Source organism: Bufo gargarizans, chromosome 5 (assembly GCF_014858855.1).
Source record: "Bufo gargarizans isolate SCDJY-AF-19 chromosome 5, ASM1485885v1, whole genome shotgun sequence".
In the NCBI taxonomy this organism is placed as follows: Eukaryota; Metazoa; Chordata; class Amphibia; order Anura; family Bufonidae; genus Bufo; species Bufo gargarizans.
Genome location: NC_058084.1, coordinates 284,339,849 through 284,411,937, shown reverse-complemented (window position 1 = coordinate 284,411,937; position 72,089 = coordinate 284,339,849). Strand labels below are relative to the sequence as shown.

General features: G+C 46.4%; 1 protein-coding gene across 1 annotated transcript; it reads right to left on the bottom strand.

The window, feature by feature from the left end:
- Positions 1–29,903: 29,903 nt before the first annotated feature.
- Positions 29,904–32,931, bottom strand: LOC122938892 (phospholipase D2-like). The gene is given in 2 exon segments (XM_044294746.1): positions 29,904–31,454; positions 31,456–32,931. Coding segments are annotated over 2 exon segments (2,811 nt in total). The 5' UTR covers positions 32,896–32,931; the 3' UTR covers positions 29,904–30,083.
- Between the last annotated feature and the right edge of the window lie 39,158 nt (positions 32,932–72,089).

Here is a 72,089-nt window from a genome sequence, read left to right as displayed (position 1 = left end):
ATAGGGAAATGAATTAAAATAAAAATTAAATAAATAAAAATTAACCAAAATGAATTGGAGAGAGGTCCCATAGCAGAGAATCTGGCTTCCCGTCACCCACCACTGGAACAGTCCATTCTCAGATATTTAGGCCCCGGCACCCAGGCAGAGGAGAGAGGTCCCGTAACAGACAATCTGGCTTCATGTCAGCAGAGAATCAGTCTTCATGTCATAGCAGAGAATCAGGCTTCACGTCACCCACCACTGCAACAGTCCATTTTCATAAATTTAGGCCCAGCACCCAGGCAGAGGAGAGAGGTCCCGTAACAGACAATCTGGCTTCATGTCAGCAGAGAATTAGTCTGCATGTCATAGCAGAGAATGAGGCTTCACATCAGCCACCACTGCAACAGTCCATTGGCATATATTTAGGCCCAGCACACAGGCAGAGGAGAGAGGTCCCGTAACAGAGGATCTGGCTTCATGTCAGCAGAGAATTAGTCTGCATGTCATAGCAGAGAATCAGGCTTCACGTCACCCAGCACTGTAAGAGTCCATTTTCATAAATTTAGGCCCAGCACCCAGGCAGAGGAGAGAGGTCCCGTAACAGACAATCTGGCTTCATGTCAGCAGAGAATTAGTCTGCATGTCATAGCAGAGAATGAGGCTTCACGTCAGCCACCACTGCAACAGTCCATTGGCATATATTTAGGCCCAGCACACAGGCAGAGGAGAGAGGTCCCGTAACAGAGGATCTGGCTTCATGTCAGCAGAGAATCAGTCTTCATGTCATAGCAGAGAATCAGGCTTCACGTCACCCAGCACTGTAAGAGTCCATTTTCATAAATTTAGGCCCAGCACCCAGGCAGAGGAGAGAGGTCCCGTAACAGACAATCTGGCTTCATGTCAGCAGAGAATTAGTCTGCATGTCATAGCAGAGAATGAGGCTTCACATCAGCCACCACTGCAACAGTCCATTGACATATATTTAGGCCCAGCACACAGGCAGAGGAGAGAGGTCCCGTAACAGAGGATCTGGCTTCATGTCAGCAGAGAATTAGTCTGCATGTCATAGCAGAGAATCAGGCTTCACGTCACCCAGCACTGTAAGAGTCCATTTTCCTAAATTTAGGCCCAGCACCCAGGCAGAGGAGAGAGGTCCCGTAACAGACAATCTGGCGTCATGTCAGCAGAGAATTAGTCTGCATGTCATAGCAGAGAATCAGGCTTCACGTCAGCCACCACTGCAACAGTCCATTGGCATATATTTAGGCCCAGCACACAGGCAGAGGAGAGAGGTCCTGTAACAGAGGATCTGGCTTCATGTCAGCAGAGAATCAGTCTTCATGTCATAGCAGAGAATCAGGCTTCACGTCAGCCACCACTGTAAGAGTCCATTTTCATAAATTTAGGCGCGGCACCCAGGCAGAGGAGAGAGGTCCCGTAATAGACAATCTGGCTTCATGTCAGCAGAGAATCAGTCTTCATGTCATAGCAGAGAATCAGACTTCACGTCACCCACCACTGCAACAGTCCATTTTCATAAATTTAGGCCCAGCACCCAGGCAGAGGGGAGAGGTCCTGTAACAGACAATCTGGCTTCATGTCAGCAGAGAATTAGTCTGCATGTCATAGCAGAGAATGAGGCTTCACATCAGCCACCACTGCAACAGTCCATTGGCATATATTTAGGCCCAGCACACAGGCAGAGGAGAGAGGTCCCGTAACAGAGGATCTGGCTTCATGTCAGCAGAGAATTAGTCTGCATGTCATAGCAGAGAATCAGGCTTCACGTCACCCAGCACTGTAAGAGTCCATTTTCATAAATTTAGGCCCAGCACCCAGGCAGAGGAGAGAGGTCCCGTAACAGACAATCTGGCTTCATGTCAGCAGAGAATTAGTCTGCATGTCATAGCAGAGAATGAGGCTTCACGTCAGCCACCACTGCAACAGTCCATTGGCATATATTTAGGCCCAGCACACAGGCAGTGGAGAGAGGTCCCGTAACAGAGGATCTGGCTTCATGTCAGCAGAGAATTAGTCTGCATGTCATAGCAGAGAATCAGGCTTCACGTCACCCAACATTGGAACAGTCCATTGGCATATATTTAGGCCCCGGCACCCAGACAGAGGAGAGGTTCATTCAACTTTGGGTAGCCTCGCAATATAATGGTAAAATGAAAATAAAAATAGGATTGAATGAGGAAGTGCCCTGGAGTACAATAATATATGGTTAAGGGGAGGTAGTTAATGTCTAATCTGGACAAGGGACGGACAGGCCTGTGGGATCCATGCCTGGTTCATTTTTATGAACGTCAGCTTGTCCACATTGGCTGTAGACAGGCGGCTGCGTTTGTCTGTAATGACGCCCCCTGCCGTGCTGAATACACGTTCAGACAAAACGCTGGCCGCCGGGCAGGCCAGCACCTCCAAGGCATAAAAGGCTAGCTCTGGCCACGTGGACAATTTAGAGACCCAGAAGTTGAATGGGGCTGAACCATCAGTCAGTACGTGGAGGGGTGTGCACACGTACTGTTCCACCATGTTAGTGAAATGTTGCCTCCTGCTAACACCTTGCGTATCAGGTGGTGGTGCAGTTAGCTGTGGCGTGTTGACAAAAGTTTTCCACATCTCTGCCATGCTAATCCTGCCCTCAGAGGAGCTGGCCGTGACACAGCTGCCTTGGCGACCTCTTGCTCCTCCTCTGCCTTGGCCTTGGGCTTCCACTTGTTCCCCTGTGACATTTGGGAATGCTCTCAGTAGCGCGTCTACCAACGTGCGCTTGTACTCGCGCATCTTCCTATCACGCTCCAGTGCAGGAAGTAAGGTAGACACATTATCTTTGTAGCGTGGATCCAGCAGGGTGGCAACCCAGTAGTCCGCACAGGTTAAAATGTGGGCAACTCTGCTGTCGTTGCGCAGGCACTGCAGCATGTAGTCGCTCATGTGTGCCAGGCTGCCCAGGGGTAAGGACAAGCTGTCCTCTGTGGGAGGCGTATCGTCATCGTCCTGCCTTTCCCCCCCAGCCACGCACCAGTGATGGACCCGAGCTGCGTTGGGTGCCACCCCGCTGTGACCATGCTTCATCCTCATCCTCCTCCACCTCCTCCTCATCCTCGTCCTCCTCGTCCTCCAGTAGTGGGCCCTGTCTGGCCACATTTGTACCTGGCCTCTGCTGTTGCCAAAAACCTCCCTCTGAGTCACTTCGAAGAGACTGGCCTGAAAGTGCTAAAAATGACCCCTCTTCCTCCTCCTCCTCCTCCTCCTCCTCCTGGGCCACCTCCTCTTGCATTATTGCCCTAAGTGTTTTCTCAAGGAGACATAGAAGTGGTATTGTAACGCTGATAACGGCGTCATCGCCACTGGCCATGTTGGTGGAGTACTCGAAACAGCGCAACAGGGCACACAGGTCTCGCATGGAGGCCCAGTCATTGGTGGTGAAGTGGTGCTGTTCTGTAGTGCGACTGACCCGTGCGTGCTGCAGCTGAAACTCCACTATGGCCTGCTGCTGCTCGCACAGTCTGTCCAGCATGTGCAAGGTGGAGTTCCACCTGGTGGGCACGTCGCATATGAGGCAATGAGCGGGAAGGCCGAAGTTACGCTGTAGCGCAGACAGGCGAGCAGCAGCAGGATGTGAACGCCGGAAGCGCGAACAGACGGCCCGCACTTTATGCAGCAGCTCTGACATGTCGGGCTAGTTGTGAATGAACTTCTGCACCACCAAATTCAGCACATGCGCCAAGCAAGGGATGTGCGTCAAATTGGCTAGTCCCAGAGCTGCAACGAGATTTTGCCCATTATCACACACCACCAGGCCGGGCTTGAGGCTCACCGGCAGCAACCACTCGTCGGTCTGTTGTTCTATACCCCGCCACAACTCCTGTGCGGTGTGGGGCCTGTCCCCCAAACATATGAGTTTCAGAATGGCCTGCTGACGTTTACCCCGGGCTGTGCTGAAGTTGGTGGTGAAGGTGTGTGGCTGACTGGATGAGCAGGTGGAAGAAGAGGAGGAGGAAGCCGAGAAAGAGGAGGTGGCAACAGGAGGCAAAGAATGTTGCCCTGCGATCCTTGGCGGCGGAAGGACGTGCGCTAAACAGCTCTCCGACTGGGGCCCAGCTGCCACTACATTTACCCAGTGTGCAGTTAGGGAGATATAGCGTCCCTGGCCGTGCTTACTGGTCCACGTATCTGTGGTTAGGTGGACCTTGCTACAGATGGCGTTGCGCAGTGCACACTTGATTTTATCGGATACTTGGTTGTGCAGGGAAGGCAGGGCTCTCTTGGAGAAGTAGTGGCGGCTGGGAACAACATACTGTGGGACAGCAAGCGACATGAGCTGTTTGAAGTTGTCTGTGTCCACCAGCCTAAATGACAGCATTTCATAGGCCAGTAGTTTAGAAATGCTGGCATTCAGGGCCAGGGATCGAGGGTGGCTAGGTGGGAATTTACGCTTTCTCTCAAATGTTTGTGAGATGGAGAGCTGAACGCTGCCGTGTGACATGGTTGAGACTCTTGGTGACGGAGGTGGTGGTGGTGTTGGTGGTACATCCCCTGTTTGCTGGGCGGCAGGTGCCAACGTTCCTCCAGAGGCAGAGGAAGAGGCCGAGGCGGCAGCAGCAGAAGAGGTAGCAGGGGGAGCCTGAGTGACTTCCTTGGTTTTAAGGTGTTTACTCCACTGCAGTTCATGCTTTGCATGCAGGTGCCTGGTCATGCAGGTTGTGCTCAGGTTCAGAACGTTAATGCCTCGCTTCAGGCTCTGATGGCACAGCGTGCAAACCACTCGGGTCTTGTCGTCAGCACATTGTTTGAAGAAGTGCCATGCCAGGGAACTCCTTGAAGCTCCCTTTGGGGTGCTCGGTCCCAGATGGCGGCGGTCAGTAGCAGGCGGAGTCTCTTGGCGGCGGGTGTTCTGCTTTTGCCCACTGCTCCCTCTTTTGCTACGCTGTTGGCTCGGTCTCACCACTGCCTCTTCCTCCGAACTGTGAAAGTCAGTGGCACGACCTTCATTCCATGTGGGGTCTAGGACCTCATCGTCCCCTGCATCGTCTTCCACCCAGTCTTGATCCCTGACCTCCTGTTCAGTCTGCACACTGCAGAAAGACGCAGCAGTTGGCACCTGTGTTTCGTCATCATCAGAGACATGCTGAGGTGGTATTCCCATGTCCTCATCATCAGGAAACATAAGTGGTTGTGCGTCAGTGCATTCTATGTCTTTCACCGCTGGGGAAGGGCTGGGTGGATGCCCTTGGGAAACCCTGCCAGCGGAGTCTTCAAACAGCATAAGAGACTGCTGCATAACTTGAGGCTGAGACAGTTTCCCTGGTATGCATGGGGGTGATGTGACAGACTGATGGGGTTGGTTTTCAGGCGCTATCTGTGCGCTTTCTGCAGAAGACTGGGTGGGAGATAATGTGAACGTGCTGGATCCACTGTCGGCCACCTAATTGACTAATGCCTGTACCTGCTCAGGCCTTACCATCCTTAGAACGGCATTGGGCCCCACCATATATCGCTGTAAATTCTGGCGGCTACTGGGACCTGAGGTAGTTGGTACACTAGGACGTGTGGATGTGGCAGAACGGCCACGTCCTCTCCCAGCACCAGAGGGTCCACTAACACCACCACGACCATGTCCACGTCCGCGTCCCTTACTAGATGTTTTCCTCATTGTTATCGTTCACCACAACAACAAAAATATTATTTGGCCCAATGTATTGTATTCAAATTCAGCGGGATATAAATTTGAGGCCTAGTATTTAGGCGCTGGGTGACCGGTATGGATTTAGTGACAGATTTAGACTTGGAAATGCACAGTAGCGTGAGTGTGAAGTTATTCTGAATGACCCTATGTGCACCTTGAATATTATATACCCTTTTAGGGATAGATTTCAAATAGCTCTGATATAGCAGAAACCACTAAATTATGAAATTGCTAAATTGGGAATTGTATTTCAACCCAGAACAAAAAATGTGCTTTGGCGGACACTAAATAACTTGCCCATTCACAACAGGACAGCGGTAACGACAGATTTAGTGGGATATAAATTTGAGGCCTAGTGTTTAGGCGCTGGGTGACCGGTATGGATTTAGTGACAGAATTAGACTTGGAAATGCACAGTAGCGTGTGTGTGAAGTTATTCTGAATGACCCTATGTGCACCTTGAATATTATATACCCTTTTAGGGATAGATTTCAAATAGCTCTGATATAGCAGAAACCACTAAATTATGAAATTGCTAAATTGGGAATTGTATTTTAACCCAGAACAAAAAATGTGCTTTGGCGGACACTAAATAACTTGCCCATCCACAACAGGACAGCGGTAACGACAGATTTAGCGGGATATAAATTTGAGGCCTAGTGTTTAGGCGCTGGGTGACCGGTATGGATTTAGTGACAGAATTAGACTTGGAAATGCACAGTAGCGGGTGTGTGTGAAGTTATTCTGAATGACCCTATGTGCACCTTGAATATTATATACCCTTTTAGGGATAGATTTCAAATAGCTCTGATATAGCAGAAACCACTAAATTATGAAATTGCTAAATTGGGAATTGTATTTCAACCCAGAACAAAAAATGTGCTTTGACGGACACTAAATAACTTGCCCATCCACAACAGGACAGCGGTAACGGCAGATTTAGCGGGATATAAATTTGAGGCCTAGTATTTAGGCGCTGGGTGACCGGTATGGATTTAGTGACAGAATTAGACTGGGATATGGCCAAAAAATAACCACACTATTGCTGGTTAAATGCACTTGGTGTGACAGCTTGATCAACCACACTACTGAGGGTAAATGCACTTGGTGACGGGCGTAGCTTGCCCCTGATGTAGCATATGGCCAAAAAATGAACAGACTATTGCTGGTTAAATGCACTTGGTGTGACAGCTTGACCAACCACACTACTGAGGGTTAAATGCACTTGGTGACGTGCGCAGCTTGCCCCTGATGTAGTATATGGCCAAAAAATGAACAGACTATTGCTGGTTAAATGCACTTGGTGACGGGCGCAGCTTGCCCCTGATTTAGTATATGGCCAAAAAATTTACAGACTATTGCTGGTTAAATGCACTTGGTGTGACAGCTTCACCCTGATGTAGGCTTTAGCCAAAAAACAACCACACCATTGAGGGTTAAATGCACTTGGTGACATGCGCAGCTTGCCCCTTATGTAGTATATGGCCAAAAAATAAACAGACTATTGCTGGTTAAATGCACTTGGTGTGACAGCTTCACCCTGATGTAGGCTTTAGCCAAAAAACAACCACACCATTGAGGGTTAAATGCACTTGGTCGCAGCTTGTGCTGGCGCACCACAAGACACAAAATGGCCACCGATCACCCCAGAAAAAAGTGACTGACAAACGGTCTGGGCAGCCTAAAAACAGTGAGCAATTGAATTTCAGCAGCTCAATGATGCACAGCTGCAGATCGATCGATTAATCAAGTACTTTGGAGAAGTTAATCTGCCTAATCTCGCCCTACTGTCGCAGCCGCAACCTCTCCCTACGCTAATCAGAGCAGAGTGACGGGCGGCGCTATGTGACTCCAGCTTAAATAGAGGCTGGGTCACATGGTGCTCTGGCCAATCACAGCCATGCCAATAGTAGGCATGGCTGTGACGGCCTCTTGGGGCAAGTAGTATGACGCTTGTTGATTGGCTGCTTTGCAGCCTTTCAAAAAGTGCCAAGAAAGCGTCACAAACGCGCCAAGAAAGCGACGAACACCGAACCTGAACCCGGACTTTTACGAAAATGTCCGGGTTCGGGTCCGTGTCACGGACACCTCAAAATTCGGTACGAACCCGAACTATACAGTTCGAATTCGCTCATCCCTAGTTGCTATCAGTCAGGAATTGGCCCAGAAGTTGATTGAGAGCATGCCCAGTCGAATTGCAGAGGTCCTGAAAAAGAAGGGCCAACAATGCAAATACTGACTCTTTGCATAAATGTCATGTAATTGTCGATAAAAGCCTTTGAAACATATGAAGTGCGTGTAATTATATTTCACTACATCACAGAAAAAACTGAAACAAAGATCTAAAAGCAGTTTAGCAGCATACTTTGTGAAAACTAATATTTGTGTCATTCTTAAAACTTTTGGCCACGACTGTACATGCTTCTCCATAGATATCATCCCATTCCTGACAGAATCAAAGCAGAGCATTGCTTCAGCTATTCCAACTATCATATGTGTAAATTGCAGCACTGACATTCTGTGCTAGAGCTGATCAGCCTGGGTGAGATTAAATACACAGCCGATCACTTGTTAAAGTGCATCAAGCAGCAAACATCTTGTTGGCTGTCTCACCAACAACTGCAACTAGGCAAGGTGTTCAGGAAGAAGGGATGGAAGTTCCATGCTGCATTTGGAGGGAAAAAAAACACATGCTGCCTGCATGGCGCACGTGATAAGTATTAAGGCCAATTTTTTGGCCTGCATTTGTTGGAGGGGCGCTGCTCCCCTCCCCCACGCCTTCATATAGCCAGGCGCTCCCACGCCACCTCGTTCTGTGTGGATTCGGCGTCCTAGTAAGTGCTACGTGTGTCCTGCTTGAGGAGGCTCTGCTTCACGCGTTTCTTCTTGCCTCTTGGCTTCCAGGTTGGGTAAGTGACTTACTGCGGTCTTTTGTCCTCTCAGTCTGGCTCAGTCGGCTCCTTTAGGTAAGAAGGAGCACCACCACACCGGAATGTTTCTGCCTGGCTGCATCGGCTCCCCACGCGGCAGACTCTCAGGTTGCAGGAGTCAGCGCGACTCTGCTCTCGGTACATTGTAACGTATAGCACAGGCCGCCGTGCTCGTAGTGAGGCAGGGGTGCATGCAAGACTGTTTTGCTTCTGGTAGGCTCTTGATTTATCTGGTCTGCTGGAGCCTCCAGGCAGCAGGTGATAGTGGTTAAAAAAAAATGGGAGTTTGGTTTGTTTTAGAGAGAAAAAAAAAAAATTGTGAGTTTGGCTTTAAAAAAATAAATAAAGTGGCAGTTTGAAAAAAAAAAATTTTTAAATCAGCTCCCCACGCGGTAGACTCTCAGGTTGCAGGAGTCAGCGCGACTATGCTCTCGGCACATTGTAATGTATAGCACGGGACGCCGTGCTCGTAGTGAGGAGGCAGGGGTGCATGCAAGGCTGTTTTTGCTTCTGGTAGGCTCTTGATTCATCTGGTCTGCTGGAGCCTCCAGGCAGCAGGTGATAGTGGTTAAAAAAAAAAGAAAAAAAGTGGGAGTTTGGGAAGAAAAAGAAAGTGGCAGTTTGAGAAAAAAATCAAATACAAGGGGACTCTTTAAGGTTCTGCAGCATGTGTCGCAAGGTTATTGCCAATCACCTTCTTTTAGGTTGCAGCTTCACCTTTTCCACGGCTTCGTTTTCCGTTGGATCAGGTAGAAAAAAAAAAGAGAATATATATATCTCTGTATGTGCAGGTGCAGGGGTCGTTACTACTTCTTTGTTGCATTTTGCTATTTATTGACAATCATCTTCTTTTAGGTTGCAGCTTCACCTTTTCCGCGGCTTCGTTTTCCGTTGGATCAGGTAGAAAAAAAAAAAGAGAATATATATATCTCTGCATGTGCAGGTGCAGGGGTCATTACTACTTCTTTGTTGCATTTTGCTGTTATCATGTTCGTTATAGGTTCTTTGAATGTCACCAGGATCTCTGAAGCAGGCAGTATTCCATCACTCCGGAGTTGGACTGTTCCTAGGCTTACTTATGAGTTATTGAAGAGGGGTGTCCCCTTCTCGGCTTTGGCTAGGAAGGCGGAACTGTACCACTTACTGGTTGCCAGTACCACAGGCCCACAGCTAGAGGAGGGGTCTATGTCGTCTCTACAGACTTCTCTTACCCAATTGCATGCAATGGTCAACAACTTGTCGTCTTCGATTACTAACATCTGTAACGGATCTCCCGGCACCCCTACTGGGTACCTCCGTTGATAGATGCTCCTAGTACTTCCCGAGGACTCCAAGCACTTCACTCGACACATTAACCACCACAGGAACCAGGAACAGGAACAGCTCTTACAAGAGCTAGTAGTTATAGCCAGGGGAGTATAGCAAATCTTCAGCGTATAGCAATCCCCAGTGTCGATCAGTTACCCAAAAATTGATTGCTACCAGGGATATTTCTGACAACAAGGTCATGCCTGTGGTGACGTTTCCGTGGTTCTTAGGAGTCGTGACCACAGGCTCAATAGGAAACTTACTATTCCTGAGTTTGTTCTGGCATTTAGTCTGTATCGAGATGTAATTTGTTCAGTACGCCCAGACAGAAGAGAAGAGATAGATCTGTATCTTTACAGAGTGATTGACTTGGGGCATAAGTACGGCGGTATCCCATTTTATGATTACCATTGCTCTTTTTCTGCAAAAGCCACCGCAGCCCTTAGTCAGTTCCAGTTCTCCACTAACTGGGCCAATATTGACACCAAGCTCTTCTGTAAACATTTTGCCGGCCTCAAAGCCCCATCTTGTGCTCGGTGTCAATCTATTTTTCAGACCGCTGACTGGTGTCACCTGGCAGCTGGAGGTATGGACATAACACCCAGTACCTCCGCTGCCGGCCTGTCAGAGGTAATTGAAAAGTGGGATTGCCTTAAAAGATAACTTTTAATAGTCAATGGTTAAAATAGTAGGCCCAATAGTTTAATTAGAAACGACATACATTAGTAGTCATGCACCACCAAATGAAAAAGGTAGAGAAGAAAAGAAGGTGTGAAGTGTAAACACTTACTGGGAGGGTGAGTTTACAAAACATAGGGATACATGTAAAGAGGGAGACGGATGCTGGGTCTCTTCCTCTGGTATACCAGCCAGGAAAGAAACAGTATTTTGAAAAAAACTGATACTTAGCTTCTCTATGTGCAGCGATTCAGGGTCCACTCCTCCACTCCTCCTGCGTATGGCAGTGATGGCAATGAGTGCCTGTGCTGGTGTTCTTTTAAACCAGCGCGGGCCTAGATAGGAGATTTGCATCATTTTGTGGGAATCCTCAATATCAATGAGGTTGGCCTGCGATTCATTTCAGAGATGAAAAAAGATGCCCTCCCATTCTTGCATATTGTCATTATGAGAGGGAATCGGGGAGAACTGGTGACTAAAACTTATAGAAAACCCACATCCACCAATTCCTTGTTGAATTGGAATAGCCACCATCCCCTCTCGCTCAAAAGGGGAATCCCTACTGGACAATATTTGAGGATGAGAAGAAACTGCTCCACTGTGAACGATTACAAGCAACAAGCAGGAGACCTACGAGTTAGGTTAAAGGAAAAGGGTTATCCTAACTCTGTCCTAAAGCAAGCTTATCAAAGAGCCCGACTTAAAAATCGAACTGAACTCCTTCACCCCACAAAAACTAAGACTATACGATTGATTGGGACCTATGATGGTGCCGCAGGGGAAGTGAGAAGTGTCATTTCAAAACATTGGGGTCTCCTTCTCCTTGATCCCGACATCAAACAAATTGTTGCACCAAATGCACAAATTACGTATCGCAAGGGTCGCAGCCTCCGGGATCGCATAGTCACTTTAGAGAAACCGGTGCAAATACGGCTACATGGCTTAAACCACTAGCTGGCTGCTTTTGTTGCAGTGGGTGCGTTGCCTGCCCCTTCATCATGAGGGGTAGGGATTTCTGCAGTAATGTAACAGGCAAAATGTATTCAATCAAGTGCTTTCTGAATTGTAGATCAAGGGGAGTCATCTACAAGGTAACATGTCACTGCGGCTTAGAATATATAGGCAAAACCAGCCGGGAATTTCAAAGACGGGTGGGAGAACACCTAGGTGACTTTAGAAATGGTAGGGACACCCTATTGGCCAAACATGTAGAAGCTAGCCATAATGGCAAAATTGAGGGCATGACATTCATGGCTATTGAACTTGTTGAAAAGAGGAGGTAACTGGGACAGGAAAATACTGCAAAGGGAGACCTGGTGGATATTTGAATTGAAGACCTCACAACCAAATGGCTTAAATGAGCAACTTTCATTTGGGTGCTACATCGAGGAGACTAGGTCATCCCGTTGACTAGTGGCAGCTGTCCATTTTCCTCCTCCAAGTGGGTTGATAAAGAGGAGTTCATTATATGAGTGATCATAAACTGGGGTATCTTTGTTACCCAGAATGACCCTCAGAGTGCTCCTATATGGAGTGGGGCAATCTACCCCTACCTCTTATGTGCTGGGGTTGGATGCCCGATCTGCACGTTATTTCTATACTTCATATTACATATAGGGGCCCATCTACTTGTCTAGCCTCTTGTTATGGGGCTTTATTAGGCCCCCCTAGTCTATTTTTCTGCTAATATGCTTATTCTGCTGTACCAGATACCACTGGGAAATTTATCTGTCTATTTCTTTAAATCTAACCTGTCCAGTGAACCTGCTAATTAAATACCTTGGTAGCGCCTTCTATAATTCTAAAGGAACGATGCACCTTACTTGGCTATTTATGCCACTATGTATAGTTGATTGGGGGTGGCTGAGTTAGCCCATCTCTCATACCCCTCATCTCCATATTTCCCTTCTTCACCGCCACCCAATTGTAGGGGACGAACACTGGGCTACACGCACACACCTCTAGTCTGTGTCCCGATCATGTGACCCCTCTCCATGACGCGGTCCACTCGTGACTAGTGACGTCACGACCCACGTGATCGGAGCATGTGATCTTGGGGGTGGATCTATCTAGGCCCGCGCTGGTTTAAAAGGACGCCAGCACAGGCACTCATTGGCATCACAGGCACTCATTGCCATCACTGCCATACGCAGGAGGAGTGGACCCTGAATCGCTGCACATAGAGAAGCTAAGTATCAGTTTTTTTTAAATACTTTTTCTTTCCTGGCTGGCTCCAACATACTTGTAAGCGCCATGGATTGGATACTTCTCTAATGGTGTATGTGTGTGTACTTTGTTTTGTTTTGCATATAAGTCCCCTGATGACCTGGCTGACTGCCAATGAAACGCTTCAGGACTATGTTTATGTTTAGTACCATATGATTTGTATGTCCTTGTATGTGTGATACCTTTGCATTTCTGACAAAGCTGGGCAGTCACTGCTATTGCCTGCGAGGGACACTAAGGGACATATAGTGAGGGTTTCATCCTGAGTTAGAACCTAGGGATATACCAGGGGAAGAGACCCAGCATCTGTCTCCCTCTTTACATGTATCCCTATGTTTCGTAAACTCACCCTCCCAGCAAGTGTTTAAACATTTCACACCTGCTTTTCTTCTCTACCTTTTTCATTTGGTGGTGCATGACTACTAATGTATGTAGTTTCTAATTAAACTATTGGGCCTACTATTTTAACCATTGACTATTAAAAGTTATCTTTTAAGGCAATCCCACTTTTCAATTACACTGTCAATATTTATGGGCTATACTTATTAATTTTGGTTTGACTGGTTACAACTCCAGTTAAGTGATCATTCCGGCCTGTCAGAGGCCAATAAGGGCTTTGGCACGGTTGACAAATTGGGTCGTCCTGTAAAATTTCTAGGTAGATCCCACATATGTAATAATTATAATTTCTCAGGCTGTAACTATGGTCAATGTCACCTTCTCCATGTGTGCACCGATTGTTTCCGGGATCACCCCAAGGTGGTGTGTACATTCAAATCGGATAAATCCTACCTGAGCGTAGTGGACACTGATTATTTACAGCACTGTCTGCAGGGTCATCATGACCCTGAGTTCGTTAATTTTCTCATTTCGGGGTTCAAGAAGGGCTTCCATAGAGGATTGATCACACTTCCTAAGGTGACATACCTTGCAGGGGTCCAGTATTTCACCTAGGCTTAGTCATCCGGATAGGGGCTCCCTGTTTTCTGCACACGTTATCAAGGCCACTTTGAGACGATTAGAGAAATCCGGTACTGCAAAACAGTTGCGCAGTATGGGCATTTCCGGCAAATTATTGCGAGACGTATCGGACATGCTTGACAGAGCTCCGTTTGGACTTCTCCCCAGTTTAGTGTTAAAAGCAGCTGTCTACCTGACCTTCTACGGCTTCCTAAGACCAAGAGAGTTCACCTGCAAGAACTCCAAGAGCAGGTTAATCAGAATCAATCAGCTAATCAGTAGTCCTGATGGTCTGGTTTTGTCCTTACTGGTCACCAAGACATCCCAGACTGGTCCCCCTACAGAGGTGACCTTTTTCCCGACGGCACATGCCTGGTGTCCCGTCATGGTCCTGCAACACTTGCTAACCACCCTAGCAAGTCATGATTCTCAGGGGCCGCTATTGCTGTTTCCCACGCAGCCGTTAACCACCTCACAATTCCTTGAGCATGCCCGTGTTTTAGTTTCGAATCTAGGGTTGAATCCTGCCACCGTGTCCAGTCACTCTTTCCAGATTGGCGCTGCATCCGCTGCATCCAGTAACAAGGTCCCGGCTCATATTATTTGCAAATTAGGCCGCTGGCGATCCTCCTGCTTTGATATATACATTCCCCAACCTAAGCAGGAAATGTTGCTTGCATTTCAGCACTTGGTGATGTAAGAATTGTATGTAATAAATTCCTAATTTCGCATTTCTGGTGCCCTCTTATTCAGGTACCCCTACGACGCAGCGGTTATGGCACATATCAAGCCGCTCAGTCCTATTAGTTAGGCAGGTCACGTAGTCACCTATAGGATTCATGGTTTTCTGATGAGTCACGACCACAGGTATTAAGGCCGACTTATTGGCCTGTATTTGTGGGAGGGGTGCTTCTCCCCTCCCCCACACCTTCATATAGCTAAGCGTGCCCCCGCCACCTCGTCCTGTGTGGATTCAGCATACCCTCCCTACCCTCCCTCATTCAGTTTCATTCCTTTAGAAATGCCCTCTTATTCATGTACCCCTCCGACGCAGCGGTTATGGCACAACTCAAGCCGCTTAGTCCTATTAGTTAGGCAGGTCACATAGTCACCTGTAGGATTCACGGTTTCCTGATGAGCCACGACCACAAATCAAGTCGTACAACACTTTTTGAAACAGTACATTGGCTTGCAGAAGGTGCTTGCCATGTCCAGAAGACAGTCCTCACATTTCAGCCATTCTTTTGTGCCAAGGAGCACCCACCTGGACTTGTAGCAACAGTCTGCATTTGATCCGCAACATCTAACTTGCTGGAATTCCACCATAAATATGCTAGACCTTCTATGAGAGCAGCATAAAGCGGTGAATGATTTTGCCTCAGTGGCATACTTTAATGATAAATTCAGCCCCATGTCTTTTAAATAGATAGCGAGGATCACAGGGAGTAGAGCAGACACTTTTTTATTTTCTGAAAATTAATGCTTGGCTATCATGTCGGAGGCTAATTCTGCGGCAGTAATATTAACTAAAGTGAATTAGCAATGTAAGATTGTTTATGCAAAGAGATTGGAAATATTAAAAAAGAAAGAGCTGAATTTGTCTTTGCATACTTCAACGGTGACTATATATTTAAGGGTGCAGCATATATCACGGGGACTATGATTCACCTTAAAGGGAATCTGTCAGCAGATTTGTAACAATGAAACAGGCTGAAGACATCTGTGTTGGTCCTGTGCTCATATGTGTCCTAACTGCTGAGAAAAATTAAGTTTTAATATATGCAAATGTGTCTTCTGACGTTAGAACAGCCTAAGTTGTGTAATATTTATTAATACATTTAGTGAATTTTCCATCAAATTATTTTGGTTTGAGACTGGGGTATGAACTACTAGCCATACATTTCCCTCATTAACATTTACCTAAAAGACAGAAGGATTTTACTTTGATTTAATGAATATTCATTTAATGTACTGTACCATACTGACAAAGGATACAGTTAGAGATGAGCGAATTTTTTTAAAATTTCATTCGCTGGTTTGCCAAATTTTTGGGGAAAAATTTGGTTTGATCTGAATTTATTCACAGCATATTTTGTTAAAAAAATGGCTATTTCCTGTCTGCAGAGAGCCTTTATAGTGGTTTAGAACACTGTGCCTTGCAGTCATACACACATAGGGAGTCTGCTTTGGTAGTGAAATATTACTGTGAGTCCGTATGACATGCAGATGACAGGCGTCGCTCTTAGAATAACTGCACACTACACTTATTTGGGCAGTCACAGAGCCAAAACTGACCAAATAACTGAAGTATGAACTCAGCCTTACAGGTCGATGTTAGTGCCATGAGAAAGCGCACTCCTTTTACAACGTCGTCAGCTGATTCCACATAGATGTCAACATAACCTGTTCTATTAAACGCTTTTACAAGTAGAGCCCCCCCCCCCCCCCCCCCCGACAGAGTGGAGAGGGTGTCAGCAGTAAGTTTGTGTTGACGTCACTGATTATTTTGCACTTCCTCTGATCCGTCACCACAATAACCCACAAAAAACAGATTCTGTCTGCGGAGCATCCGCCTTTACTTGGTCAGCATTTGGTCAGTAATCCATCAGTATTGTTAATACCCCCCAAAAAAGAGTGGATCCAAAAACAGAGATGACACGTGAACTGAATATTTGCAAGTCTTCTATTTTGTACCCACTCCTGCTTTTGGCTACCAAATCATAAGTCAATTCTGATGGGACCATAGAGGACTTACAGCTGCTACACAGAGAGGATCTGTTGTGCGTCTTATTTTACATTCCTTCTGACAGATGAGAAGGGTCAAATAAATTATGTCATCCAAGCCAAAAAGGCTAAATAATGGCCCAGTCATGAAGTGGGGAGGGTGGGAACAGCATGAGAAGACCACTGTCACGGACGGTGTACAGGAAACAAGGCAAAGCAACATGTATAAACGACTCGCTGGATCCAAAAACTAAGGAACCAAGGGAGACCCCTGCAGAAGACCTGGCACTTTCCCTGGCTGCTCAGCCTATGCAAAGATCCGAATGGTGGAGGTTTGCATATCCACGAACCTTGACTATAAAGCCCTGAGCACCCTACAATAGTGAGGGGACACGACCACCGGCTCCCTACACAAGATACGGAGGGAGTCAGGGTCACCTGGGATCCAGCAAACAGAAAATAACAGATAAAGGTACAACACTTAGCTTTGAAGCAAACAGGAGGACAGAGTCAGCGTGCACACACACTCCAGGAAGTAGTATAAGCCGCCCAGAAAAGCCTTCTGGGGAAGAATTTAAAGGGAAGCAATTAGTCCAACACATGACAGCTGAGAGAGGCTAACGAGAGGAGGAGCTGAATACCACAACACAGAAACTCAAGGAGGAGGTTCTGAAAGGCCTCTGTCAGAGCTTCTCAGCTGTCTGGTTGTGACAGTACCCCTCCCTCTATGAGTGGACTCCGGACACTCAGAACCCACCTTCTCAGGATGGGACCTATGGAAAGCCCTGATGAGACGAGAGGCCTTAATGTCCGTCACTGGGACCCACATCCTCTCCTCAGGACCATACCCCTCCCACTGAACAAGGTACTGAAGAGAACCGCGGACAAGACGAGAATCCACAATCCTAGAGACCTGAAATTCAAGATTCCCATCAACCATAATCGGAGGAGGAGGCAAAGGCGAGGGTACAATGGGTTGAACATAAGGTTTCAATAAGGACTTATGAAAAACATTATGGATCTTCCAAGTCTGAGGAAGATCAAGACGGTATGCAACAGGATTGATGACAGACAGGATTTTGTAAGGCCTAATAAACCTAGGACCCAACTTCCAGGAGGGAACCTTCAATTTGATATTCTTGGTAGACAACCACACCAGATCACTAACATTCAGGTCCGGACCAAGCACACGTCTCTTATCTGCCACACGCTTATATCTCTCACGCATGCTCTTTAGATTATCTTGAATCTTTTGCCAAATAGATGACAAAGACGAGGAGAATCTGTCCTCATCAGGTAAACCAGAAGACCCCTCTCCCGAGAAAGTCCCAAACTGTGGCTGAAACCCATTTGCACCAAAAAATGGTGACTTATCAGAGGACTCCTGACGACGGTTATTTAAAGCAAACTCAGCAAGGGACAAAAAAGAACACCAATCCTCTTGATTCTCCGCCACAAAACAACGCAGATATGTCTCCAGATTCTGATTGACGCGCTCTGTCTGGCCATTCGACTGCGGGTGGAAAGCAGAAGAGAATGACAACCGAACCCCCAAGCGAGAACAGAAAGCCTTCCAGAATCTGGAAACAAACTGCGTGCCCCTATCAGAGACTATGTCTGAAGGAATACCGTGCAATTTGACAATGTCTACGCCAGCGTCTTAGCATTGGGCAAACCAGGAAAAGGGATGAAATGCACCATTTTGCTAAAACGGTCCACCACCACCAGAATCACAGTCTTCCCCGAGGAACGAGGCAGGTCCGTTATGAAGTCCATGGACAGATGTGTCCAAGGACGGGAAGGAATGGGTAAGGGAAGGAGAGGACCTGATGGCCGTGAATGAGGGACTTTGGCACGAGCGCAAGTCTCGCAGGCTGCCACAAAACCCTCAACCGACTTACGAAGCGCAGGCCACCAGAATCTCCGAGCGATGAGATCCAGTTTGGCTTTTACCCCCGGGTGCCCAGCAAGGACCGTATCGTGGTGTTCTTTAAAAATCTTGTGTCTTAAAGCGAGAGGCACAAACAACCTCCCAGGAGGACAAAGATCAGGAGCCTCTGACTGGGCTGCCTGCACCTCTGCCTCCAATTCAGGAAAAAGAGCAGAGACCACCACACCTTCGGCCTAAATGGGACCCGGGTCTTCAAAATTCCCGCCTCCCGGAAAACAACGTGACAGGGCATCTGCCTTCACATTCTTAACTCCAGGGCGGAACGTGACAACAAAATTAAACCTAGAAAAGAACAACGACCATCTGGCCTGTCTCGGGTTCAGACGCTTGGCTGACTCCAAGTAGGCCAGATTTTTATGGTCAGTAAATACGGTAATAGGGTGTCTGGCTCCCTCTAGCCAATGGCGCCATTCCTCAAAAGCCAACTTGATGGCCAACAATTCCCTATCTCCCACATCGTAATTTCTCTCTGCGGAGGAGAGTTTTCTTGAGAAAAAGGCACACGGTCGCCAATTGGCAGGAGAGGAACCCTGAGACAAGACCGCCCCCACACCCACCTCAGAAGCATCAACCTCAACTATGAAGGGTAAAGAAACATCAGGTTGCACCAAGATGGGAGCGGAAGCAAAACTCTCCTTGATATCACAAAAAGCCTTACGCGCCTCTACTGACCAAGAAGAAAAATCTACCCCCTTTCTGGTCATATCAGTGAGTGGTTTAACAATAGAAGAATAATTCAAAATGAACTTCCTGTAATAATTGGCAAAGCCCAAAAAATGCATCAGCGCCTTCTGATTCTCAGGAAGCTCCCACTCAAGCACAGCGCGGACCTTCTCGGGGTCCATGCGAAAACCAGAAGCGGAGAGAAGAAACCCCAGAAATTGAATTTCTGGAACCGCAAACACACATTTTTCCAGTTTCGCATATAATTTATTTTCCCGCAGGATGAGCAAGACCTGACGTAAATGTTCCTTATGAGTTTTGAAATCGGGAGAAAAAATCTAAATGTTATCCAAATACACCAATACAAATTTTCCCATCAAATGATAAAAAATGCTGTTCACGAAATGCTAAAAAACGGCTGGGGCATTCATCAAACCAAAAGGCATAACCAAATTTTCAAAATGGCCCTCAGGGGTATTGAAGGCCGTCTTCCATTCGTCCCCTTCTCTGACCCTGACCAGGTTGTATGCCCCTCTTAAATCTAATTTGGAAAAGACTTTAGCCCCAACAACCTGGTTAAATAGGTCCGGGATCAGAGGAAGCGGATAAGGGTCACGAATTGTGATATTGTTCAGCTCCCTGAAATCCAGACAAGGTCTTAAAGAACCATCTTTTTTCTTAACAAAGAAAAAAACCAGCGGCAACAGGTGACTTTGAAGGTCATATGTGTCCCTTTCTCAGACTCTCAGAGATATAAGCACTCATAGCGATCCTCTCAGGTTGGGAAAGATTGTATAAACGAGATTTAGGCAGCTTGGCGTCTGGGATGAGATTAATAGGGCAATCGTACTCCCTGTGCGGGGGCAAATCCTGAACTCCACTCTCAGAGAAGACATCCGAAAATTCAGAGAGAAAAGATGGTACAGTCTTAGTAGCAACCTCAGAAACAGATGTCATGAGGCAATTCTCTCTGCAAAAGTCACTCCAACCATTTATTTGCCTCGCTTGCCAATCAATGGTGGGGTTATGCTTAGTGAGCCAGGGCAGCCCCAACACCAGAGGGGTGGGTAAACCGCTAAGGACGAAACATGACACATCCTCAACATGAGCATCACTCACAATTAAACGGATATTGTGAACTATGCCCTTTAATGATTTTTGAGAAAGTGGAGCGGAATCGATAGCAAAAACAGGAATATCCTTTCCCAAAGTGCGCACCTGGAAACCATGAGTTATCACAAATTGATTATCAATGAGATTGACCGCTGCTCCACTATCCACAAAAATCTCACAAAAAATGTTCTTGCTCTCTAGCGCCACCCTAGCCGGCAGGACAAAACGGGAACTACAAGCAAATGGAAAACCTTGAATTTCCGCCTCAACCCTGCCAATAGTAACAGACGGAACATTTTTAAAAGATTTTTTCCTGTTTGTTTCTTTATTACTCCCAGAAAACTGCCTGAATCTCCTAGAGGGACAAATATTTGCCAAATGATTTATACCTCCACAACAAAAACAAACCCTCCCATGCGAGCTGAATCTTCTATTGTCAGAAGCAATCAACCCCAGCTGCATGGGCTCCTGCTCAGAAGGGGCTGACGGCGACTGATACCCCTGCGCACAGAACGGGACCGCTGCACTGTCCTGGGACTGAGTATGACAGGAAGGGGACATCTCTCCTCTCTCTCTAAGATGCCTGTTAATACGAACGGCCTGAGACATAGCAGAGTCCAAAGAAATAGGCCTCTCATGAAAGGCAAATGCATCTTTCAATCCCTCTGAAAGACCATGGCAAAATTGACTTCGGAGCGCAGCATCATTCCAACCAGTATCAACTGCCCATCTCCGAAATTCTTAACAGTATATTTCTGCGGATTGTTTACCCTGGCATAATAGACGTAGTTTAGACTCAGCCAGAGCAATACGATCCGGATCATCATATATCTGACCCAGGGCTAAAAAGAATTCATCCACTGAACGGAGGGGCCGTGCCCCCTCCGGCAGCGAAAATGCCCAGGACTGAGCGTTACCTCTGAGCAGCGATATAATGATCCCCACCCTCCGTTCCTCATCACCAGAGGAGTGGGGAAGAAGGTGAAAATGAAGTTTGCAAGCCTCTCTAAAACGCACAAAATTCTCACTACCCCCGGAGAACGTATCCGGGAGCGAGATCTTAGGCTCAGAACAAACTCCATGAACGCAAGCTGAACCGGTCACTTGAAGCTGAGAAAAAGTCTTACGGAGATCAGCTACCTCCAATGAAAGACCCTGGAAGCGTTCAGCCAAAAGTGAAACCGGATCCATGCTTGAGACGGTTATGGCGGCTTATAATGTCACGGACGGTGTACAGGAAACAAGGCAAAGCAACATGTATAAACGACTCGCTGGATCCAAAAACTAAGGAACCAAGGGAGACCCCTGCAGAAGACCTGGCACTTTCCCTGGCTGCTCAGCCTATGCAAAGATCCGAATGGTGGAGGTTTGCATATCCACGAACCTTGACTATAAAGCCCTGAGCACCCTACAATAGTGAGGGGACACGACCACCGGCTCCCTACACAAGATACGGAGGGAGTCAGGGTCACCTGGGATCCAGCAAACAGAAAATAACAGATAAAGGTACAACACTTAGCTTTGAAGCAAACAGGAGGACAGAGTCAGCGTGCACACACACTCCAGGAAGTAGTATAAGCCGCCCAGAAAAGCCTTCTGGGGAAGAATTTAAAGGGAAGCAATTAGTCCAACACATGACAGCTGAGAGAGGCTAACGAGAGGAGGAGCTGAATACCACAACACAGAAACTCAAGGAGGAGGTTCTGAAAGGCCTCTGTCAGAGCTTCTCAGCTGTCTGGTTGTGACAGTACCCCTCCCTCTATGAGTGGACTCCGGACACTCAGAACCCACCTTCTCAGGATGGGACCTATGGAAAGCCCTGATGAGACGAGAGGCCTTAATGTCCGTCACTGGGACCCACATCCTCTCCTCAGGACCATACCCCTCCCACTGAACAAGGTACTGAAGAGAACCGCGGACAAGACGAGAATCCACAATCCTAGAGACCTGAAATTCAAGATTCCCATCAACCATAATCGGAGGAGGAGGCAAAGGCGAGGGTACAATGGGTTGAACATAAGGTTTCAATAAGGACTTATGAAAAACATTATGGATCTTCCAAGTCTGAGGAAGATCAAGACGGTATGCAACAGGATTGATGACAGACAGGATTTTGTAAGGCCTAATAAACCTAGGACCCAACTTCCAGGAGGGAACCTTCAATTTGATATTCTTGGTAGACAACCACACCAGATCACTAACATTCAGGTCCGGACCAAGCACACGTCTCTTATCTGCCACACGCTTATATCTCTCACGCATGCTCTTTAGATTATCTTGAATCTTTTGCCAAATAGATGACAAAGACGAGGAGAATCTGTCCTCATCAGGTAAACCAGAAGACCCCTCTCCCGAGAAAGTCCCAAACTGTGGCTGAAACCCATTTGCACCAAAAAATGGTGACTTATCAGAGGACTCCTGACGACGGTTATTTAAAGCAAACTCAGCAAGGGACAAAAAAGAACACCAATCCTCTTGATTCTCCGCCACAAAACAACGCAGATATGTCTCCAGATTCTGATTGACGCGCTCTGTCTGGCCATTCGACTGCGGGTGGAAAGCAGAAGAGAATGACAACCGAACCCCCAAGCGAGAACAGAAAGCCTTCCAGAATCTGGAAACAAACTGCGTGCCCCTATCAGAGACTATGTCTGAAGGAATACCGTGCAATTTGACAATGTCTACGCCAGCGTCTTAGCATTGGGCAAACCAGGAAAAGGGATGAAATGCACCATTTTGCTAAAACGGTCCACCACCACCAGAATCACAGTCTTCCCCGAGGAACGAGGCAGGTCCGTTATGAAGTCCATGGACAGATGTGTCCAAGGACGGGAAGGAATGGGTAAGGGAAGGAGAGGACCTGATGGCCGTGAATGAGGGACTTTGGCACGAGCGCAAGTCTCGCAGGCTGCCACAAAACCCTCAACCGACTTACGAAGCGCAGGCCACCAGAATCTCCGAGCGATGAGATCCAGTTTGGCTTTTACCCCCGGGTGCCCAGCAAGGACCGTATCGTGGTGTTCTTTAAAAATCTTGTGTCTTAAAGCGAGAGGCACAAACAACCTCCCAGGAGGACAAAGATCAGGAGCCTCTGACTGGGCTGCCTGCACCTCTGCCTCCAATTCAGGAAAAAGAGCAGAGACCACCACACCTTCGGCCTAAATGGGACCCGGGTCTTCAAAATTCCCGCCTCCCGGAAAACAACGTGACAGGGCATCTGCCTTCACATTCTTAACTCCAGGGCGGAACGTGACAACAAAATTAAACCTAGAAAAGAACAACGACCATCTGGCCTGTCTCGGGTTCAGACGCTTGGCTGACTCCAAGTAGGCCAGATTTTTATGGTCAGTAAATACGGTAATAGGGTGTCTGGCTCCCTCTAGCCAATGGCGCCATTCCTCAAAAGCCAACTTGATGGCCAACAATTCCCTATCTCCCACATCGTAATTTCTCTCTGCGGAGGAGAGTTTTCTTGAGAAAAAGGCACACGGTCGCCAATTGGCAGGAGAGGAACCCTGAGACAAGACCGCCCCCACACCCACCTCAGAAGCATCAACCTCAACTATGAAGGGTAAAGAAACATCAGGTTGCACCAAGATGGGAGCGGAAGCAAAACTCTCCTTGATATCACAAAAAGCCTTACGCGCCTCTACTGACCAAGAAGAAAAATCTACCCCCTTTCTGGTCATATCAGTGAGTGGTTTAACAATAGAAGAATAATTCAAAATGAACTTCCTGTAATAATTGGCAAAGCCCAAAAAATGCATCAGCGCCTTCTGATTCTCAGGAAGCTCCCACTCAAGCACAGCGCGGACCTTCTCGGGGTCCATGCGAAAACCAGAAGCGGAGAGAAGAAACCCCAGAAATTGAATTTCTGGAACCGCAAACACACATTTTTCCAGTTTCGCATATAATTTATTTTCCCGCAGGATGAGCAAGACCTGACGTAAATGTTCCTTATGAGTTTTGAAATCGGGAGAAAAAATCTAAATGTTATCCAAATACACCAATACAAATTTTCCCATCAAATGATAAAAAATGCTGTTCACGAAATGCTAAAAAACGGCTGGGGCATTCATCAAACCAAAAGGCATAACCAAATTTTCAAAATGGCCCTCAGGGGTATTGAAGGCCGTCTTCCATTCGTCCCCTTCTCTGACCCTGACCAGGTTGTATGCCCCTCTTAAATCTAATTTGGAAAAGACTTTAGCCCCAACAACCTGGTTAAATAGGTCCGGGATCAGAGGAAGCGGATAAGGGTCACGAATTGTGATATTGTTCAGCTCCCTGAAATCCAGACAAGGTCTTAAAGAACCATCTTTTTTCTTAACAAAGAAAAAAACCAGCGGCAACAGGTGACTTTGAAGGTCATATGTGTCCCTTTCTCAGACTCTCAGAGATATAAGCACTCATAGCGATCCTCTCAGGTTGGGAAAGATTGTATAAACGAGATTTAGGCAGCTTGGCGTCTGGGATGAGATTAATAGGGCAATCGTACTCCCTGTGCGGGGGCAAATCCTGAACTCCACTCTCAGAGAAGACATCCGAAAATTCAGAGAGAAAAGATGGTACAGTCTTAGTAGCAACCTCAGAAACAGATGTCATGAGGCAATTCTCTCTGCAAAAGTCACTCCAACCATTTATTTGCCTCGCTTGCCAATCAATGGTGGGGTTATGCTTAGTGAGCCAGGGCAGCCCCAACACCAGAGGGGTGGGTAAACCGCTAAGGACGAAACATGACACATCCTCAACATGAGCATCACTCACAATTAAACGGATATTGTGAACTATGCCCTTTAATGATTTTTGAGAAAGTGGAGCGGAATCGATAGCAAAAACAGGAATATCCTTTCCCAAAGTGCGCACCTGGAAACCATGAGTTATCACAAATTGATTATCAATGAGATTGACCGCTGCTCCACTATCCACAAAAATCTCACAAAAAATGTTCTTGCTCTCTAGCGCCACCCTAGCCGGCAGGACAAAACGGGAACTACAAGCAAATGGAAAACCTTGAATTTCCGCCTCAACCCTGCCAATAGTAACAGACGGAACATTTTTAAAAGATTTTTTCCTGTTTGTTTCTTTATTACTCCCAGAAAACTGCCTGAATCTCCTAGAGGGACAAATATTTGCCAAATGATTTATACCTCCACAACAAAAACAAACCCTCCCATGCGAGCTGAATCTTCTATTGTCAGAAGCAATCAACCCCAGCTGCATGGGCTCCTGCTCAGAAGGGGCTGACGGCGACTGATACCCCTGCGCACAGAACGGGACCGCTGCACTGTCCTGGGACTGAGTATGACAGGAAGGGGACATCTCTCCTCTCTCTCTAAGATGCCTGTTAATACGAACGGCCTGAGACATAGCAGAGTCCAAAGAAATAGGCCTCTCATGAAAGGCAAATGCATCTTTCAATCCCTCTGAAAGACCATGGCAAAATTGACTTCGGAGCGCAGCATCATTCCAACCAGTATCAACTGCCCATCTCCGAAATTCTTAACAGTATATTTCTGCGGATTGTTTACCCTGGCATAATAGACGTAGTTTAGACTCAGCCAGAGCAATACGATCCGGATCATCATATATCTGACCCAGGGCTAAAAAGAATTCATCCACTGAACGGAGGGGCCGTGCCCCCTCCGGCAGCGAAAAGGCCCAGGACTGAGCGTTACCTCTGAGCAGCGATATAATGATCCCCACCCTCCGTTCCTCATCACCAGAGGAGTGGGGAAGAAGGTGAAAATGAAGTTTGCAAGCCTCTCTAAAACGCACAAAATTCTCACTACCCCCGGAGAACGTATCCAGGAGCGAGATCTTAGGCTCAGAACAAACTCCATGAACGCAAGCTGAACCGGTCACTTGAAGCTGAGAAAAAGTCTTACGGAGATCAGCTACCTCCAATGAAAGACCCTGGAAGCGTTCAGCCAAAAGTGAAACCGGATCCATGCTTGAGACGGTTATGGCGGCTTATAATGTCACGGACGGTGTACAGGAAACAAGGCAAAGCAACATGTATAAACGACTCGCTGGATCCAAAAACTAAGGAACCAAGGGAGACCCCTGCAGAAGACCTGGCACTTTCCCTGGCTGCTCAGCCTATGCAAAGATCCGAATGGTGGAGGTTTGCATATCCACGAACCTTGACTATAAAGCCCTGAGCACCCTACAATAGTGAGGGGACACGACCACCGGCTCCCTACACAAGATACGGAGGGAGTCAGGGTCACCTGGGATCCAGCAAACAGAAAATAACAGATAAAGGTACAACACTTAGCTTTGAAGCAAACAGGAGGACAGAGTCAGCGTGCACACACACTCCAGGAAGTAGTATAAGCCGCCCAGAAAAGCCTTCTGGGGAAGAATTTAAAGGGAAGCAATTAGTCCAACACATGACAGCTGAGAGAGGCTAACGAGAGGAGGAGCTGAATACCACAACACAGAAACTCAAGGAGGAGGTTCTGAAAGGCCTCTGTCAGAGCTTCTCAGCTGTCTGGTTGTGACAACCACAGAGTGGCCCTATGAAATAGTGGTGAGGTGGAAACAGGATGAGGAGACCACAGAGTGGCCCAAAGACAGAGTGTGGAGGTGGCGGCAGCATTGGGAGGCCACAGAGTGGCGCAATGACAGAGTGTGGAGGTGACGGAAGCATCAGTAGGCCACAGAGTGGCACAATGACAAAGTGTGGAGGTGGCTGCAGCATCAGAAGACTAGTGTTGATCACAAATATTTGAATTGCGAATTTAAATCGCGAATATCGGCACTTCGAGAATTTGCAAATATTTAGAATATCGCAAAATATATTCATAATCGCGAATATTAAATTTTTTCAAAAATGCCAGTTTTTATGGGAAATTTTTGCAACCAAGAGAATAATGCCTGGAGATCTGGAATTTGCGAATTCTCGAATATATGGCGAATATTTGCCCAAATATTCGAGAAATATGGCAAATTTGAATATTGCCCCAGCCGCTCATCACTACAGAAGACCACAGAGTGGCAAGGTGACATGGTGTGGAGGTGGCAGCAGCATGAGAAGACCATAGAGTGGCAAGGTGACATATTGTGGAGGTGGCAGCAAGAGGCCACAGAGTGACAAAGTGACATAGTGTGGCGGTTGCAGTAGCATCAGGAGGCCACAGAGTGGCAAGGTGACATAATGTGGAGGTGGCAGCAGCATAAGGAGACCACAGAGTGACAAGGTGACATAGTTTGAAGGTGGAAGTAGCATGAGAAGACCACAGAGTGACAAGGTGACATAATGTGGAGGTTGCAGTAGCATTAGGAGGCCACAGAGTGGCAAGGTGACATAGTGTGGAGGTGGCAGCAGAATCAGGAGGCCACAGAGTGGCAAGGTGACATAGTGTGGAGGTGGGTGGCAATACCAGTACCCACTGAAGATGGAGGGTGAAAGAAGGAGGAATTGGCATCAGATGTGTGGCACCAGGCAGGTGGCAGCATCAGAATAGTAGCTGAGGCAGGTAGCCAGAAGAAACCAGTCTCATTTGTCAAAGTGTTGGTGTGGCACAATGGATTATCTAGTCTGATATATCAGACAATGGTGGGTGGAAATCCTGGCTGATACATGCCTGATTTATTGTCACAACCAGACATCTGAGAAGCTCTGGCGTCTTAGAGAGAGAGGAGAGATCTCTCCTTCCTGTCATACTCAGTCCCAGGACAGTGCAGCGGTCTCATTCTGTGCGCAGGGGTCTCAGTCGCTGTCAGCCCCTTCTGAGCAGGAGCCCATGCAGCTGGGGTTGATTGCCTCTGACAATAGAAGATTCAGCCCGCATGGGAAGGTTTGTTTTTGTTGTGGAGGTATAAATCATTTGGCAAATGTTTGTCCCTCTAGGAGATTCAGGCAGTTTTCTGGGAGTAATAAAGAAACAAAGAAAGCTCAAAGAGGAGGTTCTGAAAGGCATCTGTCAGAGCTTCTCAGATGTCTGGTTGTGACATTTATCTTGACAAAGGTCAGTTTCTCCACTTTTTGGGTGGACAGGTGAGTTTTTCTTGGGGTAACTATGGCCCCCGCCGCACTAAACACCTGCTCTGATGCCACACTACTGGCGGGGCAGGACAGCTTTTCCAGGGCAAACTCGGCCAGTTGCGGCCACAGATCCAGTTTTGCTGCCCAGTAGTGCAGCGGATCTTCAATGATGGCTTGCAGGGTGCACTCCAAGTATGCCACCACCTGCTGGTTCAGGTTCTGCTCCAGGTCTATATTCTGCTACCGGTAAGTAATTTCTTCACTAGGCGGTGAAGAAAGCTGCTAAACAGCGATTCTAGACTCAGGCTGCTGCTGATGGGGTACTGCTCCTTCCAACCACCCCTCCTCAGCAACCATGGGAGTGGAACATGAGCACAGAGGGCCCCCCCGGACAGACCTGCGAGAAGATGGATGATGGCGCAGATAGGCAGTGGCCAACTGTATAGTCTCTATAGTGTGGTCTCTATAGTAGTTTGGTTTGTCCTCTCTCTCAGCGGGTGTAAAAAAGGCCCCCTTTTTTTTTTTTTTTTTAAATACAAAGAGTGTTTATTGGTAGTGCAGGATCCAGTTATTACATTGATAATTAGTGTTAACCCTATAATACCACAGGTCTGTCTGCAGCATGGAAGACACTGTACCATAGAAGAATGCATAGTCAGAAGCTCTCATTATAGTGTGCTACCACAGAGGAAGCTGAGGTGTCAGTTCACTGTCATACAACATTGGGGAGGTTTAACATGAGATGGAAGTCCTCTCTGAGTGAACCCCAAGTCTTAAGACACAGACATGTCCTCCTTCACCAGTCCCGAGAACGACTGATGTGTAGTGTCCACCATGTACGCCAGAGATCAGGAGGAAGAGAAAAGGTGTCTGGAAGGAGGTAGTACTGAGGGTATTAGAGGGGAGTTACAAGGAGGGTATCCGTGTGGGCAGTAAGTGGTGATCTGTTCTGGTACTGTACAGATATAAAGTAGGGATCTGTACAGGACAGAGCCGTGATCTATTGGGGAGTACAACACAGTACATATAACAGATCTGCGGTCCTTTGGGAAAACAGTACACAGAAACAGTACACAGAGCAGGGGTCATTTGGGTATACTAGGCATAGAGGTGTCATCTCTTGAGGATACTGTGCACCGAAGAGTGATTTAGGGATACTCTGAACAATAAGCAGGGATCTACTGGGGATATTGTATATACACAGAGTACACTGTGTACGAAGCAAGGTGATTGCTTGGCATATACTGTAGAGGAGCGATCATTTTGGATACCTTATTCACAGAAGAGAGATCTCTTGAGATACTATGTAAACAGAGTAGTGATCTACAGTAATTGGGATACTGTGTATACAGAGCAGTGATCTCTTGGGGATACCTTGTAAGTGAGCAGTGATCTCTTGGGGATACCTTGTAAGTGAGCAGTGATCTCTTGGGGATACCTTGTAACTGAGCAGTGATCTCTTGGGGATACCTTGTAACTGAGCAGTGATCTCCTGGGGATACCTTGAAACTGAGCAGTGATCTCTTGGGGATACATTGAAACTGAGCAGTGATCTCTTGGGGATACCTTGAAACTGAGCAGTGATCTCTTGGGGATACCTTGAAACTGAGCAGTGATCTCTTGGGGATACCTTGAAACTGAGCAGTGATCTCTTGGGGGTATGGTATCCGTTTTTCGATCCTGTGTATGTGCACAGTGGTGATCTGGTTGGGGTTGTTGCACAGACATTGGGGTTTTCTTGAGAGAACATAGAAGGGATCATGGTCGCACACTGACTGATAGTTCTGTAGATCGAACAGATCTTCTGTATTATTGTCCGAGATGTGAAAAATGATGCAGATCCTCTCTCTGGTTAGGTCACGTCCAGACTTCGGTAGGGATCACCCCTTCTTTGCTATTGAGAGGAGGCAGAAGATACTCTTCAGCCAGAAAGTACAAAGGGAACTCCACCAGATGTCCCCTCACCCTCGCCAACATCTCCCGGGAGAGGATGGGATCAGTATTTGCCAGATGGGGTACGCAGGTGTAAGCCTGGCGTATTCGATGACTTGGCACACTGTTGGTCGGAAGACATCGAAACACCTGATCATAAAGTGCGGTATTATTCAGTGCTATCTGATTCCAGACATTACTAAAGAACTCATCGGATATTGGATCGGAGACATCCAGACACGGCGGCTTCTGTGCACCCAGGAGAGTATTAAAGCAGTCCATGCGCAGGCTGAGTGCATATTTTCCTGCCTGGTATGGCTTCCCATCCATAAAGGACTGCTGATATTCTGTATCTTCCACCATGATGGCCAGTTCACTGTCCCTCTTTCCCAGCATGCTCCTGTCATTGATATTAGCCGAGCCTATGATGACTTTTCGGTCATCCACAATCAGCATTTTGCTGTGTATGTAAACGAGTTCTGTGACCAGAGACCCATCCGGCATCTCCCCGTGTGTCCGCAGGCCACACACTGACAGGTACTGGCGCCAGGCGTCTCCCATTTCTTCCTTCAAACGATAAATTATAGAATTATCTCCACGGCAAATAGAACTGAATGTAAAGTGCAGGATGGCCTGGATGGAGTTTCCACCTCCCAACTCAATATTGCCCTCAAAGCCAGGTAACAGAGGGATCACAATGAAGACCCGGAATTTTTTGCCTTCCTTGTGAGCGTGGCATATCCTCTGTACGATGGCGTCCGCTATCATGTTCTGGATTATTCTTCCATCTGTAGAACTGATGAAAAACTGGTTCTCTATGTACACGTAGTGCTCAGCGTGGGATATACAGTCCAGGTAAGCATTGAGGATGGAGCATTCATTACATCCTGCTGACCAGCGATCGACTGACCGCAGCACCTGTACACTGGCACTGCAACATCCTGGTACTGTGTAATTATACCGCTCTGCCGTAGAAAGAGACTTGGGAAGCAAATATGGATACTCCGGCCCATTATATTTTCTTGTCTTGTTAAAGTTCCACCTCTGGATGAAGTGTCTGGAGGCATCCCTAGCTGCTTTACCATGAATCACAGCACCCACGTCCCGCCACGGCATTCGGGGATTTTTCATGCGATCAATAAAATCCTCGAACGGTTTGTCCAGTTGTACCCAGTCTCTGAGGATGAGGTTACTGTAGTCTTTGCCCATCCAGGTCTGGCATTCCATAGAGGGTTCCTTTGTAGGATGTTCAGCAGATGAGGTTGCTTTCTGGTGAGAGACAGCAGGAGTCCACCTGTTGCTGCATCTCCGTAGATCGTGCATCAGTCAGTCAATAGTCATGATCATCCCATCGGCCATAGGCCAAGTCTAAACCACCCAGAAACACAACAGACTGGTCAATGGCCACCATCTTCTCATGGTGAGCCCAGAGGAAGACTATGGAAGACAAGTGATCGGGGTGACGCATCACCTTAATATTGGGGTGCAGAAGCATTAACGCTCGTTTGCTGTACCCACTGTTAATACCGAGAGCCATTTCCATCTCCTTAAAGAGTATGACACAAACTTTTACCCCAGCCTCCGCCTTATGTTTCAGGATAATGTCCAGTCTAAACTGGTCATCAAACGCTGGGCGCTTCAGGTGGATTTCTGGGCTGAGCCACCAGTCAGTGATGAAGATCTCCTCACGAGCCTGCAGCAGGGCATCAGCAACCGCAGCAAAATAAGTGGCGCCATTAACAAACCACTTCACTTGGGTTTTATGCCTCACTGGTGCATGAGCATCAAACCGATGAAGACTCAGAAAGTCCTTCCCTTGATCCTCAGCAATCTGGGTGATCTGCTGTGTCCACCAGCGAGCCTGACGATACCCACTGAACTTCAGGTTCAGCGTCCGTTGATAGCTCTGTACACTGACCCCGTATTTAGTCTCCGTTGCTTTTTTGCCAATCTCAGTTTTAAATAAAGGATCAAAGAGAAGAACAAAGGAAATTTCTCCAGAGTCCGGTTTTATGTACAGAAGAAAGGAGTCTTTTACCACAAACCACCTTTTTGACCAACGGTAACAGATTCTGTGATGGCCGAAGCAATTGATACCTTGAACTTGATGACCACCAGATCTCTTAAGTATGAAACCTTCTAATCCTTTAATCCCAAGGTCTGTAATGAAGGAGAACTGACTGACCTCCAGAAACTCCCTCATAGCATGGTAGTTTCGGTAGAAGGCCTTGGCCAGTAGCGCATTGAGGTAGTCTGCAAGGTATTTCTGTTTACTTGGGGTCCTTCGTGACGACTCTCCAGAAGCATGAAGCAGAGAGGGCATTTCTTCGGAGGTGGTTTCAGCTCGTGACCGAGTCACATTAAACCGAGAGAGTGGGTTCAGGGGAAGGAGGGAGACAAATATTTTGTGTCTTAGAAGATCACGGTGAAGCTCCTGAAAATGTTTGAACTTCTTTTTAATGATCCATTGGAACGGGCCGTGTGTCAGGGCTACAGAATATAAAGTGCTGGTTCGAACCTTGGATCCGCTGGTATAACGCTCGGTCTGTAATATATTTGCAGTCACGGGGACACCTTTCAGGAAAACAGACCCTTGGTGCTTTAGTGGCTTCAGATCATAGATGGTCAGGAAAGCTTCATCATCTCCAGCATCCAGCTCATCAACGTCCAACTCTAGGACTGCAGCGTCCAGGTGTTCAGGCAGGAAGCAGCCATCGGGGGAGTCTGGAGTCTGCATGTTAGAAGACACCTGACTGCGGCGTGCCCTCACTTCCTGCAGCCGCACACACCTCTCCCAGCCCTCCCCAATCTGTACCAGTGACTCCACCCTGCCCTCCCCTAACTCTGAAAAAGGCCCCCATTTTGGACCGGTAGCGAGGGTCCAATACAGTGGAGAGCCATTCTGCTGAATGGTGACAATTCAGCTGTCCCTACCCAAGCAAGTGAGCATGCAGTGGGCCGTTTGCGCAAGTGACTCAGAGGGACTCCCTGCCTCCATCTCCACCGCATACTGCCACTGTGTGTCTAGGTTCTCTGCCTCTACTTCCTCATCACCCTGTAGCTCTTTTGGCTGCTCCTGCTCCTCCTCTCCTGCCACCTGTGTAGAAAAATCACCCATTTTGCTACACATTGCTTGTGCTCCAATATCCTTCTCCTTCTCCAGTTCAGCCCCCACAGGGCCCACTTGGCCATGAAATGTAGGCTCCATGTCTCCAGTCCCCTGACCAGCCAGATTTACCAGCATCTGTCTTAGGACATGAAGCAGTGGAATGACATAGTTTATCCCATAGTCCTGGTGACTGACAAATAATGTGGCCCTCTCAAAGGGCCTGAGAAAATGGCAGGTGTCACTCATGAGCTGCCATTGGCTGACATCGAAGGTACACAGGGGAGTACTCCTGTCCACTTGGATCATCAGGAAATTGTTTATGGCCTATCTCTGTTCGTACAGTTGGTCCAACATATGGAGGGTGGAATTCCTACGGGTGGAAACATAGCATATCAGCCTATGTTGGGGGATACCGTTTTGCAGCTGCAGCCTAAGGAGGGTGTCTGTTTTTGCAGTGTCTGAAGTGCATTCAAAGTTTCCTGGCCATTTTTAGGATGCCTTGCTGATGGGTGGAAGACATCAGGAACCGCTTGACAACCAGATTGAACACGTGTACCATGCAGGGCGCATGGCTCAGCCCTCCTTGACGCAGCTCCGACACAATGTTCTTCTCGTTGTCGGTCACCATGGTTCTGATTTTCAGTTTTCGCGGAGGAAGCCAAAATTTGATTTCTTGCTGAGGGACATCAAGCAGTTTCTCCCCTGTGTGACTCGCCCAGGCAAACGAGGTGCAGAAGAGCATGACACCGCAGTGCCCTGCACATGTGGTATGCTGGAGGGGCACTGTGAATTGTCCCTGCCTGCAGTGGAGGGCTGAGGACATGGTGGATGATGAGAAGGCAGAGGCAGACATTGTCGCTGGACCAATGGCGTGGCCACGTGGACAACTTGGACAGGAGCATGTTCAACTTCTGTGCCATTGGATGAGTGCACGCATACTATTGTCTCTTGGCAATCTTTTAAAAAAAAACTGCCACACTGCTGAGTAGGTGATTTTACCCCCAACACTACGCACTGACTGACTGCTACCGCCACTGCCTCCTTGAACTGGTGCACCACTACTCCCTGGCAGGTAGGCTCCCATGAAGTGGGTGGTCCACCACGGGCACGTTTGGCTACCAATTTTCCACTGCTGCCACCCTGCTGACTCCCACCCACGCTAACGACTTGCTGGATCACGGGCAAGCTGCCATCTTCTTCTCCCAATGATGATGAAGCCCCTTCGTCACCTGGCTCCCAAGTGCGATCTGCTACATCATCATCATCATCGAGTAGTGTCTGCATGTCACTGATGTCCTCCCCAACAATCTCTGGGTCAGGAGCCTGACCGCTCGCAACACCAGCTCCCACACCACTCTCCTCATCACTACTTGCCCGCCTAGCGGAGGAAGCATCGGATGTCTTGTCCAGATCTTGGCTGGGCAGTAGCAGCGAGCTCTTCCTCGCTGAAAAGTGGAGCCAAGCCTACTGCATATAATACTTCTCACGGTGTGGAACTGAAAATTACAGAGGAAGGTTCAGGACAGGTGGGGGCACAGGGCCTGCTCCCGGGCCATGCCAAATAAGCGTTGTGTCAGAGGAACCCACCGACTCTTGGCTGAGAGTGTCTGATGTCACTTGGGAGCTCAGGGCTCTCACTGCGACCTGTGCTGCCACGCCACCTTACTCTGCTGTGACCTCTGCCTGTGCCAGAAAAATTTAGGCCTCTGCTACTCCCCAGTGCAGGGTCTGGCACTTCTTTGTCTGACATACTGTTAGATCAAATAACAAAATGTTAGATCAAATATTTTTTATTTCGCCCCTAATACACAGCAAACAGGGCCTTAGAGTATATCAGTGCACCGCTGAACAGCAATTAGGCCCTAATTTTGTTTCTACTTTGACACAAAACAAAAGGCTTTTCAACAGATAAGTGAAACTTTAAAAGGCGAATATACTTTAATTTCACCACTAATACATGGCAAACAGGGCTTTACAATATATTATTGCACCGCTGAACGGCAAATAGGTCCTAATTATTTTCTACTTTTGCACAACATAAAAGGCTTTTCAAACAGATAAGTGCAACGCTGAATGGCGAATATGTTTTTATTTTGCTACTAATACACGGCAAACAGGGCTTTAGAATATATCGCTGCACCGCTGAATGGCAATTAGGCTCTAATTGTTTTCTATTTTTACACAACACAAAAGGCTTTTCAACGGATAAGTGCAATGCAGAACGGTGAATATATTTTTATTTCACCAATAATACACAGCAAACAGGGCTTTAGAGTATATAACTGCACCGCTGAACGGAAATTAGGCCCTAATTTTTTATCTACTTTTACACAACAGATAAGTGAAAAGCAGAACAGTGAATATATTTTTATATTTATATTTTTATCCTTGCACCGCACAAGGGCAAATATATTTTTCTTTTGCCACTAATACATGGCAAAAAAGGGCTTCACAACATATAACTGCACCGCACAAGGGCAAATAAGACGTAGAAATATTTCCTTGTAATAAACCCTGTTAATGACTGTATCAAACAGCACTTGCAACAATAATGGATTGCTGGAATTACAGAGCTGTATAATGGCAATTTGGATTCCCAGTCAGTGCACCAAGGTGTAATAGGATTGTTCCTATTATCCAGTCTGTAACCTCCCCTATTGAACCCGGTTTTACACAAATGCTGTGAAACAATTCCTCCCTAGCCTTTCCCTGCTCTTATAAAAAAAAATTCATCACAATCAAGTCTTTCCTATCACTTTCCCTAGCGCTTGCAGACGTCTCTTTCTGCACTAAGTACGCTGGTAAATTAATCTAAGATGGCTGCCGCTATTTATAGAGCTGTGACATCACAGGGCTGGCTGGCTGCTAATTGGCTGCATGCATGGTATTATGGTTAATCTTGTCTTCCCAGAGTTCCTTTCTCTGTGTTCACACATGTGCAGCAGCCATTTTAGGAAAAAATTTGATTTGTTACCACAAAGCTGAAGGAAATTCGGCTTCGGTGCAAATCGAATTTTTCCTGAAATTCAGATCGAATTCCACTTCGTCAGCTTTGATTTGCTCATCTCTAGATACAGTATGTAATAAGCAATGGACAATGTATTCTAAAGATTATTAAAAGTCACATTTTATATGTTGCATAATGTACAGTAGCTTACGGTAATTCATAGAATTTGTACTAATATAAAATGTTATTAAGGATATTTATCCTTATGTATTCTCTACATACATTACTGATGTCATCATGAGCAGTATCCTCTCTCATTATACAAAACAAAAGTGTGTAACTAGCCAGCACCATATTATACTAACACAGTGCTGGGTGATAATTAGTGAGTGACAGCAAAATAATCTGGTAATTATCTTAAAGTATTTTGTCATGATGAGCTGCTTCACAGATGACTGCATTTGCTATATAAGAAATGCCACAGGCAATACATGAGCTTATTAATATCTTTTAAATTTCATGCCAATTTGATTTGCCTAATTTTTGCCTAATTTTGTTGCAGCATTCAGTGCATCTGACCTAATGAAGTATGCACTTCTCATATAAAACGCATTGTCTGATGACTCACAATAAAAATATTAAGCACATCATTAGCCTTATTGTACATAGATAAAAAAAATAACAATGGATTCCTAGCTATGCTGTAAGAATAGTTTGTGACCTTCCATTGATAAGATGATTATATTTAGTGTTGAATAAATTGACGTATCTAAAGTGGACTTCAATCCGAATTTCAGGAAAAAATTGATCGCAAAGCCAAGTTTCTTCATAGTTCGTGGTAAAGAATCAGTTTTTCTTGAAAATGGGGGTTAAAAAAATAAATGATGCTCATCTCATCCACTTGCTCGCAGAGAGACCTGTGTTGATTGAAAAAATTTGCCAAAGGATCTGCGGCGAGTGTGAAGACGTTACCACGTGATCACACTGGGCGCATGCAGTGACGTCATCAGTGATTCACCTCATGAAAGGCTGAATGTGAGTCACAGATGCCGGGGTCGGCGTTGAACACAGCATCTGAGGGGGTTAAATGACATGAGGTGGTGCGATCACCATTCCCCATCATTGTGCCCACTTCATATAATGGAAAGTGATTTGTGATAAAGTAATTTGTAACTAATCAAATTTTTTGTAGAAGTTCGGTAAAGCAGCCAAATCGATTTTCTCTAAAGTTTGCTCATCTGTAAATACATTAATAAATAATCTGCATAGTAATAATCTACAAGTTAGAACAGTAGCCAGTGTTTAGAAATTGTGTTATTTATTCACACAGAAATTAAAGGGATTGGTCACTTCCTGTTACTACTTTTGCCCAATGTGTATGTGAGATGAGTATATGACACTTATAGTATAGCCTGTGTTGATATTCTGTACCATGTGCTATATTTCATAAAACATGTCCTTGTGGGAATAACTTCTGTGCTGGCCGCATAAAGTTCCTGTCCATAAAATGGCTGCTGATGGAGGGTCATGTGACCAGAAACATCATGCAGTGTATTGGATTAGCAGTAGATTGTGATTTGCCTGGTCACATGACCCTCCATCAGCAGCCATTTCATAGACAGGACCTCCGTGCGGTCATCACAAAAGATGGCCGAAAAATTGTATACCTTATAAAATACAGAAAACGGTGCAAAAAATGACTAGATTTGTTTTTTGCTCTTGTGCTTTCAGCCATGACAACATGACCCTGCGCACTGGGATGTGTTGACTGACCCCCAATTTTATTTCCTTTGCCATTTGGATTGGAAGTGTGGAAAACTCTGTTGGTTGTGCACTCCTGATTAACCTGTTTGCACCATAGTCTGATTTTAATTAGTGAAGTTCTAAAGCAGTAGCCTGCTCTGATTGTATGTATTGGAGGCCATTTGGCACCAGGAGAGGTGGAATACAGCGTGGGCTCAGTATACTAGTGGAACCTGCATTCCCTGAACAAAATGGAGGCCAGTGAGGCACCACGAGAGGTATAATATAATGTGGGCCCAGCATGTATGTGGAACCTGCATTCCCTAAATGTAATGGAGGCCGGTATGGCACCAGTAAATGTGGTATTTAGCGTTAGGTTTCTGTCTTAATGAGATCACCTTGACACTGGCAGATGGGGACAAATAATTTTGTACAAAATGTATTTGCCAAGGTGAGTTGAGCCAGTGCCAGAAGTAAATGGCTGCTTGAAGCTGCTGCTCTGTGTCTGAGCTCACCCTTCTAGCATGGCTTTATTGCTTGGCGGGTCAAAAATGGTCAAAATTGGAAATCTCTGGTCAACAAAAATCAGGGATAGGCGTGGGAGAGATGGAGAAATTTATCAAGAAAGCCGCTGCTGCATACATAGCCAAGGAATCAAAGATGGAACCGGCCACACCATGCGCAGTGGGACACAAGCAGACGGAGCTGACAGACCAGGCCCAAGGTGGTGAGGACGAGAGTGACAGCCTGCCTATATCGCACACATACCTGAAAGAAGCCCTAGCTTCATCCCTAGCCTCAGCGATTGAGCCATTAAGCTCGGACCTGTCGGCGATCAAACAAGATGTCCGACAGATAGGAAGAAGAGTGGAGGCCTCAGAGGAATCCCAAACTAGCATTCTCCAATACCAGAACGTACTAACACAGCGTATTAACTCAATTCAATCCAACCTTAATACACTTTATGGCGCTATAGATGATCAGGAATATCGGGGTTGGCGCAATAATCTGAGCTTTCGCAGCATTCCAGAGATGGTTAGTATGGGTGATATCCTAAATACAGTTGTCCAGATCTGTCTCTCTCTCCTGGGCCCCTACTCAGCTCATAAAGTTATATTGGAGAGGGTGCACAGACCCCTAAAAACTAAACCCACACCCGCAGACCCACCGAGAGACATGATATGTAAGTTTCTGAATTTTCCAGTCAAGGAAGCTGTTCTGGCTAAAGCACGAAATGCCCAATCGGTGAAATGGGATGGCCATGATAGTCTCACCTTTCAGGATCTCGCCCAATCCACCCTGAAAAAAAGAAGAACTCTAAAGCCTTTAACAGACTGGCTTCGGTCTCAGAAAATACTTTACAGATGGTTGTTTCCATTTGGACTATCATTTATGCACAAAGGCCACAGAATGACAATCACTTCATTTCTGGACTTTGGCTCAGTCAATGACCATTTGAAGATCATTCCCCTTGATATCCAAAACTGGGACCCAATTCAGGACTTAGCTAACCTCCCGGATTTACCACCAGCTGAACCCGGGGAAAGACAGCACACCCCTAAACCCACACAAGAGCAAGAGAGGTACCTCAGGAGCAACCCCCAGAAGACTCCCTATGGGAGATTGATACAGCTATGTCCTGTCAACCTCTCAAATCTGTCCTAATAAGCTGACACCTGTCCTTCCTATTCTACCTTTCTCATCCATCTTCTACCTCTACCTCATCTTACTAAAATTCTCCAACTGCTGGTAATCCCAGCCAATATCAATCTACTTCTCTGACCAGATCCTTAATCTTAAATGAAGGTGACTCCACAGATCACTCTTTTCTTCCTATTCCCCTCTTTCTTATTTATCTATACAGTTATTTCACTGTACAAGATGCATTGGTTTTTAAATATTGTGCTTATATTGCATTGCACCAAATGTTTAATTTTTGTTTTTGTTACTTTCTGTTTTAGTAGATCCTCCACTGAATACTATGGTTTTGAACACATACAATCGGACCCCCAGATGAGGGCCACTACTGCGCTTTGGGAGGCTGAGTATTATCCCTATACATGGGGGAGTACAGGGCCTTTTACTATGCCACAGACTTTGTCCCACCTTCTATTTACATCTAGATGGCAGATATACAGGTAGCCTCGTACAATGTCAAGGGCTTTAATTCATCTTCCAAGAGGTGCCAAATCCCTTTACATTTGAAAAAGAAAAACTGCTCTGAAGTGTTGATCGAGCATCACTATGCTGGGCACATCGCGGAGTTCGGCTGAACACCGCGTGTGCTCGAGCGCGATGCTCAGGTCAGTGTATTTAAATGTAATTTAGCATCTATTTCTGAAAAGCTTCTGCCAGGATTTGAACTCCCACTAAAATGTATCAGAAAAACCTCATAGTAGTTTCTGATGTAGTGAGTAATACTCACTACATCATAAACTACTATGAGTTTTTTCTAACAAAGTTTAGCATTCAGCTTTATAGCTGCGTGGATAAGGTCCTTACCTCTAATATACAAGGTTGGGAGTTCGAATCCTGGCAGAAACCTTTCAGAAATAGAGATTACCTTTATATAGTTTAAATATTTTTTTGTAATTGTAAAAAATGTATGGCACAAAGCAAATGTGTAATTATATAAAAGAAAAAGGATTTGAATTCCCAAACTTGTATGTTAAAGGCAAGGACTTTATCCACTCAGCTATAAAGTTGAATGCTAAACTGTGTCAGAAAAACCTCATAGTACTTTCTGATGTAGTGAGGTTCTATGAGGTTTTTATGACACAGTTTAGCATTCAGCTTTATAGCTAAGTGGATGAGGTCTTTGCCTCTCACGTACAACATTGGGAGTTCAAATCCTGGCAGACACTTTTCAGAAATGTGATTTAAATACACTGGAGTGTCCCCAAGCACTGACTCCATATATGTATATAGCTACAGTGGATATAAAAAGTCTACACACCCCTGTTAAAATGTCAGGTTTCTGTGATGTAAAAAAAATTTGACCGATAAATCATATCAGAACTTTTTCCACCTTTAATGTGACCTATAAACTGTACCACTCAATTGGACAACAAACTAAAGTATTTTAGGCGGAGGGAAGAAAACTAAAAATAAATAAAACTAAAATAATGTGGTTGTATAAGTGTGTACACCCTCTTATAACTGGGGTTGTAGATGTGTTTAGAATTAAGCAATCACATTCAAAATCATGGTAAATAGGAGTCAAATAACTGAAATAAAGTGGTCTAAATGTGAGGAAATGCTGAAAAACCCCGAACACTGTGGTGTGTTTATAACCGAGGGAGCAATTCCTCCTCATGTGATCCGTTGCTAACGGCAATCCCCAGCAAAAATGCATACAATGGAGGATATCACTAGCAGACCACATGCACCACAATGGCATCCTACACAAGATGGGATAATGTGTGGATGCAGCTATAAAAATACATAAATCACTGCGAAAGGTGCACCACAATGATATGCAACTGACAACACTGGCTAATCCCTCAAGCTTGTGTTAAGAACTGAGACTTTAGCCAATGTATTCCAGTCAGGAACACATTGGAGCCCTTTTGCACCACTGTCAAGGTATCTTAGCGTGGCATGGGCTCCTACCACTAGACTACCTACGGAGTGTGAACGCGGTCTGAGAGGTCCTAAGATACAGCTTATAGTCAAACTCCCACATACCTCCATAGTGAAATCACTCAGGCAGTGTGAGAGATAAGGCTGTAAGCCGCACCTATAACAGGCCATGTGACACAGGCTACCAGGTACAACAGAATGCTACCAGCAGTATGCAATGGCACATTCTTAACATATCAAGAAAAATAACTGAAATAAAGTGGCGTAAATGGGAGGAAATGCTCAAAAGCCCCACACACTGTGGCGTGTTTTTAATCGAGGGGGCAATTCATTTACGATCCGCTGCTAACGGCAATCCCCAGCAAAAATGCATACAGCCTTATCATCTCTCGCACTGTCTGAGTGATCTCACTATGGAGGTATGTGGGAGCTTGGCTGTAAGCTGTATCTTAGCACCTCTCAGACCATGTTCACACTCCGTAGGTAGTTTAGTGGTAGGAGCCCATGCCACACTGAGATACCTTGACGGTGGTGCAAAAGGGCCCCGATGTGTTCCTGACTGGAATACATTGGCTAAAGTCTCAGTTCTTAACATCAGCTTGAGGGATTAGCCAGTGTTGTCAGTTGCATATCATTGTGGTGCACCTTTCGCAGTTAAATAGGAGTCAGCATACACCTGCCATCTTTAAAGTGCCTCAGATTAACCCCAAATAAAGTTCAGCTGCTCTAGTTGGTCTTTCCTGAAATTTTCTTAGTTGCATCCCACAGCAAAAGCCATGGTCCACAGAGAGCTTCCAAAGCATCAGAGGGATCTCATTGTTAAAAGGTATCAGTCAGGAGAAGGGTACAAAAGAGTTTCCAAGGCATTAGAAATACCATGAAACACAGCAAAGACAGTCATCATCAAGTGGAGAAAATATGGCACAGCAGTAACATTATCAAGGGCTGGACGTCCCTCCAAAATTGATGAAAAGATGAGAAGAAAACTGGTCTGGGAGGCTACCAAGAGGCCTACAGCAACATTAAAGGAACTGTAGGAATATCTGGCAACTACTGGCTGTGTTGTACATGTGACAACAATCTCCCGTATTCTTCATATGTCTGGGCTATGGGGTAGAGTGGCAAGATGAAAGCCTTTTCTTACAAAGAAAAATATCCAAGCCAGGCTACGTTTTGCAAAAACACATCTGAAGTCTCCCAAAAGCATGTGGGAAAAGGTGTTATGGTCTGATGAAACCAAGGTTGAACTTTTTGTCCATAATTCCAAAAGATATGTTTGGCACAAAAACAACACTGCACATCACCAAAAGAACCCATACCCATACCATACCCACAGTGAAGCATGGTGGTGGCAGCATCATGCTTTGGGGTTGTGTTTCTTCAGCTGGAACTGGGGCCTTAGTTAAGCTAGAGGGAATTATGAACAGTTCCAAATACCAGTCAATATTGGCACAAAACCTTCAGGCTTCTGCTAGAAAGCTGAACATGAAGAGAAACTTCATCTTTCAGCATGACAACAACCCAAAGCATACATCCAAATCAACAAAGGAATGGCTTCACCAGAAGAAGATTAAAGTTTTGGAATGGCCAAGCCAGAGCCCAGACCTGAATCCGATTGAAAATCTGTGGGGTGATCTGAAGAGGGCTGTGCACAGGAGATGCCCTTGCAATCTGACAGATTTGGAGTGTTTTTGCAAAGAGTGGGCAAATCTTGCCAAGTCAAAATGTGCCATGCTGATAGACTCATACACAAAAAGACCGAGTGCTGTAATAAAATCAAAAGGTGCCTCAACAAAGTATTAGTTTATGGGTGTGCACACTTATGCAACCACATTATTTTATTTTTATATTTTTTATTCCCTCTACCTAAAAGATTTCAGTTTGTTTTTCAATTGAGTTGCACAGTTTATAGGTCACATTAAAGGTGGAAAAAGTTCTGAAATGATTTATCTGTCTCATTTTTTTTACAGCACAGAAACCTGACAATTTAACAGGGGTGTGTAGACTTTTTTATCCACTGTATATATGGAGTCAGAGCAGGGACTCCTAAGCCAAATTAGGGGCCAACACCCTCCCCTCTTCAGACCAGAGGGTACCTAGGGTTCTTCTATTTACTTCCATTGTGTTCGGGTGGTCGGTAGAACACCCGAGCATCGCGTAGTGTTCTACTCGAGCACACAAGCACTTTGGTGCTTGATCAACATTACTGCTCTACTTCAGGAAACACACCTACCTCCTACTTCAGGAAACACATTTTAGATTTAACCACTACCCAAATCTCTCATACTCTAGTTTCCCAGTGTGGTATCACTGTGGATCAGACTCCTTGGCCTCCAGGGGTGTAAGTATTGGCTTCAGAAGGGGGCTCCTATTTCAATACTGCAGAAATATTCAGGCTCCTGAGGGGAGATATATTATGCTGAAAGACACTATTGGAGCCCCTGGTTGATTCCTTGTCCAAAAAATTGTCTCTTTCTCATAAAGCATTAAGCTTTCTACTAGAGTTGAGCGGACACCTGGATGTTCGGGTTGGACGGGTTCGGCCAAACTTCACAAAAAAGTTTGATTTCGGGACCCGAACTTGACCCCGAACCCAAACCCCATTGAAGTCAATGGGGACCCGAACTTTTGAGCACTAAAATGGCTCTAAAAATGTCATGGAGCATGGCAAGTGCTCTGCAAAAAAACGTGGATTGGGAAATGACTTTAAATAACATAAAATACATAAAAAAAATATTATAATCTTGATCTAGGAGGACGAGGTCCATGTGGAGTAGGAGGTTGAGGAGGCAGTTGATGTGGTGGTGTAGGTGGAAGCGGAGGTGGAGGAAGTAGCCTCACTGCTGTTTGGTTTCAAAATCTTTTATTTTTTTTTAAAATTAGGATACCCCCTAAAACATTGGGAAATATAACCTGTGATAACCCCCTCCAGTCGTGCTAAACACACGTTCAGACAATACACTGGCTGCAGGGCAGGCCATCACCTCTAAGGCGTAAAGGGCAAGCTCAGGCCATGTGCCCAATTTAGAGACCCAGAAGTTGCAGGGGGCAGAACCATCATTCAGTTTGTGTAGGCATGTGCACACATACTGCCTCACGTCCCCGTGATGTTAATGATCCAATTGGATATCTGCTCTATCAACTTTCGATATTCTTTTCTGCACCTACCATATTGATCACGGTTAGCGATGAATCAGGGTTCCATGCCGGAGAGGGAGCGTGTGAAAGAGAGACCACAACCAAGGGAGATCAATGGATGAAATTTAATTGTGATCGAGCGGCAATGTGGGAAAAGTTATTAACACTGAAGAATCGAAGGAAAGGAGGGGGCGTGCGTCAATTAACCACTCCCAACTTGAGGAGGTAGTGACGATAAATAACAATACAGGACTCTTAAGATGCCCTGTTATTGGAATGATTGTTAAAAAATTATAGGGAATGTCACTAGGGTATTTAGGATTTGCAAATGTTAGAAAGGAGAGGCCCTGCTGCCGCTTTGTTGACTCTAGATAACTTCTGCCTGATCGCACGTCACTGTGATGTCCACGATCCATTTGGATATCTTCTCTATCAACTTTCGATGTTCTTTTCTGAGCCTACCATGTTGATCACGGTTATCGGCGAATCAGGGTTCCACGCCGGAGAGGGAACATGAGAAAGAGAGACCACATCCAAGGTAGGTTAATTTTTTTAAAATTAAATATGATCAAGTGGAGAGCGGGACAAATTATTGAAGCGCAAATGTGGGACAAGTTGTTAAAGTTTAAGCATTGAATGAAATGAAGAAGAATTTTTAAAATTCAATTCCCTGTCACATATGCAGGGGTTTGTATACAACAAAATTGGTAAAAATGTCACCTTGTAACAGACGATTTTTATTTATTTTTGTCCCTATCAGCTATACAGATGTCACGAGGGTGTCAAGAGCCACGTCTGACTCCGTTATACCCGGGGTCAGGAAGTCGCAGCGGGTGGCTGCGCGCTCTATGTCTAAAGATCACGGTGTTTCTTAGTGTTTGTTTTCTGTGTTTGCCTTGCTATCCTTTTTGTCTCACTCAGGGATCCGTAGCTTCTCCTCCTCAGCTGTTTCTTGTCTGCCACTCCCAAACTCCTTATATTCTCCTCTCACACTTCTCTTGTTGCCAGTTATAGAGCTTCCTGCCTGGACATCTATACTGACCCACTGGAGCTGTGAATCCTGGTTGTTGTTCCAGAGTGCTTCCCTCCGGATCCCTGTTGGGCTTTTGTTGTCTCCTGTTGTTGCCCACCTGGGATTATATGTTTAGTTTGTATTGTCTGTCCTCCCCTTGGTGTTTTCCTCTAGAGCTAGTGGTGCGGACTAGTGTTCCCACCGCCCTGTTCACTATCTAGGGCTCATCCTAGGGAAAGCCAGGGTTTTAGGCACGTGATCGGCGTACGGGTGAGGAACCCGTCTAGGGACGACAGGGCAGCCAGGTGCCAGACGCAAGGTGAGTCAGGGGTCACCACCTTCCCTCTCACTAGGGCAGGGCCTCCCTCTTTTCCTCCCTCCGTGTCACGTATGTGACAGTTACGCCGATCGTGATATTATAACTGGCCCTTATTTTTTGAGAAAAAAAAAATATATATATTTAATTTTTTTTTCTCTACTTAGAATCCAATATGGATCCTATTGCTGCTTTGGCAAAACAGCTTCAAGGCCTGTCTTTGGAGGTGGCAGGATTGAAGGCGTCTGTCCTCCAACAGCAGCAGCAAATGCAGCAGACCGTAAGCCCAGCGGTTGCTATGGGTAACCAGGTTGTTACAGAACCCAAGGTTGTTCTTCCTGACAGATTCTCTGGGGGAAGGGACAAATTTGTGTTGTTCCGTGAGGCCTGCAAATTATATTTTAAGCTGCGCCCTTACTCCTCAGGTAATGAAGAACAGCGGGTGGGGATTGTTATTTCCCTGCTTCAGGGGGACCCGCAATCCTGGGCGTTCTCGTTACCCCCTGGTTCCCAGGCTCTCCGGTCAGTGGAGGGATTTTTTGGGGCTTTGGGTCTCATATATGATGACCCTGACCGTGTCGCCCTGGCTGAGTCGAAGTTACGGAGACTCCTACAGGGAGAGCGGCCAGCAGAGGAATATTGCTCAGAGTTCCGCAGGTGGGCTACGGATACTCAGTGGAACGACCCGGCTCTCAGGAGTCAGTTCTGCTCTGGGTTATCTGAAAGGGTTAAGGATGCGCTGGCGCTGTATGAGACCCCCCTTTCCCTTGATGCTGTTATGTCCCTCTCTATCAGGATAGATAGACGTCTTAGGGAGAGATCGAAAATTCCTGAGCAATCGGTAACCTCTCCCAAGCAGCAGTTAGTCTGTACGGACTTGGATGAGCCTATGCAGCTAGGAGGAACTTCTCGTCAGGTCCGTCCTCCTGAGGTTCGCCGTAGGTGGGGGGCTTGTTTTTTCTGTGGGGGGAAGGGTCATTTCATTAATGTCTGTCCCTCCTTTCCCAAAAACAAAAGACCGTCGGAAAACTACTAACCCCAGGCTGTGCGGAGGATGTCAGCCGGGGGGTATACGTTTCCTCCATACGAACATCTCAATTTGTGTTGCCAGCGGTTATTGTTTTTGGTGTTAAGACGGAGTCTATTTCTTTTTTTCTAGACAGTGGTGCAGGGGTAAATTTGATAGATGCCCATTTTGCCCGCACTATGGGTTTGTCTCTCTGTACGCTGCAGAGACCCATTCCCATATTCGCTATTGACTCTGCTCCTCTGTCTCAGAGAAACCTCACTCACGTTGTCCATAACTTACATCTTCGGGTAGGGGACCACCATAAGGAGCGTCTTTCATGTTACGTTCTGGAGGGCCTTCCCTCTCCTGTGGTATTGGGTCTTCCCTGGTTGGTAGCGCACAATCCAGTGGTGGATTGGCAGGCCAGGGAGATATTGGAGTGGAGTGAGCATTGCAGAGAGAATTGCTTAAATAACAATTGCTTAATCGCCTCCATAGCTTCCCTACCTACATTTATTTCGGACTTTGAGGACGTTTTTTCTGAAAAGGGTTGTCAGAAGCTACCACCTCATCGTCCTTATGATTGCCCGGTTAACCTGATTCCCGGTGCAAAATTACCCAAGTCCAGGTTGTATAATCTTTCGGGTCCCGAGAGACAAGCCATGAAAGATTATATCTCCGAGAGTCTGGCCAAGGGACACATCAGACCCTCTTCTTCACCCGTGGCTGCAGGGTTTTTCTTTGTTAAAAAGAAAGATGGGGGCCTGCGTCCTTGCCTAGATTTCCGTGAGCTAAACCGGATAACCGTCCGAGACCCATACCCTCTTCCTCTCATTCCTGACCTTTTTAATCAGATTGCGGGTGCTAGGTGGTTCTCCAAACTTGATCTTAGGGGGGCCTACAATCTGATTCGTATCAAGGAAGGGGATGAGTGGAAGACAGCTTTTAACACCCCTGAGGGGCATTACGAAAATTTAGTCATGCCTTTCGGTCTGACCAATGCCCCTGCTGTCTTCCAACATTTCGTTAATGATATTTTTAGTCATCTCATCGGCAGGTTTGTAGTCATATACCTAGATGATATCTTAATTTATTCGGCTGATCTGAAAACACATGAAGTACATGTCAGGCAAGTACTGCAGGTCCTACGGACGAATAAATTATATGCGAAAATTGAAAAATGTGTCTTCGCCGTTCAGGAAATACAATTCCTGGGATATCTATTATCTGCTTCAGGTTTCCGTATGGATCCTGGGAAGGTCCAGGCAATTTTAGATTGGGATCTTCCTGAGAACCTTAAAGCTCTACAACGGTTTTTGGGTTTCGCAAATTTCTACAGAAAGTTTATAAAAATTATTCAGTGATCGTTAAACCCCTTACTGACATGACTAGGAAGGGGACTGATTTTTCTAAATGGTCTGACGCCGCTAAAATTGCATTTTCCTCTCTAAAAGAGAGATTTACCTCGGCACCTGTCCTAATTCAACCTGATGTCTCCCAGCCTTTTATTGTTGAAGTTGATGCGTCGGAGGTGGGAGTGGGGGCTGTATTGTCTCAGGGTCCGTCTCCTGGCAATTGGCGTCCTTGCGCTTTCTTTTCCAAAAAATTATCTGCAGCAGAAAAGAACTATGATATTGGAAATAGGGAACTGTTGGCGATTAAACTGGCGTTTGAAGAGTGGCGTCACTTCTTAGAGGGAGCAATCCACCCCGTCACGGTAATTACGGATCACAAAAACCTTCTGTACCTAGAATCGGCTAAGCGTCTCACCCCTAGACAAGCTAGGTGGTCGCTATTCTTTACCAGATTTAACTTTGTAATCACCTATCGTCCTGGGGCAAAAAATACCAAGGCAGACGCATTGTCCCGTAGTTTCCCTGGAGGGGGTAATGTTAGTGATCCGGTACCTATTTTACAAAGAGGAGTGGTTGTCTCGGCTGTACACTCTGTTCTAGAGGGAAAGGTGTTAGAGGCCCAGGGGGACGCCCCGGCCTCTTGCCCCTCAGAGAAATTGTTTGTACCGTTAAACCTGCGTCTTGAGTTATTGAAGGAACATCATAATTCGGCACTTGCTGGGCACCCAGGTAGTAAAGCAACCTTGGAGCTATTGTCTCGTCGTTTTTGGTGGCCAAGGTTGCGTCAGGATGTAATAGATTTCGTGTCTACTTGTTCTACTTGTGCACGCGCGAAAGTCTCTCATACACGTCCAGCAGGGTCTTTATTGCCACTTTTCATCCCCAATAGACCATGGACACATCTATCAATGGATTTCATCACTGACTTACCTTTGTCTGCGGGTAAAACAGTTATCTTGGTAGTAGTAGACAGGTTTAGCAAAATGGTACACTTTATTGCGCTACCCGCACTTCCTAATGCTAAGACTCTTGCTCAGGTGTTTATCAGTGAAATCGTGAAGCTTCACGGGGTCCCTTCCGATGTGGTTTCGGATCGGGGAACCCAGTTTATTTCTAAGTTTTGGAAAGCTTTTTGTACCCGTTTAGGGGTACACTTATCCTTTTCCTCAGCTTTCCATCCTCAGTCGAATGGACAGACTGAGCGTACCAACCAAAACCTAGAAACATATTTAAGGTGTTTTGCGTCTGAAAACCAAGAGGTGTGGTCATCATATTTACCGTTAGCCGAGTTTGCCATAAATAATCGCCGTCAGGAATCCACTGGCAAGTCACCATTTCTTGGTGCATACGGTTTTCATCCCCAATTTTGTACTTTCAAAGAGGGGGGGTCTTCTGGGGTTCCCGAAGAGGAACGGTTTTCTTCATCTCTTTCATCGGTATGGCAGAAGGTGCAAGCTAACTTGAAAAATATGAGTGGTAAATACAAATGCATGGCCGATAAGAAACGGTCGCCAGGTCCGGACCTAGGAGTGAATGACTATGTGTGGTTGTCTACTAGGAATATTAAGTTGAAGGTTCCCTCTTGGAAACTGGGTCCTAGGTTCATTGGTCCTTATAAAATTGTAGCCGTCATTAACCCTGTGGCTTTTCGCCTGGAGCTACCTCAGACTTTTAAGATCCATAACGTCTTCCATAAGTCGTTGCTCAAGAAGTATGTTCCACCTCTAGAACCATCACCGCTGCCACCTCCTCCTGTTGTTGTGGATGGTAATCTGGAGTTTCAAATATCCAGAATTGTTGATTCTCGTCGGGTCCGCCGCTCTCTTCAGTATCTGGTGCATTGGAGGGGTTACGGTCCCGAGGAAAGAATGTGGGTTCCAGCGTCAGAGGTAAACGCCAACAGGTTGATTCAGGCTTTCCATGTCTCTCATCCGGAGAGACCTGGTCCTGAGTGTCCGGAGGCCCCTCGTGAAAGGGGGGGTACTGTCACGAGGGTGTCAAGAGCCACGTCTGACTCCGTTATACCCGGGGTCAGGAAGTCGCAGCGGGTGGCTGCGCGCTCTATGTCTAAAGATCACGGTGTTTCTTAGTGTTTGTTTTCTGTGTTTGCCTTGCTATCCTTTTTGTCTCACTCAGGGATCCGTAGCTTCTCCTCCTCAGCTGTTTCTTGTCTGCCACTCCCAAACTCCTTATATTCTCCTCTCACACTTCTCTTGTTGCCAGTTATAGAGCTTCCTGCCTGGACATCTATACTGACCCACTGGAGCTGTGAATCCTGGTTGTTGTTCCAGAGTGCTTCCCTCCGGATCCCTGTTGGGCTTTTGTTGTCTCCTGTTGTTGCCCACCTGGGATTATATGTTTAGTTTGTATTGTCTGTCCTCCCCTTGGTGTTTTCCTCTAGAGCTAGTGGTGCGGACTAGTGTTCCCACCGCCCTGTTCACTATCTAGGGCTCATCCTAGGGAAAGCCAGGGTTTTAGGCACGTGATCGGCGTACGGGTGAGGAACCCGTCTAGGGACGACAGGGCAGCCAGGTGCCAGACGCAAGGTGAGTCAGGGGTCACCACCTTCCCTCTCACTAGGGCAGGGCCTCCCTCTTTTCCTCCCTCCGTGTCACGTATGTGACAGTTACGCCGATCGTGATAACAGAGCAGGGGTTTAATCATGGCAGAAAAAGGTCAAATGTCACCCAAGAATGTAATAGACAAATTAGTGAAATGTTTTTACCTGTCTACTAGGTATAGCAGGGGTATATCACAGCCAAAAATTGGTGAATTTCACCTGAATATGTAACAGACAAATTTATGTTTATTTTTTTTTTTTACCTGTCTACTAGGTATAGCAGGGGTATATCACACCCAAAAATTGGTGAATTTCAGCCGAAAATTTAACAGACAAATTAGTGAAACGTTTTTACCTGTCTACTAGGTACAGCCGGAGTATATCACACCCAAAAATTTGTGAATTTCACCGAATATGTAACAGACAAATTAGCAAAATGTTACCTGTCTACTAGGTATAGCAGTAGTATATCACACCCAAAAGTTGGTGATTTTCACCCGAAAATGTAACAGACAAATTAGTGAAATGACATAAAAGAAAAGAAAATACTTACAAATAAAAAAATAAAAATTGATTTAGGAGGTGGAGGTGTAGGTAGAAGCGGCTGTGGAGGAGGACATGGTAGCCAACACTGGTTTTTGGTTTTAATTTTTAATTTTTATTAGGGTACACTCCAAAAGAGTGTGAATTATCCAAAATACAACAATGAGCAATTGCGCTGTAGTATAACAATGGCTGGTTAAGGCCAGTATACATGTCTATTCTGCACAAGGTACGGACAAGTCTTGTGGGATCCATGCCTGGTTCATTTTAATGAACGTGAGCTTATCCACATTGGCTGTAGACAGCCGGCTGCGCTTGTCTGAGATAATGCCCCCTGCCGTGCTAAACACATGTTCAGACAATACACTGGCTGCAGGGCAGGCCAGCACCTCCAAGGCGTAAAGGTCATGCTCAGGCCATGTGCCCAATTTAGAGACCCAGAAGTTGAAAGGGGCAGACCCGTCATTCAGTATGTGCAGACATGTGCACACATACTGCTCCACCATGTTGCTGAAATGATGCCTCCTGCTAAGACGTTCCATATGAGCTGGTGGTGCTGGTTGTATGCTAACCCTGGCTTCTGAGGTGCTGGTGGTGCCCCAGCTGCATTGGCGACCTCTTCCTCTGCTTTCGCCTTGTGCTTCCACTGTGCCCCCGCTGTCTGGTGAGAATGCCACCAGCAGAGTGTCTACCAGTGTGCGCTTGTACTCGCGCATCTTACGATCAAGCCCCAGTGACAGAATTAAGGATGGTATGTTGTCCTTGTAACGGGGATCCAGCAGTGTGGCTACCCAGTAATCAGCACAAGTTAGAATGTGGGCAACTCGGCGGTCGTTGCGGAGACACTGCAGCATGTAATCGCTCATGTGTGCCAGGCTGCCCAGAGGCAACGAAAAGCTGTCCTCCATGGGAGGTGTATCGTCTGTGTCCTCTGTATCCCCCCAGCTACGCACCAGTGATGGCCATGAGCTGGTTTGGGTTCCACCCTGCTGTGAACACTGTTCCTCCTCCTCATCCTCCACCTCGTCATCTCCAGAACTGTGCCCTGGCTGGACAATTGTGTACCTGGCGTTTGTGGGTACAGGAACCCACCCTCGGAGCCACTTGTGAATGACTGGCCTGAAACCCTATGAAATGATCCCTCCTCCTCCTCCTGTGTCACATCCTCTTCCATCATCGCCCGAAGCGTTTTTTCAAGGTGGCATTGAAGTGGGATAGTAATGCTGAGAACGGCGTCATTAGCACTGGTCATGTTGGTGGAGTACTCATAACAGCGCAGCAAGGCACACAGGTCTCGCATGGAGGCCCAGTCATTGATGGTGAAGTGGTGCTGTTCTGCAGTGCGACTCACCCGTGCGTGCTGCAGCTGAGACTCCACTATCACCTGCTGCTGCTCGCACAGTCTGGCCAGCATGTGCAAGGTGGAGTTCTACCTTGTGGGCACGTTGCATATGAGGCTGTGAGCAGGAAAGCCGAAGTTGCACTGCAGCGCTGACAGGCGAGCAGCACCAAGGTGAAAAAGCCGAAAGCGTGCACAGACGGCCTGCACTTTATGCAGCAGCTCTGACATATCTGGGTAATTTTTAAGGAACCTTTGCACCACCAAATTCAGCACATGAGCCAGGCAAGGGATGTGCGCCAAACTGGCTAGTCCCAGAGCTGCTACGAGATTTCGCCCATTATCGCACACCACCAGGCCGGGCTTGAGGCTCACTGGCACCAACAACTCATCGGTCTGTTGTTCAAGGCCCTTCCACATCTCCTGCACGGTGTAGGGTTTGTTCACCAAACAGATACGTTTTAAAACTGCCTGCTGTCGTTTAACCCTGGTTATACTGAAGTTGGTGGTGAAGGTGTTACGCTGACCGGATGAGGAGCTTGTAGAGAATGAGGAAGTGAAGTAGGAGGAGGAAGCAACAAGAGGCAAACTGAAGCGCCGTTGAAATCCTCAGTGGTGGAAGGACATGCACAAAACTGCTATCCGCGTCAGACCCAGCCGCCACTACATTTACCCATATAACATCCACCACCGTTCTTACTGTTCCACGTATCCGTAGTGAGGTGGACCTTGCCACAGATGGCGTTGCGCAGTGCACACCTAATGCAATCCCCCACTCAGTTGTGCAGGGAAGGGATGGCACACCTGGAAAAGTAGTGGTCGGCTGGGCATGACGTACTGTGGGACAGCCACCGCCAAAAGGCTTTTAAAAATCTCTGTCTCCACCAGACGGAATGACAGCATTTCAAAGGACAGTCATTTTGAGATGCTGACATTCAGGGCCAGGGATCACGGGTTGGTAGGGGAGTACTTCCTCTTCCGCTCCAGTGTTTGGGACATGTAGAGCTGAACGCTTCCGTGGGACATTGTGGAGATGCTTGGTGACCCAGGTGGTGGTGTTGCTGGCAGATCCTCTGTTTGCGGTGTGGCAGGTGGCACTGTCACTCCAGAGGTGGATGAAGAGGACAAAACTGCAGCAGAAGAGGAAGCAGGAGGAGCCAGAGACCTTTCTTGTTTTTTTTGAGGCATCTACTCCACTGCAGCTCGTGCTTTGCACTTAGATGCCTGGTCATGCAGGTTGTGCTCAGGTGGAGAACGCTTATGCCTCGCTTTATTGCACAGCGTCCAAACCACTAGTGTCTTGTCATCAGCACATTGTCTGAAGAACTGCCATGCCAGGGAACTGCTTGGAGCTGGCTTTGGTGTGCTCGGTCCCATGCTGCGGTGGGCAGTAGCAGGCGTCTAGGGGACGGCCGCTCCACTTTTGCACCTGCTGTGCTGGTGGCTCTGTGCGACCACTGCCTCTTCCTCCGAACGACACAGGTCCCTCGCATGACCTTGATTCCATGTGGGGTCGAGGACCTCATCGTCCTCCACATCATTTATCACCCAGTCTTCACCCCCCCCCCTGCCCTCCTGGTCGGTCTGAAAATTTTCGAAAGCCACAGCAGTTGGCACCTCTGTTTCGTCATCATCTGAAACATGCTGCGGTGGTACTCCCATGTACTCATCTTGAATCATAAGTGGTTGGGCATCGCTGCACTCAATATCTTCCAATTCTGTGGCAGGGCTAGGTGGATGGCCCTGGGAAACCCTAAAAAGCAGAAGAGACTGCTGCATGACTTGGGGCTCAGACTGCTTGGCTGATTTGCAAGAGGGTGAATTGAAATATTGATGGATATTGGCTGCAGGTGCCAACTCTGATCTTTCAGCAGGAGACTGGGTGGGAGACAATGTAAAGGAACTGGAGGGCACTGTCAGCAACCCAATCTACTATCGCCTGTACTTGTTCTGGCCTCACCATTCGTAGAGCCGCATTAGGCCCAACCAAATACAGCTGAAGGTTCTGTCACCTACTGGCACCTGTCACGGCCTTTGGTTTGCGCTGTGACACTGTTGCCACACTTGCGGTTGCCCGCGGCAACATGTTGCTGTGAGAGCATGCCGATGGTAACATGTGGATTGGTATACTTGTGTGTGCACTTCCCCTTTAAGTGGCTTTCTTCCCTTGTCTGGTGTTGGAAAGGATAACACCCTTTCTAGTGTTTTGTGAACACTGGGTTTATGTCTGTGTGTGTGTGTGGCTGTTTGGGCTATTTAGCCTCTGCTGGATGCCTGAAGCTCTGGGTTCCTCCAGCCTTGGTGTATGCTGGTGGTTCACAGTTCCTGGCTTGTTCCATCTGTCCAGAGAGGGCAACCCTTGTGGTCATAGATGTTCTTATGGTGCAGTTATGGGTGTCCTGGGTCCCTGTGTGGTTTGTGGTGTGTGCTGTGTCCTTTTTTGTTGGTATGGACACCAGCACTTGTGCATGGGTTCCAGTCGTTGTGTCTGTGGCAGGTAAGTGTGTTATGGGTGTCATTTACCTGCCATTTCTATATGCTGTATGTGTTCCCCTCTCCTTGCAGCCTGGCCTCAGATAGAGACTCCTGTTCCTCCATGACTGGGATGAACAGGTCGTCTCTTCCCTGCTCCTTGTTGAGGGATTACCAGGGCGACTTAGGGTCGCTAGGAATCCTGGGTATGAGTCGTCCTACCATCGGGGTCCGCTCATACGGTCAGGAGTCAGGGAGTGGATTAGGGACGCTTTAGGAGGTGACCTGCTCCCTTATTTTGCCTTTTGGCCAGGCTGATCCCCTTTTACCCTTTGACACCGCACAGTGGGGGGTTTCCCCCACTCCCCACAGTGACAGCACCTGAGGAAGATGTTTAACTTGTGTGTGTAGCTGGCACAGATCAACCACGTCATCTCCGTGCAACAATAGCTCCACCAGCAGCAACCGGGGCCAGGCCACTTATTTACCGCTTTCCTCATATTTCTCAAATTTAGGATCTTGCTCAAAATGGGTGTTTTTTTAATAACAGAATAGAACAATAGTATCTAAAGGGTGTATCTCACAATAACAGATGCAGCAAAGGCTGCAAAATTACGTTTTTTGCCCAAAATAGGGCTGGAAAATTGCAACAAGGGCTGGAAAATGGAGTATTTTCCCCTAAAGGTGTTTTTTAAAACCCAGAACATTATAGCTGTATTTCTAGCTTAAATTGCACACTGACTAATGTGGCAGAAGCCCCAGATGGAGGTTATTGCCAAAAATTTGTGTTTTTTAAAACCCAGAAAATTATTGAACTATTTCAAGCTTGTTTTTAACAATCACAGATGCAGCAAAGGCTGCAATATTAAGTACTTTGCCCCAAAATGGGTGTTTTTTACTAACAGAATATGAGAGCAGTATATAACGCTTGAATTTCACACGTACAAATGCAGCAAGGGCTGTAAAATTTAGTATTTTGCCCAAAAAGTGAGATGTTTTTTAAAACCCAGAAAATTATTGCTGTATTTCTAGCTTAAATTTCACACTGACTAATGCTGCAAAGCCCACAGATGTTGGGTCTCGCCAAAAATGGGTGATTTTTTTAAACCCAGAATATAATTGCAGTAGTTCAAGCTTCTATTTGACTGTCACAAATGCACATATGATGTGCTGTTGCACAGAACTTGCATAAAATGGCCGCCACCGCCTCCGCCCACCTAACTAAAAGACGGATAAAAGTTTGTTTTCTGGGTCACTGGGCTCAGGGCAGGGTAAAAATATTGAGCACTGCACCCACAAAACAACAGTAGGCATGGCTGTGATGGCTTCTTAGGGCACAGAGTTAAACGCTTGTTGATTGGCTGCTCTGCAGCCTTTCAAAAAGCGCCATAAAATAGCCAAATACTGAAACCGAACCCAAACTTTTACTGAAATGTTCGGGTACAGGTCCGGGGTCTAAAAATCCTAAAGTTCGGTACGAACCCAAACTTTACAGTTCGGGTTCGCTCAGCCCTACTTTCTACGTAAAAATGTACAAAATGCCCACTTGGTGGATACATGGAGACTTCTGAATCCCTCTTGTCGTGACCACACCTTCTTTTCTAACATGGTTCATATCAAAGACTAGATTATTTATTTATATCCAAGGAACACCTCTAGTTATGCTCTAGTGCCCAAATCGACTCCATACACCTATCAGACCACTCCCCTGTACTCCTATCTATATCAACCCCGCAGCTAGCTCCATGAACCTTTAAATTGAGGCTCAATGAACAGTTGATCACAACAACTGAACTCAGGAACGCGTGCAAAAACTCCTGGATGAGTACTTCCTGATGAACTCTCTCCCAGAGACCTCACCACACATGGTGTGGGATGCCCATAAAGCATATATACGAGGACAGTTCATCAAAATGGGAACTCACCTCAAAAAGGAAAGAATGGCCCAAATAGAAATACCTCTGTTGGAAATACAAAGGATAGAGACCCTACATAAGCAATCCCTATTAGAAACGCACCTATCCCAACTCACTAATTTTTGAGCCGAGTTGAAAAACCTTCTAAACACAACATCTGCTAAATATTTCCTACACTCACAATATAAATATTTTGAGCACGGTAACAAAGCCTCTAAATTTATGATGAGCTACTTTAAGAAGAGGAAAGCTCACAACTACACACTGTATGTAAAATTATTAAATCGGGAGGAGACATAGCCTTAACAACTAAAGATGTAACTATCTAATAGTGTTGATCGCAAATATTCTAATCGCAAATTTTTATCGCAAATATCGGCATTCGCGAAGATGTAAAATATAGTGCTATATCTTCGTAATCACAAATATTCTAGATTTTTTTTTTCATCAGTACCCTCACTGCTTCTTGCTTGTGGGCCAATGAGAAGGCTGCAATATCTTTGTCAGAGCTTAGCAATATCCCTAGCAACCAATAGGAAAGTTGCCTACCCTTTTACTATATACAAAACTTCCCAGCAGCCATTTTCTGCAGTGAGAGAAAGAGCAGTGTCATCGTTGTGCTCTGTGCTTTGCTGTGTCATCTGGATCCTTATTTAATCACATTAGTTATTTAGCTTATATATACAGTACAGACCAAAAGTTTGGACACACCTTCTCATTCAAAGAGTTTTCCTTATTTTCATGACTATGAAAATTGTAGATTCACACTGAAGGCATCAAAACTATGAATTAAGACATGGGGAATTATATACATAACAAAAAAAGTGTGAAGCAACTGAAAATATGTCATATTCTAGATTCTTCAAAGTAGCCACCTTTTGCTTTGATTACTGCTTTGCACACTCTTGGCATTCTCTTGATGAGCTTCAAGAGGTAGTCACCTGAAATGGTCTTTCAACAGTCTTGAAGGAGTTCCCAGAGATGCTTAGCACTTGTTGGCCCTTTTGCTTTCACTCTGCGGTCCAGCTCACCCCAAACCATCTCGATTGGGTTCAGGTCCGGTGACTGTGGAGGCCAGGTCATCTGGCGCAGCACCCCATCACTCTCCTTCATGGTCAAATAGCCCTTACACAGCCTGGAGGTGTGTTTGGGGTCATTGTCCTGTTGAAAAATAAATGATGGTCCAACTAAAAGCAAACTGGATGGAATAGCATGCCGCTGCAAGATGCTGTGGTAGCTATGCTGGTTCAGTATGCCTTCAATTTTGAATAAATCCCCAACAGTGTCACCAGCAAAGCACCCCCACACCATCACACCTCCTCCTCCATGCTTCTCGGTGGGAACCAGGCATATAGAGTCCATCCGTTCACCTTTTCTGCATCAAACAAAGACACGGTGGTTGGAACCAAAGATCTCAAATTTGGACTCATCAGACCAAAGCTTAGATTTCCACTGGTCTAATGTCAATTCCTTGTGTTCTTTAGCCCAAACAAGTCTCTTCTGCTTGTTGCCTGTCCTTAGCAGTGGTTTCCTAGCAGATATTCTACCATGAAGGCCTGATTTACACAGTCTCCTCTTAACAGTTGTTCTAGAGATGCGTCTGCTGCTAGAGCTCTGTGTGGCATTGATCTGGTCTCTAATCTGAGTAATCTGAGCTGCTGTTATCCTGCGATTTCTGAGGCTGGTGACTCGGATGAACTTATCCTCCGCAGCAGAGGTGACTCTTGGTCTTCCTTTCCTGGGGCGGTCCGCATGTGAGCCAGTTTCTTTGTAGCGCTTGATAGTTTTTGTGACTGCACTTGGAGACACTTTCAAAAGTTTTCCCAATTTTTCAGACTGACTGACCTTCATTTATTAAAGTAATGATGGCCACTCGTTTTTCTTTACTTAGCTGCTTTTTTCTTGCCATAATACAAATTGTAACAGTCCATTCAGTAGGACTATCCACCTGACTTCTCCACAACGCAACTGATGGTCCCAACCCCATTTATATGGCAAGAAATCCCACTTATTAAACCTGACAGGGCACACCTGTGAAGTGAAAACCATTTCAGGTGACTACCTCTTGAAGCTCATCAAGAGAATGCCAAGAGTGTGCAAAGCAGTAATCAAAGCAAAAGGTGGCTACTTTGAAGAACCTAGAATATGACATATTTTCAGTTGTTTCACATTATTTTGTTATGTATATAATTCCATATGTGTTAATTCATAGTTTTGATGCCTTCAGTGTGAATCTACAATTTTCATATTCATGAAAATAAAGAAAACTCTTTGAATGAGAAGGTGTGTCCAAACTTTTGGTCTGTAATTTATATAATGCAGATAGTTAGTGGGAGATAGTCAGTATAGGTTCGATAGTTATATAGTATAGCTGATAGGTTCCAGTGCAGGATGTTAGGTAGTGTGATACGAATTACTGTTTCTCTGCTGTCCAGTGTCCATACAGTAATACATGCTACAGACATAGTGCTGTGATGTCACAACAATACTGGGTAGAAATGGAAGCTCTAAATTTCCAAATATCCTTTAGAACACTATTGGACAGAGAAAATAACCATTCCCTTAATGTAACAGGCCTAAACCCAACAGTTAAAGCCACCCTTAATACTTGAAACTGGTTTCAAACATCACCCTGGGGGTTCCCTCTACCTTCTCCACTTATACAGGTGAGAGATCTGATTGATCTAGCCCCAACTGAATTGAGACAGAGCCTCCCCACTGTGTTACACAAGTCTACAGTCCCCATATTCTCATTTTGTAAGTTAGGAGGTGAGATGATTTTTATATATCTAAGCACATTCCCCAACAAGCTCTGCTTAGACCTCTTACATGGTTTGAGGGGTTAATTTGTTATCACTCCCCCCCCCCCTCCCTTCCAAACCAATCTCACAAATATACCAAAGACTTGGCACCACTTTTTTATGCCAAAACATGCTTTCATTGGTCTCTGGGAAAGAGATCTGGGGATTTCCTTCTCCCCAACCGAGCAATCTCGGCCACACACCTCATTGAGATGTGTGAGAATACAAGAAAATGAGTATAAAATTCTCACAAGGTGGTACAAAACCCCGGACATCACATGTAGATATAACAATACGAGATCGGATCTTTGCTGGAGATGCGGGAAGGAGAAAGGTACATCTATTCATGTGTGGTGGTCATGTCCACGTATTCAGACCTGGTGGTGGGGAGACATTTTTCAGAAAAGTAATGCTATTTGTAGAACATCCATACCACCTTTCCCCCAACTAGCTCTTCTGGGCTTCCCTCCGCCAGGTGTGGCCTTAAATGTCCCTTTCCTCTTTCCACCGCCTGTCTTCTGGTGCCCTGTTACTGGTTACAACCCGCGCTCCCCCCATTTAATCAACGGATAGGGAAAATTGACACTATTTACAGATTTGAAGAAATTGCTGCATGGAAAGATCGCACATTCTCCAAATTCAGGGTTAAGTAGAGGGAATGGGAGGTCTATAGGGATTTTAAACGATAATTGTGCTTCGACCTTTGAGTGTAGATATCCTAACCGTGCATCCAGCCATGTACAGATGTTGCATCAACTTTGTAAATGTCCCTGTACAGTCTTTTGTTGTTGGTACTGTACAGTATGTATACTCTTATAAACATTCAATAAAACTATTTGAAAAAGAAAATGTATTTGCCAAGAATCTCACATTATTATAACGCAGCATTAGCATTTTACATTTTCTATAGTGAGTATGGCAAGATTGTAGTGTTGATCGAGCACTTGTTGCTGGGGTACCCTGGCTGAGCACATCGGGATGCTAGGGTACTCTAATAAGCACCCGAGTATAATGAAAGTCAATGGGAGAAACCGAACATTAAACCAGACACCTCCTGCTCTGAAGAGGAGAGGGTGTCTGCTTCACAGAAAAAGGTCAGAAATTGATGGAAATGCCACTGAAATGGTTTGGAAACAGCATAGGGAGAACGTCTGGATGCATCTTGGACTCCTATTACCTATGACTTACAATAGACAACCACACAAAGGCTATATGCCAAAAGCCATGCTGCTGATTTTGATTGTCTGATAGTGTAGAAAGTTGTCTTGTAAGGTATGCTGACTGTATCTGTCTCATGGATAGATTGTTGGATTGCACATACCCAGCTTTTGGCATATAGTATTTGAGTGGTTGTCTATTGTATGTAATAGGGGTCCAAGATGCATCTAGACATTCTCTCTATTCTATTTTCGAACCATTTCAGTGGTGTTTCAATCAATTTCTAACCTTTTTCTATGAACTAGACAACCTCTCCTCTTCAGAGCAGGGGTTGCCTGGTTTAATGCTCCGGTTTCCCATGGATCTTCATTGTGTTAAATTGTGCTCGAGAGTACATAGTATTCGGCCAAACACTGTGATGTGCCGAGTATAGCGATGCTCGAGCCCAACTGCTATTCGGCCGAGCATGCTCGCTCAACAATTGTCACAACCAGACAGCTGAGAAGCTCTGACAGAAGCCTTTCAGAACCTCCTCCTTGAGTTTTCTTTGTTGTGATGTTCAGTTCCTCATCTCGTTAGCCTCTCTCAGCTGTCATGTAGTTGGACTGATTGCTTCCCTTTAAATTCCTCCCCATAATGCATTACTGGGCGGCTTATACTACTTCCTGGAGTGTGTGTGAATGCTGATCCTGGTTTCCAGTCTGCTACAAAGTTAAGTGCTGAACATTTATCTGTTATTTCCTGTTTGCTGGATCCCAGGAGACCCTGACTCCCTCCGTGTCTGGTGTAGGGAGCCGGTGGTTGTGTCCCCTCACTATTGTAGGGTGTTCAAGGGTTATATAGTCGAGGTACGTGGATATGCAACCATCCACCTCTGGGATCTTTGCATAGGCTGAGCAGACAGGGAAAGTCTCAGGTCTTGTGCAGGGGTCTCCCTTTTGGTTCCTTAGCTTTGGATCCAGTGAGTCATATATGCATGTTGCTTTGTCTTGTTTCCTGTACACCGTCCGCAACATTATAAGCCGCCAAAACCGTCTCAAGCATGGATCCGGTTTCACTTTTGGCTGAACGCTTCCAGGGTCTTTCATTGGAGGTAGCTGATCTCCGTAAGACTTTTTCTCAGCTTCAAGTGACCGGTTCAGCTTGCGTTCATGGAGTTTGTTCTGAGCCTAAGATCTCGTTCCCGAATACGTTCTCCGGGGGTAGTGAGAATTTTGTGCGTTTTAGAGAGGCTTGCAAACTCCATTTTCGCCTTCTTCCCCATTCCTCTGGTGATGAGGAACGGAGGGTGGGGATCATTATATCGCTGCACAGGGGTAACGCTCAGTCTTGGGCCTTTTCGCTGCCAGAGGGGGCACGGCCTCTCCATTCAGTGGATGAATTCTTTTTCGCCCTGGGTCAGATATATGATGACCCGGATCGTATTGCTCTGGCTGAGTCTAGACTACGTCTATTATGCCAGGGTAAACAATCCGCAGAAATATACTGCTCAGAATTTCGGAGATGGGCAGCTGATACTGGTTGGAATGATGCTGCACTCCGAAGTCAATTTTGCCATGGTCTTTCAGAGGGATTGAAAGATGCATTTGCCTTTCATGAGAGGCCTATTTCTTTGGACTCTGCTATGTCTCAGGCCATTCGTATTGACAGGCGTCTTAGAGAGAGAGGAGATATGTCCCCTTCCTGTCATACTCAGTCCCAGGACAGTGCAGCGGTCTCATTGTGTGCGTAGGGGTCTCGGTCGCTGTCAGCCCCTGCTGAGCAGGAGCCCATGCAGCTGGGGTTGATTGCTTCTGACAATAGAAGATTCAGCTCGCATGGGAGGGTTTGTTTTTGTTGTGGAGGTATAAATCATTTGGCAAATATTTGTCCCTCTAGGAGATTCAGGCAGTTTTCTGGGAGTAATAAAGAAACAAACAGGAAAAAATCTTTTAAAAATGTTCCGTCTGTTACTATTGGCAGGGTTGAGGCAGAAATTAAAGGTTTTCCGTTTGCTTGTAGTTCCCGTTTTGTCCTGCTGGCTAGTGTGGCGCTAGAGAGCAAGAACATTTTTTGTGAGATTTTTGTGGATAGTGGAGCAGCTGTCAATCTCATTGATAATCAATTTGCAATAACTCGTGGTTTCCAGGTGCACACTTTGAGAAAGGATATTCCTGTTTTTGCTATTGATTCCGCTCCACTTTCTCAGAAATCATTAAAGGGCATAGTTCACAATATCCGTTTAATTGTGAGTGATTCTCAGGTTGAGGATGTGTCATGTTTCGTCCTTAGCGGTTTGCCTACTCCTCTAGTGTTGGGGCTACCCTGGCTCACTAAACATAACCCCACTATTGATTGGCAAGCGAGGCAAATAAATGGTTGGAGTGACTTTTGCAGAGAGAATTGCCTCACAACATCTGTTTCTGAGGTTGCTACTAAGACTGTACCATCTTTTCTCTCTGAATTTTCGGATGTCTTCTCTGAAAGTGGAGTTCAGGATTTGCCCCGGCACAGGGAGTACGATTGCCCTATTAATCTCATCCCAGGCGCCAAATTGCCAAAATCTCGTTTATACAATCTTTCCCAACCTGAGAGGATCGCTATGCGTGCTTATATCTCTGAGAGTCTGAGAAAAGGACACATACGACCCTCGAAGTCACCTGTTGCCGCTGTTTTTTTCTTTGTTAAGAAAAAAGATGGTTCTTTAAGACCTTGTCTGGATTTCAGGAAGCTGAACAGTATCAGTATTCGTGACCCTTATCCGCTTCCTCTGATCCTGGACCTGTTTAACCAGGTTGTTGGGGCTAAAGTCTTTTCCAAATTAGATCTAAGAGGGGCATACAACCTGGTCAGGGTCAGAGAAGGAGACGAATGGAAGACGGCCTTCAATACCCCTGAGGGCCATTTTGAGAATTTGGTTATGCCTTTTGGTTTGATGAATGCCCCAGCCGTTTTTCAGCATTTCGTGAACAGCATTTTTTATCATTTGATGGGAAAATTTGTATTAGTGTATTTGGATGACATTTTGATTTTTTCTCCTGATTTCAAAACTCATAAGGAACATTTACGTCAGGTCTTGCTCATCCTGCGGGAGAATAAATTATATGCGAAACTAGAAAAATGTGTGTTTGCGGTTCCAGAAATTCAATTTCTGGGGTTTCTTCTCTCCGCTTCTGGTTTTCGCATGGACCCCGAGAAGGTCCGCGCTGTGCTTGAGTGGGAGCTTCCTGAGAATCAGAAGGCGCTGATGCGTTTTTTGGGCTTTGCCAATTATTACAGGAAGTTTATTTTGAATTATTCCTCTATTGTTAAACCACTCACTGATATGACCAGAAAGGGGGTAGATTTTTCTTCTTGGTCAGTAGAGGCGCGTAAGGCTTTTTCTAATATCAAGGAGAGTTTTGCTTCCGCTCCCATCTTGGTGCAACCTGATATTTCTTTACCCTTTATAGTTGAGGTTGATGCTTCTGAGGTGGGTGTGGGGGCGGTCTTGTCTCAGGGTTCCTCTCCTGCCAAATGGCGACCGTGTGCCCTTTTCTCGAAAAAACTCTCCTCCGCAGAGAGAAATTACGATGTGGGAGATAGGGAATTGTTGGCCATCAAGTTGGCTTTTGAGGAATGGCGCCATTGGCTAGAGGGAGCCAGACACCCTATTACCGTATTTACTGACCATAAAAATCTGGCCTACTTGGAGTCAGCTAAGCGTCTGAACCCGAGACAGGCCAGATGGTCTTTGTTCTTTTCTAGGTTTAATTTTGTTGTCACGTTCCGCCCTGGAGTTAAGAATGTGAAGGCAGATGCCCTGTCACGTTGTTTTCCGGGAGGCGGGAATTTTGAAGACTCGGGTCCCATTTTGGCTGAAGGTGTGGTGGTCTCTGCTCTTTTTTCTGAATTGGAGGCAGAGGTTCAGGCAGCCCAGTCAGAGGCTCCTGATCTTTGTCCTCCTGGGAGGTTGTTTGTGCCTCTCGCTTTAAGACACAAGATTTTTAAGGAACACCACGATACGGTCCTTGCTGGGCACCCGGGGGCAAGAGCCACACTGGATCTCATCGCTCGGAGATTCTGGTGGCCTGCGCTTCGTAAGTCGGTTGAGGGTTTTGTGGCAGCCTGCGAGACTTGCGCTCGTGCCAAGGTCCCTCATTCACGGCCATCAGGTCCTCTCCTTCCCTTACCCATTCCTTCTTGTCCTTGGACACATCTGTCCATGGACTTTATAACGGACCTGCCTCGTTCCTCGGGGAAGACTGTGATTCTGGTGGTGGTGGACCGTTTTAGCAAAATGGTGCATTTCATCCCTTTTCCTGGTTTGCCCAATGCGAAGACGCTGGTGCAGGCATTTATTGATCACATTGTCAAATTGCACGGTATTCCTTCAGACATAGTCTCTGATAGGGGCACGCAGTTTGTTTCCAGATTCTGGAAGGCTTTCTGTTCTCGCTTGGGGGTTCGGTTGTTATTCTCTTCTGCTTTCCACCCGCAGTCGAATGGCCAGACAGAGCGCGTCAATCAGAATCTGGAGACATATCTGCGCTGTTTTGTGGCGGAGAATCAAGAGGATTGGTGTTCTTTTTTGTCCCTTGCTGAGTTTGCTTTAAATAACCGTCGTCAGGAGTCCTCTAATAAGTCACCATTTTTTGGTGCATATGGGTTTCATCCGCAGTTTGGGACTTTCTCGGGAGAGGGGTCTTCTGGTTTACCTGATGAGGACAGATTCTCCTCGTCTTTGTCATCTATTTGGCAAAAGATTCAGGATAATCTAAAGAGCATGCGTGAGAGATATAAGCGTGTGGCAGATAAGAGACGTGTGCTTGGTCCGGACCTGAATGTTGGTGATCTGATGTGGTTGTCTACCAAGAATATCAAATTGAAGGTTCTCTCCTGGAAGTTGAGTCCTAGGTTTATTGGGCCTTACAAAATCCTGTCTGTCATCAATCCTGTTGCCTACCGTCTTGATCTTCCTCAGACTTGGAAGATCCATAATGTTTTTCATAAGTCCTTATTGAAACCTTATGTTCAACCCATTGTACCCTCGCCTTTGCCTCCTCCTCCCATTATGGTTGATGGGAATCTTGAATTTCAGGTCTCTAGGATTGTGGATTCTCGTCTTGTCCGCGGTTCTCTTCAGTACCTTGTTCATTGGGAGGGTTATGGTCCTGAGGAGAGGATGTGGGTCCCAGTGACGGACATTAAGGCCTCTCGTCTCATCAGGGCTTTCCATAGGTCCCATCCTGAGAAGGTGGGCTCTGAGTGTCCGGAGTCCACTTGTAGAGGGAGGGGTACTGTCACAACCAGACAGCTGAGAAGCTCTAGAAGGAAGTTTGGCCGGCACGAGCGGATATTGGGAGCACCCGTGGTACTGTCAAACAGGGGGTACTGGCCACACAACGGAAGGGCACCTTTTTGTGTCTCCATTGTTTCCAATGCTCTAATGTTATCAAAGGCCCCAATGTTTACCACCCACATACTGGACGGACATAGGCAGTTAATGGCTTTTTCACATGCGAATCAGCCAATGTCATATATCTAATAAAATGTCCTTGTGGGTTGTTATACATTGGGGAAACTATGCAGAGTGTGAAAGATCGCATTGGAAAACACAAATCCACTATCAGGACAAAAAATTTACTTTTACCAGTTCCCTCCCATTTTGATAAATTTAATCACACAATTGCCCAACTAAAGTTCCAGGTCATAGAACAGATTTCTAGACCTAGACGAGGTGGCGATATCAAAAAACTACTTTTGCGCCGAGAGGCCTACTGGATTCACACCCTTGATACCCTTCATCCAAGAGGTCTGAACCGCGACTATGAAATTACGCATATTTGATCGTTACTAATGCTATTTTCTATTCACCTTTCATTTTATGGTTGTAATTTCTTGTATTATATTTTTTCTAGACATCGACTATATAAAAGAAGGAGTCCCCCAACTGTATTGGTATTTAATTACAATATCTAATAACATTACTACTGACATGTATTCTGACACCTGTTATGCTTTTTTTGATTCTTTGATTGCCTTGATTATGTTATCACGTGACTATGTATGTACCGCCCCTATTTTGGGCGTTTTCACTATTGGGAGGTTCTCATCATTGATATGTGTATATATATATGAGCTGTTGACCATGTATATTTATCTGTTGAGAAAGGCTATTGAGCCGAAACGCGTCCTATTCATGGACATATTGCTACTTGCAAAATAAATTTCACAAGCATTGAAGACACGTCTGCTGGGATTTCTTTCTATTAAGCTGAGAAGCTCTGACAGAAGCCTTTCAGAACCTCCTCCTTGAGTTTTCTTTGTTGTGATGTTCAGTTCCTCATCTCATTAGCCTCTCTCAGCTGTCATGTAGTTGGACTGATTGCTTCCCTTTAAATTCCTCCCCATAATGCATTACTGGGCGGCTTATACTACTTCCTGGAGTGTGTGTGCATGCTGATCCTGGTTTCCAGTCTGCATCAAAGTTAAGTGCTGAACATTTATCTGTTATTTCCTGTTTGCTGGATCCCAGGTGACCCTGACTCCCTCCGTGTCTGGTGTAGGGAGCCGGTGGTCGTGTCCCCTCACTATTGTAGGGTGTTCAAGGGTTATATAGTCGAGGTACGTGGATATGCAACCATCCACCTCTGGGATCTTTGCATAGGCTGAGCAGCCAGGGAAAGTCTCAGGTCTTGTGCAGGGGTCTCCCTTTTGGTTCCTTAGCTTTGGATCCAGTGAGTCATATATGCATGTTGCTTTGTCTTGTTTCCTGTACACCGTCCGCGACAACAATACTAGAGATGTCGCAAACATAAAATTGTCCGTTTGCGAATGGTGATCGCGAATTTCCGCTAATGTTCGTGAACGGGCGAACCGGGCAAACCGCCATTGACTTCAACAGGCAGGCAAATTTTAAAACCCACAGGGACTCTTTCTGGCCACAATACTGATGGAAAAGTTGTTTCAAGAGGACTAACACCTGGACTGTGGCATGCCAGAGGGGGATCCATGGCAAAACTCCCATGGAAAATTACAGAGTTGACGCAAAGTCGGGTTTTAATCCATAAAGAGCATAAATCACCTAACATTCCTAAATTGTTTGGAATAACGTGCTTTAAAACATCAGCTATGATGTTGTATCGATCAGGTAGTGTAAGGGTTATGCCCGCTTCACAGTGACAGACCAAACTATGACAGACCAAACTCCCTGTTTAACGCACCGCAAACAACTGCAAACAGTCCATTTGCACAACCGCAAACTCCCCATTTGCACAAGGTTGGATAACAAGCTAGCCATGTCCTCTACCCAGCCACGTACAACACCAAGGGTCACCGAAAGGTGATAACAAGCCCCCTGGGACGCCTGCCGTGGTTGGTCTTCCACCTCCTCAAAGCCACCTTCCTCCTCTGACTCCTTTTCTTCAGACTCCTCTCTCTGCGTTGCCACAGGTTCAGCAATCAACGACGACAAGGCTGCTTCTGGTGGTGATGGTGACCACAACTTTTCCTCTTCATGCTCATCTACGGCCTGATCAGCACTCTTCACAGGGCACGCTCCAGAAAAATGCATATGGGATGAGGTCGATGATGTTGCCATGGGTTTGACTGACTAGGTTTGTTGTCACCTCCGCAAAAAAAAAATCAGGTATTGTTGCAGCCGCTGCTGTAGCAGCGGCAGGAAAGAATTATGTTTTCAAGGCAGAAAGTGCACTAAAACATTGCGGCTTGAACCCTATTTGGTGGCGGAGAAGTCACGCAAGTCATCCGGCATGCAGAGATAAAACACATCAGCGTGTGGACCATTTTTAGCCCAAGGCATCTCATCTCATCAGGCCTTTTTTAGTCAAATGTATCGCCCACTGTCAGTCCATTCGGGATCCATGCCTCCTCATTCATCTTAATAAAGGTGAGGTAATCTAGACTTTTTTGAGCTAGGCGACTTCTCTTCTCAGTGACAATACCTCCTGCTGCACTGAAGGTCTGTTCTCACAGGACACTTGAAGCAGGGCAGGCCAGAAGTTGCAAAAGCAAATTGGGATAGCTCAGGCAACAGGTCAAGCCTGCACACCCAGTATTCAAGGGGTTCATCGGGCTCCTCAGAGTGTCGATATCTGCAGTTAAGGCAAGGTAGCAATGCATAGGACTTAAAAAGCTCTGCATGTCCTCCATCAACAACACGTCTGTAAAGCATCCTGTCCTTGCCGGCGTGGTCGTGGTAGGAGGAGGATTACTTTCACCTCTTCCCCTGTTAGATTCCCGTTTTGTGCTGTGACATCACCCTTATACGCTGTGTAAAGCATACTTTTTAACTTGTTTTGGAACTGCTGCATCCTTTCCGACTTCCGTTAATTTGGTAAAATTTCAGGCACTTTCTGCTTATACCGGGGGTCTAGTAGCGTGGCCACCCAGTACAGGTCGTTCTCCCTCAGCCTTTTTATACAAGGGTCCCTCAACAGGCACAACTGCATGAAAGACCCCATTTGCACAAGGTTGGATGCCGAGCTACTCATGTCCCGTTCCTCATCCTCACTGATCTCATTGAAGGTCTGTTCTTCCCCCCAGCCACGTACAACACCACAGGTACCAGATAGGTGACAACGAGCACCATGGGATGCCTGCTTTGGTTAGTCTTCCTCCTCCTCAAAGCCACATTCCTCCTCTGATTCCTCTTCCAGCGTTGCCGCAGGTCCAGCAAGCGATGCTGATAAGGCTGTTTCTGGTGGTGATGGTGACCACAACTCTTCCTCTTCCCGCTCATCTACAGCCCGATCCAGCACTCTTCGCAGGGCACGCTCCAGGAAGAAAACAAATGAGATGATGTCGCTGATGGTGCCTTCGGTGCAACTGACTAGGTTTGTCACCTCCTCAAAAGGACGCATGAGCCTACAGGCATTGCACATGAGCATCCAGTAACGTGACAAAATAATACCTAGCTCCGCAGAGGCTTACCTAGCACCCCGGTCATACAAATACTCGTTGACAGCTTTTGTCTTGTTGGAGCAGGCGGTCGAACATTAAGAGTGTTGAATTCCAACGTGTCGGGCTGTTGCAAATCAAGCGCCTCACTGGCATGTTGTTTCACCACTGAATATCTGAAAAGTGGGCGGCCATGGCCATGTAGGAACTCCTGAAATGGCCAATACCTTCCTGGCCTGCTTGAGGACGTCCTGTAAGCCTGGGTACTTATGCACAAAGCGTTGTACGATGAGACACGTCACATGGAACATGTGTCAACTTGCTTAAATTCAATGCCGCCAACAAATTGCTTTCATTGTCACACACCACTTTGCCGATCTCCAGTTGGTGCTGAGTCAGCCACTGATCCACCTGTGCATTCAGGGCGGACAGGAGTGCTGGTCCGGTGTGACTCTCTGCTTTCAGGCAAGTCAACCCCAAGAAGGCGTGACACTGTCGTATCCGGGATGTGGAATAGCCCCTGGGGAGCTGGGGGGGGGGGGTGCAGTTGATGTGGAGCAAGATGCAGCAGCAGAAGAGGACTCAGCCGATGAGGTTAGCGAAGAGGATGGAGTAGGAGGAGTAGAGGAGGTGGCAGCAGGCCTGCCTGCAAGTCGTGGCGGTGTCACCAACTCTGCTGCAGAGCCACGCATTCCATGCTTGGCAGCCATCAGCAGGTTTACCTGCCCTGACCGTGCTTTGCAGACCAGTTATCAGTGGTCAGATGGACCCTTGCCCCAACACTGTGTGCCAGACATGCCATGACTTCCTTTTCCACAATAGAGTACAGGTTGGGTATTGCCTTTTGTGAAAAGAAATTTCGGCCGGGTACCTTCCACTGTGGTGTCCCAATAGCTACAAATTTTTTGAAGGCCTCAGACTCCACCAGCTTGTATGGCTAAGAGTTCCGACAAGCCAGCTGTCAGACGCCGGGCAAGGGAGTGACTCTGTGACATTGGCTTCTTACGCTCAAACATTTCCTTGACAGACACCTGACTGTGGGCAGATGAGCAAGAACTGCTCAAGGCGAGAGGCGGGTGGTTGAGAGGAGGCAAGGAGGACAGCAGTGGTTGACGTGGCTGAAGATGCTGGACCAGGAAGAGGATGGTGGTTTTGAGTTTGTGTGCTGCTTGTACTCGTCATCATGTGTTGATCCCATAGGCGTTTGTGATGTGAGATCATGTGCCTTCGCAAAGCAGTTGGGTGTTGGACTTCCCACGACTCTTTTGGCACAGGTTGCAAATGGCATTGCTGTTATCAGAGGCAGACACACAAAAAAAATACCACACTGCTGAGCTTTGCAATGATGGCATTCTGGTGGTGGCAACAGTATGCGTTGATTGGCGTGCTGTCTGGCTGACCCCGGGTGCCGATACATGCTGTCTGACTGTGCCACTAGCTCCTTGTGACGCCCTCCCCCTGCTTCCAACTCGTCTTCTTCTCCTCCTCTCTGTCTCCCCACCTGAACTTTCACCCTGTTCTTCTTCTCTTCAAGCGGGTACCCACGTGACATCCACGTACACATCGTCAACCGCTTCACTTGTATCTGACAACTCAGCAAAGGAAGCAGCAGCGGGTACAACATCATCATCATCACACCGTACGTCCATGTGTGTAATGCTGCCTGACTGAGACATATCCCTGTTATCTACATCCTCTGGCAATAATGGTTGCGCAACACTCATTTCTTCCAACTGATGTGTAAATAAGGCTACTTTCACACTTGCGCTTGATCGGATCCGTTCTGAATGGATCCGATCATATTAATGCAGACGGAGGCTCCGTTCAGTACGGATCCGTCTGCATTAATAACTTAGAAAAATTTTGCAAGTGCGCAAGTAGCCTGAGCGGATCCGTTCAGACTTTCAATGTAAAGTCAATGGGGGACGGATCCGCTTGAAGATTGAGCCATATGGGCTCATCTTCAAGCGGATCCGTTCCCATTGACTTACATTGTAAGTCTGAACGGATCCGCTCGCCTCCGCACGGCCAGGCGGACAGCTGAACGCTGC